Source organism: Triticum dicoccoides, chromosome 6B (assembly GCF_002162155.2).
Source record: "Triticum dicoccoides isolate Atlit2015 ecotype Zavitan chromosome 6B, WEW_v2.0, whole genome shotgun sequence".
Classification (NCBI taxonomy): Eukaryota; Viridiplantae; Streptophyta; class Magnoliopsida; order Poales; family Poaceae; genus Triticum; species Triticum dicoccoides.
Window position 1 is genome coordinate 287,626,860 of NC_041391.1, and position 72,089 is coordinate 287,698,948.

The 72,089-nt window shown below is 45.8% G+C and overlaps 1 protein-coding gene across 2 annotated transcripts; it reads right to left on the reverse strand.

Annotated features, from left to right (window-relative positions):
• Positions 1–10,359: 10,359 nt before the first annotated feature.
• On the reverse strand, positions 10,360–22,699 carry LOC119322932. Of its 2 annotated transcripts, none has more exons than XM_037596471.1 (13): positions 22,409–22,699; positions 21,975–22,329; positions 21,525–21,611; positions 20,504–20,602; positions 15,339–16,555; positions 15,227–15,256; positions 14,742–14,885; positions 14,504–14,668; positions 14,253–14,402; positions 13,988–14,148; positions 11,935–13,153; positions 10,860–11,780; positions 10,360–10,767 (listed from the first exon to the last, which is right to left on the reverse strand). In XM_037596471.1, the coding sequence occupies exons 3-12, from the start codon at positions 21,553–21,555 to the stop codon at positions 11,031–11,033; spliced, it is 3,966 nt and encodes a 1,321-aa protein (XP_037452368.1). In that variant the 5' UTR covers positions 21,556–21,611; positions 21,975–22,329; positions 22,409–22,699; the 3' UTR covers positions 10,360–10,767; positions 10,860–11,030. The 2 variants fall into 2 exon arrangements, with proteins under 2 accessions (XP_037452368.1, XP_037452369.1); XM_037596472.1 differs by having other exon boundaries at positions 10,360–10,773.
• Positions 22,700–72,089: the final 49,390 nt, after the last annotated feature.

Here is a 72,089-nt window from a genome sequence, read left to right on the forward strand (position 1 = left end):
AGATGCATAAACATAATAAACATCACATGCAATTATATAAAGCAGTGACATGATATGGCAAATATCATATAGCTCCTTCGATCTCCATCTTCGGGGCTCCATGATCATCTTCGTCACCGGCATGACACCATGATCTCCATCATCATGATCTCCATCATCGTGTCTTCATGAAGTTGTCATGCCAATGACTACTTCTACTTCTATGGCTAACGCGTTTAGCAATAAAGTAAAGTAATTTATATGGCGTTCTTCAATGACACGCAGGTCATACAAAAATAAAGACAACTCCTATGGCTCCTGCCGGTTGTCATACTCATCGACATGCAAGTCGTGATTCCTATTACAAGAACATGATCTCATACATCACAATATATCATTCATCATTCATCACAACTTCTGGCCATATCACATCACATGACAATTGCTGCAAAAACAAGTTAGACGTCCTCTAATTGTTGTTGCATCTTTTACGTGGCTGCAATTGGGTTCTAGCAAGAACGTTTTCTTACCTACGAATAACCACAACGTGATTTTGTCAACTTCTATTTACCCTTCATAAGGACCCTTTTCATCTAATCCGCTCCAACTAAAGTAGGAGAGACAAACACCCAGTAGCCACCTTATGCAACTAGTGCATGTCAGTCGGTAGAACCTGTCTCACGTAAGCGTACGTGTAAGGTCGGTCCGGGCCGCTTCATCCCACAATACCGCTAAAGCAAGAAAAGACTAGTAGCGGCAAGCAAGTTGACAAGATCTACGCCCACAACAAAATTGTGTTCTACTCGTGCAATAGAGAACTACGCATAGACCTAGCTCATGATGCCACTGTTGGGGAACTTGCAGAAAATTAAAAAATTTCCTACGGTTTCACCAAGATCCATCTATGAGTTCATCTAAGAAACGAGTCATGGGAGAGAGATTGCATCTGCATACCACTTGTAGATCACGTGCGGAAGCGTTCAAGAGAACAGTGATGATGGAGTCGTACTCGCCGTGATTCAAATCACCGATGACCAAGTGCCGAACGGACAGCACCTCCGCGTTCAACACACGTACGGAGCGGATGACGTCTCCTCCTTCTTGATCCAGCAAGGGGGAAGGAGAGGTTGATGATGATCCAGCAGCACGACGGCGTGGTGGTGGATGCAGCAGAACTCTGGCAGGGCTTCGCCAAGCTACTACGGGAGGAGGACGAGGTGTGGCAGGGGGAGGGAGGCGCCAAGACTTGGGGTGCGGCTGCCCTCCCCCCTGCCCTCCTTTATATAGGCCCCCAGGGGGGGCGCCGGCCCTGGGAGATGCAATCTCCCAAGGGGGGGGCGGCCAGGGGGGTGGAGTGCCCCCCAAGGCAAGTGGTGCGCTCCCCCCCCCCCCTACACCAAGGGTTTCCAATCCTAGGCGCAGGGGGGGCCAAGGGGGGGCGCACCAGCCCACTAGAGGCTGGTTCCCCTCCCACTTAAGCCCACGAGGCCCTCCGGGATAGGTGGCCCCACCTGGTGGACCCCCGGGACCCTTCCGGTGGTCCCGGTACAATACCGGGTGACCCCGAAACTTTCCCGATGGCCGAAACAGCACTTCCTATATAGTTTTCTTTACCTCCGGACCATTCCGGAACTCCTCGTGACGTCCGGGATCTCATCCGGGACTCCGAACAACATTCGGTTTGCTGCATACTCATATTCATACAACCCTAGCGTCACCGAACCTTAAGTGTGTAGACCCTACGGGTTCGGGAGACATGCAGACATGACTGAGACGACTCTCCGGTCAATAACCAACAGCAGGATCTGGATACCCATGTTGGCTCCCACATACTCCTCGATGATCTCATCGGATGAACCACGATGTCGAGGATTCAAGCAACCCTGTATACTATTCCCTTTGTCGGACGGTATGTTACTTGCCCGAGACTCGATCGTCGGTATCCCAATACCTCGTTCAGTCTCGTTACCGGCAAGTCACTTTACTCGTACCGTAATGCATGATCCCATGACCAGACACTTGGTCACTTTGAGCTCATTATGATGATGCACTACCGAGTGGGCCCAGTGATACCTCTCCATAAAAACGGAGTGACAAATCCCAGTCTCGATCCGTGTCAACCCAACAGACACTTTCGGAGATACCTGTAGTGCACCTTTATAGTCACCCAGTTACATTGTGACGTTTGGTACACCCAAAGCACTCCTACGGTATCCGGGAGTTACACGATCTCATGGTCTAAGGAAAAGATACTTGGCATTGGAAAAGCTCTAGCAAAACGAACTACACGATCTTGTGCTATGCTTAGGATTGGGTCTTGTCCATCACATCATTCTCCTAATGATGTGATCCCATTGTCAACGACATCTAATGTCCATAGTCAGGAAACCATGACTATCTGTTGACCAACGAGCTAGTCAACTAGAGGCTTACTAGGGACGTATTGTGGTCTATGTATTCACACGTGTATTACGATTTCCGGATAATATAATTATAGCATGAATAAAAGACAATTATCATGAACAAGGAAATATAATAATAATCCTTTTATTATTGCCTCTAGGGCATATTTCCAACAAAAGTAACACCTTCGGGCAGTATCTTCGTCACCCCTTGCACCACTTGTTGATCAGGGGAGACCCTCCAGGACGACACCTCAAAGTCGTCCGCCTTATTGGGCGGGGAGACCAGAGGAGGTGTCTCGCTTTCCATCATCTCCGGAAGAAGATCCCCCGAGGAAGAGGATTGGTGAGGAAGACTATCTGCCGAGCTGCAAAAACATATATTCTATATGTTACCCTGGTAACAAGAAAGGAACAGGGCATGTTTAAAAAGCACCCTTGGTTCACTTACGATTTGGCTAGAGGCTTGTCCTCATCATGGGACTATGGAAGACACCATCCTTCAATCCCGAGCCGCCCGACTGGGGCACTTTGCCTCGCTTCGGAGCCTTTCCCTCCCAGTCTTCGGAAGCAGCCCTCTTCTTGGCATGGGACGGAGAGACATCGACTCCTCCTTCGCTTTTGTCCTCGGATGATGGAATTCTGATTCCCCCGGACATAATGTTTGATATACCTCCAGGATGGGGGCCACCCTGGGCCTTCCCGCTTTCCGCATTATCCTCCTCCATAGGTATCTGGTATGGTGCCGGGGCTAGCATCCTTGTTAGTACGGGATCTTCTGGGTCTTCGGGGAGGAGGGCCGAACACCGGATTTTCCACGCTTTCTTTATCCAGCCCTAAGAAATAGTAGTTTGCTCAGTAACGAATTTCGGCATGCTTAACTACAAAGTGTTTGGGAGTTGAACGCTTACCGGGATATCCGGATGGTTGCAGTCGAGGCTGATGTCCTCTGTGGTGTCCGGCCACTGTTTTCGTTTCCCAAAAAACAACTTCCACATCCCTTTGTGCGTAGTGCCAAAGAAGTGTTGGGGGGTTCGTGGTCCTTCCAGATTGAATTCCCACATGCAAAGAGGCATACGCTAGCATGGCAGGACTTGGCGGACTTGCATTACTTGAATCATGTTGACAAGATCGATGTCCCTCTCAAGGAGGGTTCTGATGCAGCTCTGCAGGGTCTATACTTCGTCAACTGATCCCCAGTCCAGTCCCCTATTAATTCATGATGCAAGATGTAACGGAGGGCCCGAACGGAACGCAGGTATAGCTGCCCACTTAGAACCGCGGGGTTCGGTGATGTAAAACCACTCCCGCTGCCATTGGTTGGAAGTTTCAGTGAAAGAACCTTTTGGCCAAAGAGCATTGGTAGGCTTGCTCACTACAGCGCCGCCGCACTCCGCCTGTTTCCCGTCGACCACCTTCGGCTTCACACTAAAGGTCTTGAGCCATAAGCCGAAGTGTGGGGGAATTCGGAGGAAGGCCTCACACGTGATGATGAACGCCGAAACGTGAAGGAAGGAATCTGGGGCTAGATCATGAAAATCTAGTCCATAATAAAACTTGAGCCCCCAAACGAAGGGGTTAAGAGCAAAACCTAACCCTCGGAGGAAGTGAGAGATGAATACGACCCTCTCGCCGGATCTGGGGGTCGGAATAATCTGTCCTTGAGCAGGAAGCCTATGGGGGATCTCCGCGGTTAGGTATCTAGCTGCCCGGAGCTTCGCAATATCTTCTTCTGTAATAGAGGAAGCCATCCATCGACCCTGCGGGCTGGGTCCAGACATGACTGGCAGGATTGAAGCAATGGAGTCGAGCCTTGGGTGCTAGAACTCGAGGTTGAGGAGGATGAGGAGAAGTTTGGCGTAAATAAAGACGACCCTTTGCGCCTTTATAAAGGCAACGGGTATCGAACGCCTCCTCCTAAGCCTGAAAACCTGCCTATTCCCATGGAATATTTCCAATGGAATGGTTGGGTTACCCACGCTCGTATTAATAAAAATCCCGCGATAGGGGGACACGATCTCTGCTTCGACAAGACGTGCCAATAGAAACCTCGCCTCGAAACGCGGAACCTCAGAACAGGAAACGGTTCAAAATAATGATCGAGCGAGCGTGATGTCACATTGCGAAAAGTCGTTGGCAGATTGGACTCGTGAAATATTATATTCTTTTGTGGTACTTGTGTTGCAGATCCGGACACGTTCGACCGATGACTATCTTGGAGTATTCGGAAAGAGGAACCCACCTTGAAATGCCGAAGACAATTCGCGCGCCGGACACCTCGTCATTGAAGCCTGGTTCAGGGGCTACTGAGGGAGTCCTAGACTAAGGGGTCCTTGGATGTCCGGCCTGTTGGACATGGGTCGGACTAATGGGCTGTGAAGATACAAGACCGAAGACTCTCTCCCGTGTCCGGATAGGATTCTCCTTGGCGTGGAAGGCAAGCTTGGCGATCACATATGAAGATTCCTTTCTTTGTAACCGACTTTGTACAACCGTAGCCCCCTCCGATGTCTATATAAACTGGAGGGCTTAGTCCGTAAAGGACCATAGTCATACAGGCTAGACTTTTAGGGTTTTAGCCATTACGATCTCGTGGTAGATCAACTCTTGTAATACTCATATTCATCAAGATCAATCAAGCAAGAAGTAGGGTATTACCTCCATAGAGGGCCCGAACCTGGGTAAACATTGTGTCCCCTGTCTCCTGTTACCATCGACCTTAGACGCACAGTTCGGGACCCCCTACCCGAGATCCGCCGGTTTTGACACCGACAGCCGCGACCCAAACCCGACGCATGTTTGCGCTTGAAATGGGTCGGCCCGGACGCAAAACGGACCAGATGGGTCCGGGCCGTCGCGCGCTGGGCCGCCTCGTTTGTCTCTTTTACCCCAAACGGACGGGGCCGGACAAAATAGGGTCGCGTGGTGGAATTGGCCTAACGCATACACTCGCTAGCAGCATAGCGCACAACATGCACACCTGAAATATCAGTGGCAGCCGGGTCGTGCTCCGGCAGCCGCGCCAGCAGCGCATGGCCAGGAGAGCTATCGGTGTGGGGGTCGCTGTTGTCGTCCATGTGGCCATGTCGCGCAGACAAAGTTGGTATATATGTGTGGCTCTCCTCAAGGACCACGGGCTGCATGGCGAGGCACTGCAGGGACTTGGGCATGGAGACAAAGCTGAAATCACAATGCATGGGTCTTGCCATTCTCCTGAAAATAAAATTGAGATAGCGAAGCAGAATCCTTTGGTTAAAGGCAGGAGACGCTAACACCAAAAAATTTCAAAGGAAAGCCAACGCTAGACACAAACGCAACACAATCCACATTCTCCAGGGACCATCTGGACCGGTATCCTCCTCGACGGAGATGAGCGAGCTAGCTCACCTACATTTCCAGAATATATTGGGCAACGAGAAACCTCGGTCCACTGCCCTCAGTTGGGACGAGCTGGAGGTGGACCATATGGACCTCTCAGATCTTGAGGGGGAATTATCACTTGAGGAAATTAAACGAGCAATAGATGAGATACCATTAAAAACTGTCGGAGTACCAGTGGACAAAGTGCGGGGACCGGACGGCTTCTCCGGCAGTTTTTTCAAACAATGTTGGGAAACCATTAAATACGATCTGTTGGAGGCCCTCGACCAACTTTACCGCATGGACAGCCGGGGTCTTGCTCGCATAAACTCTGCTTTCCTTGTGCTAATCCCAAAAAAGCAAGGGCAGACTCTCTTCAGGATTTCAGACCAATCTCGCTACTTCATAGTGTAATCAAAATATTCTCCAAGATTCTGGCAAGCCAGCTTGCGCCCAAGCTCGATGGTTTGGTTGATCAATGTCAATGTGCCTTCTTCAAGAAGCGGTGTATACAAGAGAATGTCCTGTACGTACAGAACACGGTGCGGAAAATGCACAAATCGAAGAAACCATCAATACTGCTAAAATTGGACATTGCCAAGGCCTTTGATTCACTCTCATGGCCTTACTTGATGGAGATGATGGAGGCAAGAGGCTTTGGCACGCGTTGGCGGGAATGGATTGCCATGTTACTCAGGACCGCAACCTCGCGAGTGATCATTAATGGGCAACACTCGGAGGCAATTCAACACCGGCAAGGGCTTAGACAAGGGGATCTGATATCTCCTTTCCTTTTCATTCTCGCCATGGACCCGTTGCAAAGAACGATGAACCTGGCCACTACTAGCGGCGTCCTCTCAAAGCTTCCTGGGCGGACACCGCTAATGCGATGCTCGTTCTATGCCGATGATGTGGCCTTGTTCATGAACCCAAAGAAGAGCGATGCCACAATGATTAAGCTGATACTTTCATGCTTTGCTCAAGCCTCAGGCCTTCACGTCAATGCAACCAAGAGCTCGACCCTTGCCATCCGATGCGGCTCACTCAACCTCGACGACATCCTGGCACCTCTCGGCATCCCTTGCAAGAATTTCCCAATCACTTATCTTTGGATGCCTCTATCCCTCAAAAACCACACCAAGGTTGATCTTGACCCTCTGCTGGTCAAATTTGGCAGCAAGACCGCCACATGGAAGGGTGGTCTAATGGCGAAAAGCAGTCACCTTGTGCTTCTTAAGTCGGGCCTCACTGCGTTGGCAATCTACATGATGACGGTGCACAAACTCCGGTTTGGGCATTGAAGCGGATAGTCGAACTGTGGTGTGTGGCTTTAGAGCGGTGAGGACACTTGCACTGGTGGCAAATGCAGAGTGAGCTGGAATCAGATTTGTCGGCCAAAACACCTTGGTGGTCTAGGTGTGCTGAATCTTGCAAAATTTGGCGCCGCTTTACGCCTTCGGTGGCTATGGCTGGCCTGGAAAGATCCACCTAGACCTTGGTCGCGTTTGCCACTGCCGTGTGATGACAGAGATAAGATGTTGTTTGCTATGGCAACAGAGATATCACTCGGAGATGGTAGGAAAACAAACTTTTGGCATGATAGATGGCTAGGCGGACAGTGCCCCAAAGTCATTGCGCCTGCACTCTTCAGAATCTCCACTCGGAAAAACCGCACCGTTCAAGAGGCTATGCAAGAGGACACTTGGCTGTCGGATCTCGCCATCGGTCTTACTGACGAAATGTTACATTAACTCTCTCGCTTGGCCATACTGCTCGATGACGTGGTGCTGCGGGAGGGACAGCCGGGCATCATTGCTTGGTGGTTTACGTCGTCGCGTGAGTACTCCGCGAGATCTGCCTATTTGCTGCAGTTCGAGGGGGCAATTCAAATGGAGGGATACAACCTGATATGGAATGCATGGGCACCCGGAAAGTGTTGTTTCTTCTTATGGACAGTCATGTGTTGTAAAAGACCCAAATCTTCTTCGACCCAAAACTTCCAGCAGTTAATACTCGGCACCTCCTGCCTAAAAATCTTTCGATTTCTCAGTGTCCAGATTCTCCAGCAGCCTTGGATAATAGCATTAAGGAGCAATAACTATATCCTCTACAATCATCATAGATGTGTAGTAATCCATTCCTTAAAACTGTCCAAAAATCTCGCTTTGATTCTGTTGGGCAAGGTTTTAACGCCTGATGTCCTACTTCGCCGCGGTTGGGAGAACAACTACTTCTGCCTCCTTTGTGAACGAAGCCTCGAGACCGCGCCAAACTTACTGATTGAGTGTCCTTGGTCTCGTTATTCTTGGCAGAAAATCGCCACGTTGTCCAGCATGCCGGCGCTGTTACCTGACTCATAGGATGGAATGGCTAGTGTTAAAGACTGACTCTCAGGCTATTTTGGCCGTGCAACAAAAGACAAAAAGAAAGGAACCTTGTCCTTGATCCAGTTGATGTCCTGGGAATTATGGTGAGAGCGGATCAGAAGGATCTTTCAGCAAGAATTCATGGGGAAGGAAGCGTTTGTTCAGAGAGTGAGAGACGAAATTAAGTTATGGAATATGGCCGGAGCGGGTATTCCTTTTGATCCGGGCTGAGTGCCCACGATGGTGTTCCTTTTCGGAAATGTTAACGCCCACACGTGTGGGCGTTTGCACATCGCCCACACGCCTCCATCACCACTCATTTTGCCACGTATGAATAGATGACATCAGCAAAAAAATTTGGTTTTCGGCTTAAAAATGTTGTATCTCCTAAATAAAAAAGCGAACTAAAAATCCGTTTTCACCATTAAATCCGTCTCGACGAGATCTTCAAAACTAGACCACATGTTGATATGTTTCGACGAATTTTTTTTTTGCCAGAAGTTGCCACGATGTTTAGACTGCAGTTGCCATAGGGCTTAAACTAAAGTTGCCATGTGGCAATTTTAGTTTGTAGATCATGGCAATTTTAGTATTTTGATGATGGCAACTTCAGTACTTTGACCATGAAAATTATTTTTTGTATGAACCATGGCAATTTTACGTGCATGTATCATGGCAATTTTAGTTTATGGTTCATGGCAAGTCTAGTTTTGTAATTCCCTATTTTATAAATGTCAAAATTTACTTTTAAATGTAGAAGAAAATAGCTGAAACATATCATGGCAACTTCAGTGTAAACATCATGGCAATTCATATGCAATAGACATGACAACTTTTAATTCAAAAAAAATTTCATCAAAACATATCGGCATGGGATCTAGTTTCGAAGATCTCATCGCGAGGGATTTAATAGTGAAAACGGATTTTCAATCAGATTTTTCGTTTAAGAGATAAAACATTTTAAAAATTGAAAATCTAAAAAGATTCCTGCATGCATGCATGCGATGACGTGACAATTTGTTTACATTAAAAACGTGTGGTGCGTCTTCCTTCCTGCCACACGTGTGGCAGTTAGCGCGACCCTTATTTTTTCCTTCTTTTGTTCCTTCCTGTTGAGCCGCTTGGCGCTGACCCACCTTGGGTTCCCCTGTAGCTCGCTTTTTTTCCTCTACTGATCAATGAATTTAGTAGCTGCACTACCAACATTCAAAAAAAAAAATGTGTGTGTGGCTGTGTGCTGCATGCACCCGTGCTAGTGCGTGATGTGAGTGTGCACAACATGTGCTGCGTTTATGTATAAAATAATGTGGCTCCGAATCATTGCACGAAACATCGTGTCTCGTGTGCTCAATTGGCTATCGCACGCGAGTTGCCAAGTCTTCGGTTCGAATCCCCCCACGTCCGCAATTTTTTAGACTCTTCTTTGTTTTCTTTCCTTCATTCATTGACAGGTGGGACCCACATAGGGAGAACGCTGGCACACAATGTGTTTGACCGATCAACTCAGATAAAATACGAAGCTGTACGGCAGGCAGGTCAGCGACCGTATAATCACCTCAACCTGTACAAAGTGACCGTATTGACTAACCTCTTTACGTACAGTGATCAAAGTGAACTCGCGACGCAAGTTCAGGTACCATAGATGAATTTTACTCTTAATTTTAAGCTGAAACAACTGGGTTGAGATAAATGATCTCAGATTTCTGAGTTGAAACATTTTGTCACTCCTATACTCTTAACTCTATCGTAGTGTGAACTGCTACACTCTGAACCAGGGAGAAAAATCGTGATGAGAATTTTTGTGACCCACAAAATTTCAGACATTTTGGAAAATATTTCGTTAATTTCATACCGAAACAGAACCCCAAATTCAAATGAAGTTTTACCAAAATTTGAACAAAATCACTGAAATTTTGCTGGCACAGAGGATAGTGAACTCCAGTAATCTGCTGAACATATTTCGTGACTAATTGCATAAGATAGCGGACAGTTGTTACTGGATGCTTCGGTTACTACAAAAGTTCAGACTAGCAGTGTCATTCATCACCTCAAGTACTACTTAGTACTAGCAATGCCTGTGTTTCTTACTGTTGTAGACTTGTAGTGCCATGACATAGTAATTCCGTTTTTCTACCAACTATGGCGGTCGTTTAACTTCTCCAATATAAAGATACCCTGAATTTATGTGTAGCTAGTATCAAACAGAACCATCAAAATAACTCAAGTCAAAACAATTTTATTGCCTAGGGACATGATCAATGAGATTTATACTCTGAAATCTCCATGAATGTGTCGGTCACCGTCGAAATGATTCGCTTTACTTGCATTTCCAGCTCAAAAATTCACAGTAACATCATGCCTTTCCTTATTTTTGATACTTAAAAACAAGGGCAGGGGCTAACGTTTGCATCAAATCTGGTCCTGCAAGGGGGCGAGGCATTCGGCAGATGACAGGGAAACAAAACACAACAACAATTTTATCTTTCAACTAAATGATCATCGATTCTACGGCGTCTTCAGAATCAGGGGGCCACATCTGCGCTACCCATCTTCTCGCTGATGGTAGAGCCAAAAGATGGCCTCCCTGTAGCAGACAAGGAACTCGGTAGGGTAGCCCTTCAACTTGAGAGGCTTGATTTCCAGGTCCGCAAAACTGAGAGCTGCACCTAGTTTCAGGAAACAATGTGAGCCAAAGCCAAGAGTAACGACCAACAAGACCGGCCGTTGTATTACTTGTGGGCGGTATGCTTACCATTCTCAGACACTAGGTTGTCTAAGGTGAGTGCCTTGATCTGATCAAGATTGAAAATGGAGGGAGTCGGTAGAGGAAAAGGCAGTTCGTTTAGCAGCATCTCCCCTTCCATGTAGGTACAGACCATGGAGACATAGCTTTGAATTGTCTGATCTATTCTCAGTGATGTCTTCAAACAAGGAATCTGTTCACTAGATTCATTTTTACTTGGTAATCAATCCCAAACAGGCCGGATTTCCATCTGGTCTTGACGTTCCTGCTGACGTCAACCTCTCTTGGAATGCAGAGATTGCCATCGATGTCCATACAACCAACATCTTGGATGGCCAGAGTCCCACTAAACTTGATTTCAGAATCAAGCTTCACAACCATAACTGGTCGTACCAATGGAACGCTTATGGTGGTCGAATGGACCAGGTCAAGCAGACCTGGATGCTTGGGCATTGAGACATACCCTCCAGTGCCTGGAGACAGGGCCGAGTGCTTTGACAAAAGGACAGGCTTTCCATCTATTGGGTCTCTGGATACTATGCCGTGCTTTGGATGGGCATGAACTTGCAGTATCGTAGTATCCTGAGATGTCAATTGTACTTCAATGAAGCCACATATGTTTAGGTTGAGTACATGGGCGCACAATATCTCACGGGGCAGTCGCAGACTGATTTCCATGGTCGCCTCAACAGCTCCAGTAAAGATTGCATAGGACACCAGCAAAGAGTTGCTACCAAGACTAATCTCTTTGAGCCTCTGTTGATTATAATACGATCGCCCATCATCCAATCGCATGACAACAGTATCCTTCTTTTTTAAAGCAAGATCATCACCAGCGACAGATTTGTTCCACCGTTTGGGGAAGAACTCGAGGGAACATCCATCTTCCGGTGAGATGGCAACTGATGGTCCAGAAAGGCTCAGAGATTGCTGCATCACAGAAGCATCATATATCAGCTGGATGATAAAACATAGCCCAATATTTAGAAATCTCACTATCTATAAGAAAATAATTACTAGGGGCATGTTTGCGCAGAAAATCATATTCATTTTGAGGACTATATCATTATCCTAAAAAGCTTACCTTATGGACATAATGCGCAGCAAGTTGCATCTGACGACCCAGGTCATTAGAGGATCTCCAATATCCTACTACGTACTTCAGTGAGTTGATGACATGGCTGCCACGCCCTTCATGAACCACGATGCCCCTGAGATCTTTCTTATGACCCGTAAAACGCACATCAAAAATGTGTAAAAGGGTTTGGCCATGTTGCCGCCCTTCCATGGGTGGTTCTTTCAGCTGCTTCTCCTTGTCATCACCATCGCCAGGTGCTGCAGGCGAAGGGGGCGGAAACTGGTTGTCATCACCATCTCCGGCAGGATATTCATCAGGATGTTCACCCTCATCATCAGGATGTTCACCCTCATCATCAGGATGTTCACCATCCTCGTCAGAGTCATCCTGTTTTTTTTCTACTTTGTCGGTGTCGTTGGCCTTTCTGTTGAGAATTGAAGACAGGAATTTTGCTATTGCTTGCACGGTGTGCAGATTCACCTTAATCTTGATAGCATCAATAAATTCAATCTCAGTTTTTTGTTCGGGTCTGTCATACCTCAGCAACACGTCCGACATCTCCTTCCAATGCCATATGGCCTGCATAAGTACCTCAGTGAGAGCTTGGCCTAAAAACCCACCATTGTATATGGCGTTCTCAATCTCTTTAATCCTTGATGGCTCAAACAGCATGAAAGATATGCAGACAATTGCCCGTTGGGCGGCTCTTGGACTACTACACAATGGACACGCCTGGCGATGATTAAGGTCACAACCAAAATAAGAAAGCACATGTATGGAATTCAGAAAGTTTGTCACATCCAGTACAAATTGACAAACAAACTTCAGAATGTCAGTAGTTTCCGATCCCATCTCCTTTTTCAGCAGGCTGATATAATCATAACCAAAGCCCACGTATTTAGCTCTGGGGATTTTGGGAGGGGCCAATTCATCATCCTGAATTCCCATCGTAAGCTCAAACGATTGTCTTTCCTTGTTATCAAAACCTATAATATAACCATTATGCTTCTTTACATGAAGCATTACAGCATCATCTTTCTCGCCCTGCAAGTAGAGATGTAACCATGTATGTGGAACTCCCTGATGCTCAAGTTGAAGAGGCAGCAGACGACATCCTAAAATCTTCTTTTTCTCTGGATGCAGTAGTGTCTCACGAATTTTCGTAATGGTGCCCGGATAATCATCTTGAAGGATGTTGTAGTATAATTTCACTTTTTTTGGTTTCCTGCTTCCGGAGTACAGTAACTTGATTAGTCTTCATTGTAAAGTTAGATAAAAGGTGAAAAAAATAACCAGGTCTTAAACATTAATATGATCAAACCTTTTAAGAAATAAAGGCAAACTGGAGTCTTGACCAATTCGAAAGATCATTTGGTGTAGTTGAAATAACATAATTGGAACTTGTTTGGTCAAGGGAAACTCAATCAAATTCATAACTGTCTCAATATAACCTTTTCCTTCTTTTTTTGTCTAAATATTCAGTTAAGACCATTCCAAGGCTCCTTTTTGCCATGCATAAACTAAACTAACAAGATAAGCACGAAAATCAAAATTTCGATAAAAACGGATACACCCAATAAGTCGAAACTCATTGCCCAAGGGTATAGAGAGACGGTTTCCACATCAAAAAACAACAAAAACGAGCGCAAACACATAATAGCTTATTCGGAATTGTACCCAAGCCCTTCCCATGGGTTCTATACCCGATTCATAACTAGAAAGCTTCTTTGATCCTTCACTAACCGGGGCTAAAAGCCCTGAAATCGAAAATGCCAAAATAGGAATAAGGCTTATGCCTAGATCCCGTGTAAATGGAAATTTCATTGATAAGACCTCCTCAATTGTAGCCAATATTTTTATTGAGAATAATTCCGACAACCTCAGGAGAAAAAAAGGCATCTACTTATTATAGAGATGGTGCGATTTGACTCTTTTTTTGTGGCTTTTTTTGGCCCTACCTATAACTCAGTCTTACGAAAAAGAGAAGGGGTTGGTAAGTTACAAAAAAATCTCCAACTTTTGGACAAGCTACAGTTCATACAGATCGAGAGTTAATTACCATTTTGCAAGTGTTTCCTTATAGGCATCATTAAGCTCTTCAATCATGCTATCTAGTTCAGCATTAAATTCATCAGGAACGTAAGCTTTTGATTTCTTCTTTTGATGAACAGCATTAGTAGAATTGAACCTTTGGCGTACCATGTCACATTGTTCGTTGAACTGCAGAACAAACAACATTATGATCAACTAAAATATATTGTCATATCCCAGCATTAATACAGAAATTCCAAATTAAACTGAATTTTTTGTGGTTGTTCTAATACCTTTGTCTTTGCTGGTTGCGGAATCGCAGAATATAATATAACATCAGGAGAGACAAATTTGGTATATGCCTTGAACATGGTTTTAAGCTTATCAATCTTTCTCTGTTTTGTGTCATGCCCATTCTTCCGTTCAATGAAACATTTTATAACCTGCATAAAGAACAATACATATTCATCACCATTGTAGATATTTTTACCAATAAGACATAATGAGATGAAACAAATTAGATAGGAGATTGAAAAGGACAGACCGGCTCAATGTCATTTGAGAAAATGCGAACATATGTTTCATAAGCATCCAAGCCACCACCATCCAACACATCTTTCAAGTACTTTGTTACTTGCTCATCCAATAACTTGAAGAAACTTAAATTCCCTAACATGGAACTCTCCTGGATGTTAAGGAAATCCGGGAGCTGCAAATAAGAACTCATATGAGCATTTCTATATATTCCACAAAAAAATGAAGAAAAAATATATCATGCAAACCTTTTTCATGTGAGAAATCATATCTTCTATTGTTTTTGGCAACAACATCTTGCACTCTTTAAGATGGGCATCATTGATCTCTTGAGTCATCAATTCGACTCTACCATCAACAGTACCAGCAATGGAAACCTCGGTCCTTTCATCCTAAAATATGATAATTAATTAACTTTCTTCCATAAGCAATAGGTAAAAAAAATATTTACGTTTACTGTAGCTAAAATCATTTTTGTTCCTATCTAGAGATAGGCCCATAGATGACATTTTTGACAAAATAAATTGGCAATAAAAGGCACATTGCGCAACAGAGATATATTTGAAGACTTAATTATCATCTATGCACAGAGTACCCAACGAAATGTATGAAGGAAGCTATAAATTAAATAGTCCCCCGCATATATACTTTAACCAAATTGAGATCTGCCATTTGAATACCACACTGAAAGCAGACACAAAACTTGGCATTGGATGCATTTCTCATTTTATACCTTTATTGATAAAGCCCATTTGTCTTTGACCTGCATATGATGAAAAATTATTTCAAATGATTTGCGATGCTAAACGTGTGTAAAATTAGAAATCTAGAAGAGTTCCTCATACCTGCCATTCTAAAAGCTTTTTCATGTTGTATTTACTCCTCTCATCTTCACTGGAGCATGCAAGAAACTTTTTGCTTTGAATGGCGCAATTTTGGGCACAGCCCACTGCAACTCCCACTGATAGACCTTCATATGTGGTGCCGGTTAATACTCCTGGTGTCATGTTAAAAACTTCTTGAACACAGTCATATATAGGAGAAATGTGTGATCCAGGTCCAGTAATGAAAACAGCACTGAATTTTCTGTTATCTTTGTCAATAGCCTTCTGAAGTAATCCCTTCATTCGCTGCACGAAAGGATTACATATGCATTTGAACTCTGCTTCTGTGATTTTTTCACTACGAAACATCAGTTGGCCCAATTCCTCATCATTATTTCTTTGTTTTTTTAACCGAACCTGCTTATTCTGTATCATGAGATTTAGACAATCCTCTTGCAGATTAGCAGTGCTCTGGCCATTCTCTTTGAAATATTTCACAAGAGTATTAAGGAAATCTTTCTGACCGAGCAAGAGGTCATACGAATATGACAAGACTTCAAGTATTCGCTTAGCTTGGGGTCGAGGAGCAGCAGTCTGGGATTGTTTCGGATCAGGCTTTGCTCGCTTCTCCAAAACAACTATGCAAACCTGCATGGCAGAATCAGTCACATCGACAAAAGCAACCTTTTGTTCTTGATCACTCCCTCCTCCACGTACTGCATGCATCAAAGCAATCGCTGTGGTCGCACTGAATACTGAAACATTCAGGCCGGCGATATCAGCGGCCTGAAGCACAGCTATCTGCTGGGATTTGGTGAAATAGCCAGGGATGCCAATGCAGAACTCATCAACGATAGCATCCATATCAACAGCTGCCTCTGCCATAGCTTTAAAATCTGATAATAACATTGCTAAAATGTGTGTCGGAGTGAATTGGTATTCCTTTCCAAAGATTGGAATATCCACATGAAGGAGCTTAGTTATGCGATCCAGAGTGAGCAAAGAAAGCAGATCCGGATCAGATCGGAGATCAGATAAATTTTTCCCAATAACCTTCATAATATTGGAAAAGTGTTTCTCCTGCTTATTAGCAACTTTCCCAATCAACCTTTGATATTTTATTGTTGTAAGAGTCTCTGTGATGTTCACCATTCGAGATTGTACTTTATCTGCGGGTATCATGGCCATGCTGAAGACATCACTGTTCAGATCAATTCCCACCACACACCTTTTAGCATCTGCAGACAAATTGAAACATGAGTTGTTGTTTAGTGTTAAAAGCAAGAAATACACAAACAAGTATTAAAAATACCTACGGTGTTACCAGACATTTTAAAACTCTACTACTATTGTTTACCTAATTGCTCTCTCCCTCACCTGCCCCGCTACCTTACTTATGTTGTAACGATCCCGGCGGTTGCAATAGCATCACTAAATTCTTGCTGCTAGAGATAGTAACCCTTAATTACTGATGAATTTGTATGCTACAAGTATTTTGTACAGTCTAGTATTTTGTTTCTTATACGACGCATGTAATAAATAAAGAGCATTTTGAACAGTATGAGCCTACACATTTATACAAGCAACAGAGCAGGACATGAATTTGTATACGGAAGGTCGCAATGGTGGTACAAAATTTTCTTTAGAAGGTTGTGTGTTCGAGACCACAATCCTGAAATTTTCCGTAGCGAACAGGGAGTTACGAATGGAGTGAATTAACTTAACTTTGTACGCTCTAGTATTTTGTTTCTTATACGACACACATAATAATAAATAAAGAGCACTTTGAATAGTATGAGCTTGCACATTTATAGAAGTAACAGAGCAGGAGAGGATAATAACATTCAAAAGTACTTGCTATCTACTCCCTCTGTAAACTAATATAAGAGCGTTTAGGTCACTACTTTAGTGTTCTAAATGCTCTTATATTAGTTTACGGAGGGAATAACTATCTTTAAGGGTGCTCCGTCGTTCCTGGCTAGGAATTTTTTGGCATTCTACTAAATTTTGGATTCCTATGTGTTGTCGTTCATTTGCTCACATATTGAACTTCTACTCAATGCTGTACAGTTCAATAGTTTGTGTGTTATCTCTTGGCGGATGATTTTAATAGTCAATAGTCGCAATTGGAAGGACAAACCTTTGGAAATTTGGTGTTTGCTTGTGGATATGTCATGCTAGTCCCTACTAAGGTAGAGTTTTTTGTTTGTTTTACAGAGTGTACTACTCATTGGTCATTACTGAGTGAACTGATCCCTACAATTTGCTATTATGTTAGTGCTATTTCAATATGCAACGACCAACATTACTATATACTCCCTCCGTTCCTAAATATAAGTCTTTTTAGATATTTCAATATGGATTACATACAAAGCAAAATGAGTGAATCTACACTGTAAACTACGTCTATATACATCCGTATGTAATCCATATTGAAATCTCTAAAAAGACTTATATTTAGGAAATGGAGGGAGTACTAGTTAAAGAAGCCAACATTACTATATACTCCCTCCGTCCGGAATTACTTATCGCGAAAAAAGATAAAAATGGATGTATCTAAAACTAAAATATGTCTATATACATCCATTTCTCCGACAAGTAATTCCGGACGGAGGGAGTAGTTATTTTTAATTCAGGGAGTTACTATGAATGGAGTGAATTAACTTTACTCTATACGCTCTAGTATTTTGTTTCTTATACGACACACATAATACATAAAGAGCACTTCGAATAGTATGAGCCTACATCATTTATAGAAGCAACAGAGCAGGAGCGGATAATAACATTCAATTAGTTTAGAAGGTATTTTACTACCTAGAGTACTTGCTATCTAACTATCTTTAAGGGTGCTCAGTCGTTCCTGCCTTGGAATTTTTTGGCATTCTACTAAATTTTAGATTCCTATGTGTTGTCATTCATTTTCTCACATATTGAACTTCTACTCAATACTGTACAGTTCAACAATTATCGCTTGGCGGATGATTTTAATAGTCAATAGTTGAAATCGAAAGGGCAAACCTTTGGAAATTTGGTGTTTGCTTGTGGATATGTCATGTAATCAGGTAGAGTTTTTTGTTTGTTTTACAGAGTACTACTCATTGGTCATTACTGAGTGAATTGATCCCTACAATTTGCTACTCCCCCCGTCCCGAATTACTCGTCGCAGAAATGGATGTATCTAGACGTATTTTTAGTTCTAGATACATCCATTTCTGCGACAAGTAATTCTGAACAGAGGGAGTATGATGTTAGTGCTATTTCAATATGTAACGGCCAACATTACTATATACCTGCTAGTTAAAGAGGCCAACATTACTATATAGTTATTTTTAATTCAGCACGTAACAGCCAACATTATTATATAGCTATTTTTAATTTCAGCAGTGATATACACCACACATAAAATAGAAGTTACATTTTGCCATAGCTTGTGCTATGAAACCATATGATAAACCTTGATAAGTTATTACATACAATGTTCTACATCATCACATTATTCAAATAAAAGACTTCTGTTCAACAAACTATTGTTTTGCAATAGAACAAAAATATGACTGCGTAACTTTCTCTACGGACAGAAATAAAGGATATGCGGCATCCACAGGTGAATTTGATCATATGTCCCTTTTTCTTTGCACTTTGATAATTCGCTACCTTCCTGTGTGGCAAATTAGCAAATTATCAAAGTGCAAAGTAAAACAGGGCAAATGATCAAATCCCCGCATCCACATGGTTTAGACAAGGGACTGAAATGGCTTGCAATGTCCCTCAATACTCCCCCAGCCATCACAGCCACTGATTTTGCTTTTCATGCTTTCCTCAAGGTAGAAACCTGCACCATGAATTACGTGCTTTGTGTCTGACTATGTGTGTATGTCTGTATGACATCCATGTAGCTAACCAATATTGTGCTGTTTCTAGATAGCTAGTTTTGAACCTCACGAGAAATATGGATTGCAGTTCATGAAAATTCTAGATGCAATATCACGACACTTTATACCAGCTTTCAAAGAACAAGGCTCAAAAGTTCAGCCAGAGGCTACCAATTTACAAAATTATCTGAATGACAAATTTTATGAAGGGGAGCCTTGGCGCAGTGGTAAAGCTGCTGCCTTGTGACCATGAGGTCACGGGTTCAAGTCCTGGAAACAGACTCTTACAGAAATGTTGGAAAGACTGTGTACAATAGACCCAAAGTGGTTGGACCCTTCCCCGGACCCTGCGCAAGTGGGAGCTACATGCACCGGGCTGCCCTTTTTATCTGAATGACAAATTTTATCCGGAGGAGCCAGAAGGGTGGCACCAAGCCCAGCAGCTTCTATCAAAAGTATTTGTGTGAGGATTAACACCTGATCGGCACGGAGCTACTGATTAGCCACGGCAATTGCCAACTGGTGCTCTTGTTTCGTCGAGGGAGTAAGCTTCACAGTTTTAACTTATGGAGAATGCCAAAATCGTGTTGGAGATTATTTTAGATGGACTTCAGGTTGGTAAATTAGAATATAGAAGTGTCACTTTCCCTTAGCTAATTGTAGAGATGGGTACAAGATGGGGATAAAGCTACGGCTAAAAGCCTAAAACCTCCTTCCAATAGGAAGCAAGAAAATGGAATGGCCAGCCTCGCACGCCACTCGCTGGCGCCTCCCTCCCCAGCAGCCCCGGCGCATTCCTCGTCCCATTCCTGTTACTTGCATCCCTGCCTGCTCCCTACAAAGGTCCTACTGCTTACTCCCGTTTCCTTGTGGATTTTCTATTCCCTGGGCTATTGGTGGTTGTGTGCATACAGAGCTAAAGTGGGGTGGTAAAGATGGGGGCGGCAGTGGGAGGCAGGAGGGGAGAGGTGAGGAGGAGGCGAGGCAGGCCAAGGAGATGGCATCCGCAAGTATCTAATAACCCTGAAAATATGCATAAGTGGATGGCAGTTTGAACTAGAATTGAATTATTACAATCACATGTAGAAAGGAGAACAGCACAGAGTGATGAGTAATTATGAACCAGCTTCAAGTAATATCTTTGTCAGTACACTTTTGTTGTAATTTGACAACTTTACAAATATGGTTCCGACTGTCGATCTAACAAATACATGGTCCATAACATGATAGTTTAATGCAAGCAAAGATAAACTAGTGAGCCATTATTTCATAAAAACTAGATAGGGAACACAGCTGATGTTCATCATAACATACCCGATTTAAGCGCAGCAACTAGTCCAGTAAAAGAACCAGCATCTTCCTGGGCCACGCTCCCAGAAGTTGATGCAATGGGATTGGTAGCAGTAAAGTTGCCTGCAATGATTAAAAAAATGTAAGAACAGTGGAATACAAATTGTTGGTGTCATTTACAATGATTACTGGAATAAATAATAATCAATTATTGTTATTTGAATTTTCTCAGGGATTAAAAAAATTTGGACAACTCGTTTGAATTTCTTCAGCCTGGTTTAAAAACATTCTGAGGAATGGATAAACAAGCCCTCTTTCTCTCTCATTTTTTCAGTCACCCATCTTCCTCCACACGAAACCGGAACAGAACAGCCGGCGAAAACCCAAACTAATCCTTCCAAATTGTTGCCCTTAACAATTGAACAGCTTGTATCCATTTTTTATTCCCATAAAAAAAACTTGGTGCCCTTAAATTCATGAATTTCTGAGTTTGTCCTAAGTCAAACACCTTTTAATGTACAGTGTAACATGTAAAATCATAAATTTGGTTTGATTTCTATTAAATAGTATTCATGGTAAACAGAAGAACTTGCCAAAGTAAATGGCCGTTGTTCAAGTCAGTAGGTCGAAACATAACAAAGTAAGTTTAATTAGGTTCATCATAGATAGTTTGATGACGTCATATAGATGCAACGTCAATTACAACTTGCACGCACAGTCGAGTGTGATCATGCAGGATTGCTTAGCTAACTTATCCCTGTTTACAGAGGTTGACAGCGTTTAGCATGGACCAGGGTAAAAATAATTTAGCTAGTTTGTAGGTTTCACAATCTAACAAATACTTGGTCCATAACATTATTTGATAATTTTATTTCAAGCAAGGATTAACTAGCGAGCCGTTATTTCGTAAAAGCTAAATATCATTGTGAAAGCGAACATAGTTTTTTCAGATGAAAACCAAACACAGTTAACGTTAACTGTAATGCAAGTTTGTTGCACAAAAAAATTAATGCATGTTATCTGTTAAGTGAAGTTAGAGTTGTACCCTGTCTTAGCCCAACAGCTACCTTCGCCATGCTCCCAGAAGTGATCGCAGAAGATGCCCCAAGGGAATCCACCGTTGAAGATTTGCCTGCAATGATATAAAAAATGTAAGAACAGTGGAATGCAAATTGCTCGTGTCATTTTATCAATGATCATCGGGCAGAGTCAGGTGGCTTGATGGTCACATGATTTGTTTCACTAGATGCCCGGTGGTCGTTACAAAACAGATAGAGGGTTCTCTGTAAAACAGCAATTAACAGAGAAATAACTCGGCCTAAACGGAAACTGGGCCGAAACAGAGACTGCTGCCCAACTAACCTACGCGCATCTCGTTATACAGCGCCACCAGGCGAACAAACCTATCCTACGCTCCGCTGACCAACATGGAAGAGAGAGAGAGAGAGAGAGAGAGAGAGAGAGAGAGAGAGAGAGAGGAGCTGAGGCGTCTCACCAGAGGGGCCTTGGAATGGCTGGGGACGGCTGGAGAAGGCACGGCCCACGAGCGAGCGGCGGTTGGGCGGGGCTGCGGACGATGCTGGCCCACGTGGCTGGATCGGCAGCGAGCAGGGCGATGCGGGGCGGCCGCCGACGCGAGGGAAGGCTGCAGCGGCGCAGCTGCCCGGGGTCGGAGCAGATGGCCGGCTCGGTGGCGGTCCGCGGCGGATCCAGGCGGCGGAGAAGGTGCAGATCCGGCGCTGGCGGCCGGAGAAGGTGCAGATCCGGCGCAGCGGAGCTCAAATCGGTCAGCGCCGGACGCGCGGGACGGCGGCTCCTCTCGCCAGAGTCAGGGCGGAGCTTGCGGGTTCCTGCAGGGCGGCGGCGGCGTCTGAGAGAGCCAAGAGAGAGGGAAGAAGGAAGAAGGAGAGGGCTGGCGGTGGTCCTTACCGGTGTCGGCGGAGCAGTTGCTTCCGCGAGGCAACTCGCCCAGAATCCAGGAGGCGCTCGGGAGCTCGGGTGAGCGCGAGGCGCGCGGCTCGAGCGGATGGGCTTGGAGCGCTCGAGAGGGCTAGAACCGGGCTTCCGCGGGCCGTGGCTGGCCGGGGATGAACTGGGACGCGTCAAACCGTCAGATCTGGATCGTCCGTGCTTTGACCAGATGAAGGTGGGCCGGCTACGAGAAAAACCTGTTTTTTTTTAACCCCAACACCGTAGAACAATTGTTCTATGGTAAATATATTAAAAAGAAATGGTACAAATCTCAGAGGGGGCCAACGTTTTCTTTTGAGGCTCAGCCAATGCTGATCTAGGAAAAGAAAACATCATATTACATGTTATTGCTTAACCATAGATTGAAACTTATTCTTAATTCTACGACGAAGGAGACTGAAATTCTGTTTAAGATGAAATCCCCACGATTGAATGATGTGAGGGAGAGACCTGAAAACTTTCCCATTTCTCTGAATCCAGATGTTCCAGCAGCCCAACAGAACTATTTCCGCAGCAAAAGGTTTTGGCAAGCATCTCATTGCAAGAATGGTGTCCTCATATACTGATGTTCCTCTCTGTCTGCCAGGAATTAGAGAATTCCCGCAGTGATGAGCAAAATTATTGGAGGACAAGATTGAAATAGAAAAGGCATGGGATTGTGGGGAAGGTTGGAGTGGAATTGAGAAAAACAACAAAAATAAAATAGGAGGCCTCAAATAAATTTCTGAAAATGTTCCTAGTTTTTAGGATGCTCTAGATTATATAAGAACATGATCGCATGATGCCAAGATGCAATGCAAAAATAACATAGAATAAAGAATATTATAATAATAACTGAAATAATCGGAGCGGCGTTGGGTGGTGAGGAGGAGGAATGGCAACGTGTGGATAAGGGGGGAGGTGAGATAGCTCTCGGTGGGGGTGCCTGTTGCTACTGCTTTTTTTAATCAACTGGTGTTGTGTTGCACCGACTGGAAGTTGTTGGATGCTTTCTTTAAATCAATTGTTGTTTGTAGCACCGATTACATTTTTTCCAAATGAGCACCAATTATAATTACTTGTTGTTTATTGTTACAGTCATAGTTTAATATTCATGCCCACCCCATTTTACGAATACATTATCACATATAATAATTAAAAGTTAGGGAAATATTGGGAAGATATGTTTATTAAGGGACACAATATTTGGTGCTCGCGGGTACTTGCTGACCATCAAGATATTTAGTCCCAAAGCAGATGCATGGTTGTCTCCTCTGCTTGTAGGTTGCAATTTGGACAGAAAGGGTCATCTAGGTGCATTCCCTTTCTACCAAGAAGCGGTCTGGTGTTGATTCTACAATGTGCCACCAGCTAGAAGAAAAATTTGTGCTTTAGCCTACTAGAACTACTCCAGATGATATGAAAGATTGGGTGCTCTTCTTTATGCTCCACCATTTGGTTGTAGATATGAATAGCATAAGTTTTACCAACAGATCCCCTGATTGTCCAACTATCATTTCTATGAAGATGTAACTGTGGAACCAGTTTAGCCAGTTGATTAAATTGGTCAAGGGAGGTGGAAATGATATGTCCAATCATGGTTTTCCAAAAAGTGATGCATAGTTTGATCCTCATTGATGGCAAAGGAGTATAGATGTGGAAGAGCTTGTTGCAAAGTTGTATCTTGCCATTTGTCTTTCCAGAACAGAACAGAGTGCCCAGATCCAATGGTGCAGCTGCTCAAAAGCTTAATCTCTCCATGAGTGAGATGTGAGTCTTCCACCAGAAGGAGCCCTCAACCTTACCCCTTGGTGCCTCTGTTTGATAATATTTCTCCCAAATGAGATTTACCCAAGGGATATCATCTTTGTTGAAGAATTTGAGTAGATTTTTCATGAGCAAAGCTTTATTGTGGAGAGCAATATCCAAAATACCCAGGCCTCCATACTTTTTTGGCTGACAGACTTTTGACCAGGCAATCAGAGTTGTTCCACTGTCCTCCATGCCAAATTTTCTCCAAAGAAAGTTCCTCAAATACTTAATTATCTGATCCATTACACCCATAGGTAGTGCCAAGGTGCACATGAAGAAGATTGGCAAGGCAGCAAAGACAGACTTAATAAGAATTAATCTGCCATCATAAGAGAGCATAGTTGAACATCTTGTGAGCCTTCTTTCTATCCTTCACATCATGGGATTAAAATCCTCAATCTTTGGCTTAGTAGTTCCCAGAGGTAGGCCAAGGTAAGTGAATGGAAATTGACCCTGCTTGCATCCCATGATATTAAGAAGGATATCCATATGTGCATCTGTCACATTTATGGGCACCATGAAGGATTTTTCATAATTTACTTTAAGCCTAGTAGACTCAGAGTAATGCAAGATAAGGTTTTTGACATGAGACAATTGTGTGGCATCAGCGGGAAGCACTAAAATTGTGTCATCAGCATACTGAATGACAGGGAAATCAAGGCAAGCTTGGTTGTGTATAGATGGGCTGATTAAGTCCTGATGCATTGCCTCATTTAGCACAGACTGCAGAAGATCAGCTACAAGGACAAATAGTAGAGGGGAGACATGGTCTCCTTGTATGACTCCTTGTCTGCAATGAAAGAATTTCCCTGGAACTCCATTAAGTAAAACCGAGGATGTACCTGAGGAGAGCAACATTTTGATCCACATGTTCTCCAAACCCTCTAGCCCTCAAGATGTCTAGAATTGTATTGTGGCTGAGCAGATCAAAGGCCTTTTCAAAATCCAATTTGAGTAGTACAATTGGCAATTTTGACTTCTGGCATTGATGAAGGTATTCAAATGCCCACCCAAGGGAATCATTTATGGTTCTGGTTTTGATAAAAACATATTCATTAGTGTGTACCACTTGGAGGATAATCTTCTGCAATCTATTAGCCAACCGCTTTGTAATTATCTTTATAGTGCAATTCAACAAAGATATAGGTCTGAAATCATTTGCTTTAACTGGGTTATCCTTCTTTGGAATTAGAGTGATGAAGGAAGCATTGATACTTTGAAGTGAGATTGAACCCTGATAGAAATCCTCGATCAACTTGTAAAAATCAGCAGCAATAATGCTCCAGCAGGCTCTTATAAAATCTCCATTGAAACCATCAGGGCCTGGTGCTTTATTTGTGGGAAGCTGCTTGATTACTTCATCAATTTCTTTTGTAGTGAAGGGTGCTTCCAGATCTTGCAGGCCATCTATTCTTGTGATGAGGCCAATCAAGTTTAAAGGGCCAGAAGTACTTTCCTTTTTGCCCAGTCTGTCCTTACAAGATTTCTTGAGGATTGAGGCCTTTGCAGAGTGCTTAGTATGCTCATTTCCAAGATCATCTTGCAAGGGATTGAATGTAGTTGTGCCTGTATTTGATTATGGCCTTTGCTTGGAATTTTTTTGAATTTTCATCTCCAAATTTGACCCATCTGATAGTGGCCCTCTGTCTCCAATAAATTCTCTGGAAGGAAAGTAGCTTTAAGAGATGTTCCTTGAGCATATCTCTACCATTTTGTTTAGTGTCACTAAGCTGTCTGTACTCCTCAAATTGATCCCACATCATGATAACATTATTTGTTGCCTGAATGGAACCAACCAAATTGGAAATGGACTTGCTCCAAATCTTGAGCCTTTTCCTTAGCCTTTTAAACTTAGCAGTAATCAGTTTTGCACTATCACTTTCAGATAAAGACTGATTCCAGTTCTCTTCAACTATGTCCTTGAAGTCATGATGCCGAAGCCAGTAGTTTTCAAATATAAAAATTTGAGGCTTTGGGATGGAAGTTCTAATGGAGATGACGCATGGGCAATGATCAAAAACTGGTTTGGATAGTGGAAGAGCCATAGTATTGGGATACTTTGTGGACCAACTCTCAGAAGTAAAAACCCAGTCAATTTTTTCCAGTAATGGGGCTTGCTGCATATTACTCCAAGTGAAACTTCTGCCCTTAAGAGGAATTTCAACCAAGGCAAGATTGCTGATGGCTTCATTAAATTGCATCATATTGTGGATATCTCCTTGTCCCATGTTCTTGTTTGAAGGATATCTTATGTAATTGAAATCTCCAGTAATTAACCAGTCTGTTTCTAAGGGCATTTGAATATTGTTGAACCAATCCAGAATTATGTCTCCCCTCATTATCACAAGGCCCATAAATATTGATTAGGACCCAAGAATCCCCAGTGTGGACAGAGATAAATCTCATGGAAATTGAGAAATCATTTTTGAATAAACACTCTCCTTGAAACATGTTTTCATTCCAAGTAATGAGCAAGCCCCCCGAAGCTCCCACAGATGGCAAGTAATCAAATTTATTGATTCTCATGGGACAGAATTTTTATATATATGAGCTGTCAAAAACCTCTCTTTTTGTCTCTTGCAAACAGATGACAGAGCAATTAGATTCATCTATTTTATTTGAAATGGCCAACCACTTATCACTAGAGTTAATACCCCTGATATTCCAGCTTAAGATATTCCAGGCTCTATTCATGACTAGATAAAAAGACAGAGAGACAGCAATTGTGGGCAACATGCTCTCCCCTCAAGCATAACAGATCAAAGTCTGAGGAACAATCCCCTACAGATAGAATCTTACTGCCAGCATACATATGATAAACCCACACACATTTCTGGAGTGACATAGCAAAGGAAAACACCATCATTACAGAGATGCAAAAACTATTCCCAAAAAGAAGCTTGCTACAGTCAAATCTCTTAATCTAGCTCTTCACTTCTAGTCCTTCCATGTAGGTTGCTTTCCCCCCTTCTTTGCTTTCTTCTGCAGCAGATTTTCCTCAGAGCACACCTTGGGGTCCACCTTGCAATAAGAGGTATTTAGGTTTTTAATAACTTTGGTGCTGTAAATAGGGGGCTTTGAGGAACAAGCCATGCAATTACTGTCCTGACAAGTTTTCTTTTTGAAACCTTTATTGAGGTGTAGTAGCCTTTCACTTCTTCTTACCTCCGATTCAACAATTGGCAGCATGTCCTTTCTCTTTCCTTTTATGGCACACGGTCTGGAGAAGATGGGCTCCTCAGAGGCAGCTATGCTGGTTTCCTCTCCCCTGCTGTCTATCATCTGTGAGCATAGAGGAAGCTCAGTCAGTGGACAGGATTTAGGAACAAAGAAGGTAAATATTCTTTCATGTTGGTTCCCTTCATGTATAATGTGCCACATAGGAGATTGCAGGAACATTCTTGCCCAATTAAACTTATCAGGAGTTAAAAGACCATTGCAAATGAAATCAGCCCATTGAAGAGGTACCTGAGCCTTTGTTGAACCCTCAGAAGCATGAGAGAAATGCTTGTCCCAAGCATCCTCACTAGCAAAACTCTGATCCACTGAAGTTGCAGTATAAATAGGTAAATATTTACCTTTAATATTGAAACCAGGAGGGGCAGAACAGTTAGTGGAAGAGTTGGAGGAAGTGTCTTTACTCTTTGAGTCAGAGTATGGCTTAGATGATGCATCTGAAGAGTAATCAATAATTTAGAGCTGCTAATCTTAGAAGAGCAAGTTACATTTCATCTGGACAGGCAAGCTGAATCACTAGGTCATCTCCATCAGCAAGGTTTAAATCAAAGAGATTTCCATCTTCATCTATAGACTCTCTGAATACAAGCAAACCTAACTATTCCTGAATATTCTGACTGCAGAAAAGATTATTTTTGTCCTGGAGATTGAGGCAAGGCTTGGTTGAGATCAAAACCTGATGAGTTTCCTTGAAGCATTGGAGATAACAGATTGATAAAAACCAGAGGCTCAAATGGAGCTGGAATATTAGGCAAATTATCTTGGTGGCCCAAGTCCTGTAAAAGAGGTTGTTGGGCTAGAATATTGGGCAAATAATCTTGGTGGCCCAAGTCCTGCAAAGGAGGATGCTGGGCTGGAAGAGGCCCGATAGCCAAGTTGAGGTTGGGTAGCTCCTCCTGGGCCTAGCCCATGAGATTTAAATTGATTTCTTCCACCAACTGAAAGTCCAAATCCATCTGCTGCTCAATTTCCACTCCGTTTGAACCCACTGACAGAGTGAGCTCACTGTGAGGGACCATATCTAGGAAGTTTGCCAATTCTTGGGGTTCATCGAGAGGTTGAAAGAGATCAGCCATCTCCATAAATTCACCCCCTCTAGTTCTTGATCAACAAGTTCATCCACTTTAGCAAGCATTGCCTAATGTCCCTAACCTGGCATATCCTCCTCCTCCTCCTCTGGTTCTAAATTTTCCTCAGCCTACTGAATGGCCTGCTGGTGAAAGCCTTGAGGATTACCATCCATAAGATCATGCGCTTGATGCTCCTGGATTGGCCCAACAAAGTGATTTAGCTGATTTGGATGGTAGAAATCATTAGCAGGCTGTGGATGAGGATTTCCATCAACAGCAACAGGGTCTTCATCAGGTGGGCCACCTCCCAAAACCTCTTGCTGGACTATAACCACTGGAATAGTCCAAGATTCAGTATTTGGATCATCAGATTCTCCTACCACAATGCTAATAGGCACATCTCGCATCTCTTCCACTCTGACTTTGACCATTAAAGCAACATGAGTGCTTCTAGCTCTGGCCCACAACAACATCCTGCCAAAACTTCTGACAGCATTGGCCAATTCATGGATTTATCTCTTGTCAAACAGAAAGCCTATCAGCAAAATCCAAACGTCCCTGTTTAGAGCTAGATTCCTCCAGTTCAAACCTTGGTTATGATGCTGGAAAATAACATGAACATCTCCAAAGCATGGGGGCTTTGCAGAACCAGAGAATCTCTGTCAAAAGGTGTGCGGAGCCTGACATATGCCTGACCAAACGGACAAGGGCAGATTTCTAGAACTGCCAGGTGCTTAACCTTAGTGATGAATTCGCCAATGATTTGCCTGACATTGGGGAAAAGTACCTGTTGATTTGGCATTGGGACAACTGTGGCGATGGCCCAATCTTCATGACGCAGAGGGGCCGGATCAGGGCTAACCCTCACCCGAGCTGGCCTCCCATCAATCTGCAGAGCTTGATGATGCGGCGGAAGGAACGAATTAGGATCAAAGGGGAAGTTCGCCATGCTCTGCTCTACAAGCTCTCCTCTCATGACAGTGGATTGCAGAAGACGGGAAGCAGTCAATGGTGGCGGCGGAGGCAGAGAGGTCGTGTTCGAGGTCTGAGGAGCACGGGCACCAATGCTGTTAGGTGGGGAGTAACTCTGAGCGCTTGATTATCGACCTACGTGATAGCATTCCTCAAAGAAGGCACCACAATCGCATCATTAGCGGGGATTGCCGTGGCAGGAGCGGATATAAAGGCAAACTGACGATTTGACAGAACGAGGGAGCGGAAGGCCGAGTGGCAGCCACTGGCAACATGTCCCCACCCCTTACAATTATGACATCTTATTTTGTTGACGCACGCCAGCCTCAAATGGCCCTCCAGCAGGCGGCGGACACAGAAGGCCTTGGGCTGGGCCTGCCTGGGCTGCGAAATAACCTCCCTCGCACCAATTGGATTTTGATCGGTTTGAATGTCCTGACATCCCGCCTCATTATTGGCAACGACCGGGAATTGAAGTCTATCAAAGACTGTAGAAACTGCAACCGTAGACCGCGCCCTAGAGTTCCTTTGAATTTGAGAGGTGTCTGTGGACTGATTGATGTACCTTGGAGCCCGAACTGCATTAGCGTAAGAATTGGAATTTCTTGCACGAGAGACTAAGGTCCAGCCTTCATTTTGATCAGGATCAGTCAGAGAATGAAGCTTTGGACCATTTGGACCCCATAGGAGAAATCCAAGATTGAATTCTGGCACAGAAACATTTCCACCATTGTAAATAGCAAATCCAACATTGATAGAAGAGACCGAGAATTTGAACAAGTAAGCACTAATTTTCTGGACTTTGAACAAAGACGCTCTTCCTCCGAAACAGGAGAGGAGAATTGTACCAACCGAATCTTCCGTGAGTCGGATCTTGGATCTAGTGAATTCCGCCACTAAGAAGAATTCTCGCTGACCTTGTTCTGCCATGAAGTTGATCGGGAATTGCATAGAACGCTAGATGTGATCCCCAAAAGCATGGCCTCTATCAAAGCGAAGGTCGGCTAGCGACATGGCTGGGAAGGAGGCGAAAAGGAGAACACCAAGGACGGAAAGGCAAGCGATGTAGACAGTGGTGGCCGTCGTGGCCGGAGTGACCAGCGGCGCGGCTAGGAACGGCAACGGTGGTCGTCGTGGTCGGAGTGGCCAACGGCGCAGCTAGGAGCGCAGCGGGAGCGCAGAGCAGATGAGAATTGTTGAGGCAGATGAGAAAAACGTGTTATTTACTGATCTCTGAAGGATCAAATTTCATGTACTTATTCTAAAATTTATTTCACCTTTGATTCCATTCGTGTCTTCTGTGAAGACGTTGTATATCAAAGCGTCTTTGACCGGTCTATAGTCGTTGGTTGCACTGCCAATGTACTGTCATACCGTTAGGCATCTTAAAATCTCGACACGCCTTTTTTCCTTGTGTTTATGTTTAAGATACTGAAACGTTTGACATTTATTTGGATGCCTCCAAAATCCTGCCGACCCGTCGGACTGACTGAAGACATGCTAGCCACTGCCGAAAAGATGCAAAGCAAAAGCACCAACGCAAGTCAAAGAAATTGTCGTGGCAACGATGTTAGAACACGCAAGAGAAAATGAAAGAAGAATAAGAATGCCACACACCATAAATTGCTTCTAATCTATTAAAATGTCTTCTGCTTAGTTTATACTCCCTCCGTTCCTAAATATTTGTCTTTCTAGTCATTTTAAATGGACTACCACATACGGATGTATGTAGACATTTTAGAGTATAGATTCACTCATTTTACTTCGTATGTAGTCACTTGTTGTAATATCTAGAAAGACAAATATTTAGGAACGGAGGGAGTCATATGTGAGAATATACAATGTTGACATTTTTTCTTACATATGAATCCTCCTATCATGTGATTGTCTTACATGAAAGTAGTGTTCGACAGTATCATGCATGCAATTAGTTATGAAAAGCGAATTTTATTCATTTTTCTTGTGGGTTTGACTTGACAAGGCATTAAACAAAAGAAGGAGTAAGGAAAAAGTTAGGCAGGGGCTGATGGCGTTCATCCGACGCAACCGAAGAGGTGGCACTCTAGACATTCTGTTACTACTGCTAGTCCAGTAGAAGTTCCAACTAAATATGATGGGCCCAACAACCCTACTCCATCATCCCATGTGCTTTCCGTAGCTTGGCAGTGTGATATTTGCCTGTATGTTGCACATGGTGTCTAACTTGTATTGTTTTTAATTAGATTAATTGCATATGCTTAGTTTACAAATTATGCATGTGAATATTGCATGTCTTCCTTTTTTGCATAGACTACATCTGTCTATTACATGTTCTAACATGGAAGTACTGTCATGTCTATTATGCATAATTCACTTATGAGGACACAACTTTAACTTGGTAGTGTGATATTTGTTTGCATCTTGCATATGGTTTATTGCTTGTACTGCTTCACATTTGTTTAAATGCCACTTATGACGAGACACTCTTAACTTGGCAGAGTGATATTTGTTGCATATTTCATATGGTGTCTAGCTTCCATTGAATTAGCAATTGCTTCTATTTTATTGAAATGTCTTATGCTTAGTTTACACATCATAGGTTTGATTATCTCATGTCGTCTTGTTTTTCATACATATTACATTCTCCTATCATCCATTTGTCTAACATCAAAGTTCAGTTCGTCTGTATCACACATCAATTAGTTCTGAAGAATTATAGTTTTATTCATTTTTCTTGTGGGTTTGACTTGACATGGCAAAAAAAACAAGAGGAAGGAACACATAGTGGTAGGGGGTGGTGTTAGTACTCGGGAGGCACAAAAACGGAAGTTAAATATATTTGCAGATTCTGCTAGTACTGAAGGTGCTAGTTATCGACTAGAGGGGGGTGAATAGGCGATTTTTATGAAAGTCTTCAAAACATGGGTGTTTCAAAGACAAACAATAGAAATGAACCTATTGATATGCAATGGAAGGTAGACAACACAAGACAGGCCATGGTCAAGTACACAATGAAGTGAAAGCACGAAGACTATTAACAGCTAGGTAGTAAGGATCAGGATGGAATATAGTATGAAGCCAAACAACAACAGTCTTCACATAGTGAAGCCAATCAGATCATGCAAACAGGCACTAACTTCATGAAGATAAACTATAAGTAAAGAGAGGTAGGAGATAAAACCAGATGCTTGATGAGGACAAGGATTCGTTGGACCAGTTCCAGTTGCTATGAAAACTGTACGTCTGGTTAGGGAGGCTGAGGTTCAACTCAGAAGACCGCGTCTTCACCTTATTCCCCTTGAGCTAAGGACACTTAGTCCTCGCTCAATCACTCAGGCAAGTCTTCAAGGTAGACTTCCAAACCTTCACAGACTTCATTCATCGGCGATCCACAATGACTCTTGGATGCTCAGAACGCGACGCCTAACCGGCTGGAGGATTCACAGTCCTCAAGTTTAACAAGTCTTCAGATCACATAGACAGAAAGACCTCAGTGATGCTTGCTACGTCTTGAGTTTGCATTGGTTTTCCTTGAAGAGGAAAGGGTGATGCAGCAATAGTAGCGTAAGTATTTCCCTCAGTTTTTGAGAACCAAGGTATCAATCCAGTAGGAGGCTCCTCAAAAGTCCCACGCACCTACACAAACAAACAAGAACTCGCAACCAATGCAATAAAGGGGTTGTCAATCCCTTCACGGCCACTTGTGAAAGTGAGATCTGATAGAGATAATATGATAAGATAAATATTTTTTTGGTATTTTATGATATAGATTGGAAAAGTAAAGATGCAAATAAAAGTAGATTGAAAGCTTATATGATAAAGGATAGACCCGGGGGCCATAGGTTTCACTAGTGGCTTCTCTCAAGATAGCATAAGTATTATGGTGGATGAACAAATTACTGTCGAGCAATTGATAGAAAAGTGAATAATTATGAGATTATCTAGGCATGATCATGTATATAGGCATCACGTCCGTGACAAGTAGACCGACTCCTGCCTGCATCTACTACTATTACTCCACACATCGACCGCAATCCAGCATGCATCTAGAGTATTAAGTTCATAAAGAACAGATTAACGCATTAAGAAAGATGACATGATGTAGAGGGATAAACTCATGCAATATGATATAAACCCCATCTTTTTATCCTCGATGGCAACAATACAATACGTGCCTTGCCGCCCCTGCTGTCACTGGGAAATGACACCGCAAGATTGAACCCAAAGCTAAGCACTTCTCCCATTGCAAGAAAGATCAATCTAGTAGGCCAAACCAAACTGATAATTCGAAGAGACTTGCAAAGATAACTTAATCACACATAAAATAATTCAGAGGAGATTCAAACATTTCTCATAGATAAACTTGATCATAAATCCACAATTCATCGGATCTCGACAAACACACCGCAAAAAGAGTTACATCGAATAGATCTCCAAGAAGATCAAGGAGAACATGGTATTGAGATTCAAAGAGAGAGAAGAAGCCATCTAGATAATAACTATGGACCCGAAGGTCTGTGGTAAACTACTCACAACTCATCGAAGAGGCTATGATGTTGATGTAGAAGCCCTCCGTGGTCGATTCCCCCTCCGTCGGAGCGCCGACGAAGGCTCCAAGATGGGATCTCGCGGATACAGAAGGTTACGCTGGTGGAAATAGTTTTTCGAGGTCGCCTCTGATGTTCTCGGGGTACGTGGGTATATATAGGAGGAAGAAGTACGTCAGTGGACGCCCAAGGGGCCCACGAGATAGGGGGCACGCCCAATAGGGGGGGGGGGGCGCCCTCCACCCTCGTGGCTTCCTCGATTGCTTCTTTACTTGCACTCCAAGTCCTCTAGATCACGTTCGTTCCAAAAATTACGCTCCCGAAGGTTTCATTCCATTTGGACTCCGTTTGATATTCCTTTTCTTCGAAACACTGGATTAGGCAAAAAAACAGCAATACAGGTTGGGCCTCCGGTTAGGTTAGTCCCAAAAAATGATATAAAAGTGTAAAGTAAAGCCCATAAACATCCAAAATAGGTAATATAATAGCATGGAACAATAAAAAATTATAGATACGTTGGAGACGTATCAAGCATCCCCAAGCTTAATTCCTGCTCGTCCTCGAGTAGGTAAATGATAAAAACAGAATTTTTGATGTGGAATGCTACCTAGCATAATTCTCAATGTAATTTTCTTTATTGTGGCATGATTGTTCAGATCCAAATGATTCAAGATAAAAACTTATAAAACATAAAAATAGTAATACTTTGAAGCATACTAACAAATAATCATGTCCTATCAAAATAGCATAGCCAAAGAAAGCTTATCCCTACAAAATCATATAGTTAGGCCATGCTTCATTTTCATTACACAAAATACTCCCATCATGAACAACCCCGATGACGAGCCGAGCAATTGGTTCATACTTTTTAACGCGCTTCATCTTTTTTCAACTCTTAGGCAATACATGAGCGCAAGCCATGGACATAGCACTATGGTGGTATATGGTGGTGGTTGTAAAGACAAAAAGGGAGAAGATAGTCTCACATCAACTAGGCATATCAACGGGCTATGGAGATGCCCATCAATAGATATCAATGTGAGTGAGTAGGGATTGCCATGCGACGGATGCACTAGAGCTATAAATATACGAAAGCTCAACAAAAGAAACTAAGTGGGTGTGCATCCAACTCGCTTGCTCACGAAGACCTAGGGCATTTTGAGGAAGCCCATCATTGGAATATACAAGCCAAGTTCTATAGTGAAAAATTCCCACTAGTATATGAAAGTGACAACACAAGAGACTCTCTATCATGAAGATCATGGTGCTGTTATGAAGCACAAGTGTGGAAAAAGAGATAGTAGCATTGTCCCTTCTCTCTTTTTCTCTCATTTTTTTATTTGGCCTTTTTTTGGTGGGCTCTTTGGCCTCTTTTTTTATTTAAAGTCCGAAGTCTCATCCCGACTTGTGGGGGAATCATAGTCTTCATCATCCTTTCCTCACTTGGGCCAATGCTCTAATAATGAAGATCATCACACTTTTATTAATTTACAACTCGAGAATTACAACTCAACACTTAGAACAAAATATGACTATATATGAATGCCTCCGGCGGTGTACTGGGATGTGAAATGAATCAAGAGTGACATGTATGAAAATTATGAGGGTGGCCTTGCCACAAATACAATGTCAACTACATGATCATGCAAATAGCAATATGACAATGATGGAGCGTGTCATAATAACGGAATGGTGGAAAGTTGCATGGCAATATATCTCGGAATGGCTATGGAAATGCCATAATAGGTAGGTATGGTGGCTGTTTTGAGGAAGGTAAATAATGGGTGCAAGATACAGACGAAAGTTGCACGGTATAATAGAGGCTAGCAAAGTGGAAGGATAAGTGTGCGTATATCCATGGACTCACATTAGTCATAAAGAACTCATATACTTATTGCAAAAGTCTACTTAGCCCTCGAAGCAAAGTACTACTACGCATGCCTCTAGAGGGATAGATTGGTAGGAAAAGACCATCGCTTGTCCCCGACTGCCACTCATAAGGAAGACAATCAAAAGAGCACTCCATGCAACAAATTTGTCACACAACTTTTACCATACGTGCATGCTACGGGACTTGCCAACTTCAACACAAATATTTCTCAGTTTCATAATTACCCACTAGCATGACTCTAACATTACCACCTTTATATCTCAAAACAATTATCAAGCATCAAATTGATCCTAGTGTTTTACCCAACTTGGATGCTCATTATTCTAGGACCAAATTCGTAACCATAGAAAATATCATGCTATTCAAAATAATATAAGTGAAGCATGAAAGATCAAAAATTTCTTCAAAATTAAGCCACTGCCATGCTCTAAAAGATATAAGTGAAGCACTAGAGCAAAAACTATCTAGCTCAAAAGATATAAGTGAAGCACATAGAGTATTCTAATAAATTCTAATCAAGTGGGATTCTCCCAAAAGGTGTGTACAGCAAGGATGATTGTGGTAAACTAAGAAGCAAAGACTAATATCATACAAGACGCTCTAAGCAAAACACATATCATGTGGCGAATAAAAATATAGCTCCAAGTAAAGTTACCGATAAACGAAGATGAAAGAGGGGATGCCTTCCCGGGGCATCCCCAAGCTTAGGATTTTGGCTATTCTTGAATATCTTGGGGTGCCATGGGCATCGCCAAGCTTAGGCTCTTGCCACTCCTTATTCCATAGACCATCAAATCTTTACCCAAAACTTGAAAACTTCACAACACAAAACTCAAAAGGAAATCTCATAAGCTCCGTTAGTGAAAGAAAGAAAAACCACCACATAAGGTACTTTAATAAAACCATTATTTATTTATATTGGTGTTAAACCTATTGTATTCCAACTTTTCTATGGTTCATACCCTTACATACTAGCCATAGATGCATCAAAATAAGCAAACAACACACGAAAAACAGAATCTGTTAAAAACAGAACAGTCTGTAGCAATCTGTAACTCTCGAATACTTCTGGAAATTTAAAAATCCTACCAAAATAGGAAGTACTGGGAAATTTGTCTATTGATCTACAGCAAAAAGAATCAACACAAAATCACGTTTATGTGAATTACTAAAATTATTTTCGTTCGCGCAAAGTTTCTGTTTTTCAGCAGAATCAAATTAACTATCACCATAGGTTATCCTATAGGTTCTACTTGGCACAAACACTAATTAAACATAAAAACACATCTAAACAGAAGGTAGACGCAAAATTTATTTCTAAACAGAAACAAAAACAAAAAACACAAATAAAATTGGGTTGCCTCCCAACTAGCGCTATCAGTTGACGCACCTAGCTAGGCATAAAAGCGAGGATAGATCTAAGTGGTGCCATAATAATAAGATAGATCACGAAAACTCATCTCATATTCTCTACGTTCAGTAGCAAGTTTTCTTTGAGGCAAGCAAAAGTAATCAAAAGGGCTAAATTTTATGGGACAAAAGTCCCCAACATCAATCACAGGAGGAATGGGTTCCTCCTTTGGCCCTTCATATTGCACAACTAATTCATCATTATAAGCATTCTTTTGGCAGAATTTCGTGAGCCTATAATCAAGAGAGTATCCTAGCTCATTATTTTGAAGAGCAAAATCATTATTAAGTTCGGAAATTCTATCAACTAGGACATTGGTAGGAACCTTTTTCCTAATGTTTTCATTAAAAGCAACATAGTCCAAAGATTGAAAACGCCTAATTTCCTCTTGATCAAAGAGGATCGCCTCTATGGGAGGACGGCCAGCGTCCATCCTATAGTGCGCAAATATTTCCTTGGACCCTCTTATTATAAATCTAAACTCATGTGCCAAAAAGATAGTAGCAGCGCGCTTAACAGAAGAATGCTCAACATTAGAAAATTCCAGGAAAATTCTTTGTATGCACGGATGCATATGCATAAATTGTCTTTCAAGCTCAACTACAAGCATAGCGATAGCATCCGCAAGACTACTAGTTCTATGAAGAATAGAACTACCCATAGAAGGTAAAGCACCGGCACAAGTAAAGAAATCTTGAATAACCCCTTTTCCAATAATATTACCACTACTAATTCGAAACTTTTTAGTATGCAAGATAGGGGGTTCTTCAGCAGGAGCATCAGAATTTTCCATGTTATCATTATTGTCCATATCGACGATAATCTCCCCAATTTCAGACATAACTGAAAACAAAGCGAGGAGGAAGAAGAAGGCAAGCGGAAGAGAGAGGAGGTTGGGAAAGAGAGAGCGAATAAAACGGCAAGGGTGAAGTGGGGGAGAGGAAAACGAGAGGCAAATGGAAAATAATGTAAATGCGAGGGAGATGAGTTTGTGATGGGTACTTGGTATGTCTTGACTTGAGCGAAGACCTCCCCGGCAACGGCGCCAGAAATCCTTCTTGCTACGTCTTGAGCTTGCGTTAGTTTTCCTTGAAGAGGAAAGAGTGATGCAGTAATAGTAGCGTAAGTATTTCCCTCAGTTTTTGAGAACCAAGGTATCAATCCAGTAGGAGGCTCCTCAAAAGTCCCACGCACCTACACAAACAAACAAGAACTCGCAACCAACGCAATAAAGGAGTTGTCAATCCCTTCACGGCCAATTGCGAAAGTGAGATCTGATAGAGATAATATGATAAGATAAATATATTTTTGGTATTTTATGATATAGATTGGAAAAGTAAAGATGCAAATAGAAGTAGATTGAAAGCTTATATGATAAAGGATAGACCCGGGGGCCATAGGTTTCACTAGTGGCTTCTCTCAAGATAGCATAAGTATTACGGTGGGTGAACAAATTACTGTCGAGCAATTGATAGAAAAGCGAATAATTATGAGATTATCTAGGCATGATCATGTATATAGGCATCACGTCTCTGACAAGTAGACCGACTCCTGCCTGCATCTACTACTATTACTCCACACATCGACCGCTACCCAGCATGCATCTAGAGTATTAAGTTCATAAAGAACAGATTAACGCATTAAGAAAGATGACATGATGTAGAGGGATAAACTCATGCAATATGATATAACCCCCATCTTTTTATCCTCGATGGCAACAATACAATATGTGCCTTGCTGCCCCTGCTGTCACTGGGAAATGACACCGCAAGATTGAACCCAAAGCTAAGCATTTCTCCCATTGCAAGAAAGATCAATCTAGTAGGCCAAACCAAACTGATAATTCGAAGAGACTTGCAAAGATAACTTAATCACACATAAAAGAATTCAGAGGAGATTCAAATATTTCTCATAGATAAACTTGATCATAAACCCACAATTCATTGGATCTCGACAAACACATCGCAAAAAGAGTTACATCGAATAAATCTCCAAGAAGATCAAGGAGAACATGGTATTAAGATTCAAAGAGAGAGAAGAAGCCATCTAGCTAATAACTATGGACTCGAAGGTCTGTGGTAAACTACTCACAACTCATCGGAGAAGCTATGATGTTGATGTATAAGCCCTCTGTGGTCGATTCCCCCTCCGGCGGAGTGCCGGCGAAGGCTCCAAGATGGGATCCCGCGGATACAGAAGGTTACGGTGGTGGAAATAGTTTTTCGTGGTCGCCTCTGATGTTCTCGGGGTACGTGGGTATATATAGGAGGAAGAAGTATGTCGGTGGACACCCGAGGGGCCCACGAGATAGGGGGCGCGCCCAGTAGGGGGGGCGCCCTCCACCCTCATGGCTTCCTCGATTGCTTCTTGACTTGCACTCCAAGTCCTCTAGATCACGTTCGTTCCAAAAATCATGCTCCCGAAGGTTTCATTCCGTTTGGACTCCATTTGATATTCCTTTTCTTCGAAACACTGAAATATGCAAAAAATAACAACAATACGGGCTGGGTCTCCGGTTAGTAGGTTAGTCCCAAAAATTGATATAAAAGTGTAAAGTAAAGCCCATAAACATCCAAAATAGGTAATATAATAGCATGGAACAATAAAAAAATTATAGATACGTTGGAGACGTATCAATGCCTAACACTCTTTAGCTCTGGGTGTTTTGGGCTTTATCCTCGCAAGGATCTCTCTCTCAAATGCTTCGGAGGTGGGTTGCTCTCAAACGACAAAAGCCGTGCATTAACTCTAAGGAGCCACCAATTTATGGTGTAGGGGGTGGGCTATTTATAGCTAGGAGGCAACCCGACCTGATTTGTCCGAAATGACCCTGGGTCACTAAGGAACTGACATGTGTCCAACAGTCAGATTTCAAACACACATGACATCTTGACTTGGGCTACAAGTAAAGCTGACTCATGCAGCCCTGGATAAGATTTGCTCTCATTGTCTTCGCTCGAAGACATAGGATTTGGTTGAGCATCACTTTAGTCACTCTGACTTTGTTCACTTGGACCCCACTTAACAGTATGGTGGTTCCTATGACTCAACAAAGAAGAAAAGGTAACTACAAAACAACTATGTCTTCGCACTCCATAGTCTTCACGTGAATGTATTCTCGAGTCATAATCTTCGTTGTGAATATCTTCACAGACCACCATTGTCTTCAATGTCTTCACACATTTTTAGGGGTCATCTCTGGTAGGTAAACCGAATCAACGTGGGACTACTACCTGTGTTATCCTGCAATTCTCACAAACACATTAGTCCCTCAACCAAGTTTGTCGTCAATACTCCAAAACCAACTAGGGGTGGCACTAGATGCACTTAAAATCTCCCCCTTTTTGGTGATTGATGACAAACTGGTTGAAGTTTTCAACGGGGATAAAAGTATGTGAAAGTTTAAGGATTTAAGGCATTGTCTTCATAAGTAGCAAAAGGCTCCCCCTGAAGATGTGCATATAAGTAGTTTGCTCTTGAATGCAAATGCACATGGTAGGTTTTACTTGTGGAGATCCTCTTCAACCTATGAAGACAATTCATCATGCATATAAAGATATAACTAAGATAATGACATGCATAATGAAAAATGGACGCCTGTGGAATGACTTCATGCGGAATTTATCATCACATCACAGAGTAGCAGAAAATGTAGCAGACGACCATCAAGTTTAAGTGTTACCACCCAAAGAACCAAATGTATCAAAAACGAGAGTTGTAACCACTTGGCAAAAAAATATAGCAACCACCCATATGGACCCGCTTGAAGACTATCAACTCATATGCTTCTCCCCCTTTTGTTAGTAAGGACCAAAAAGGTTTGAAGACATAGAGCATCTATTCGTTTCCATCAGGAGTAGATGAAGGTGCAGGGTCGACGTTGGAGTTTGGTGGTGTAACACTCCCAGTGGTTAGCTATAGTAACCTCACCCTAATGATGCCATCTCACCAGGCTAGCTAAGCTAAATTCCCACTGAATAAAAATCAAAGCCATTTTCAATTTAAATTAGAGTCAAATAAGTTATTTCTTCGAACATTAAAACTACAATGTTCACCTTATTCTAAAAATTCCTTGATCATTGTTATGTTGAAACCAACAATATTTGACTCACCCAGTAATACCTAGAGATTTATTAAGTGGTCCAGCAGCAAACTACTTGGCCTTTTCAATTTTTGAAATATTTGAACAAGTCCCATTCGGGTCCAAACTTTTTGTGTGGCTGTAGGATAAAACCTGGTATTTATGTGCCAAGTTTCAACTACAACTAAAATCTTTTGCTACTAAAAGAAAATACCAACCAGTAAAGAAAATAGAAAAGAAAAATAAATAAAAAGTAAAAAGAAAAGAAAACCCCCAGCTCCCCATGGGCCTCAGCCCATCCCACCCAACCGGCCTATTTGGCCCAGCCGGCCCACCCAACTCCCCGTAACCTCCCTGTCGGCCGAAACCCTATCTACCCACACCCCCACTTCCCCCCACGTCTCTCTCACTCCCCCCCGATCTGGATCGGGGGCAGGCGACCCCCTCGACCGCCGTCGCCCCGCTTCTACCTCGCTGGTGTCGCTTCCTCGTCGGACCGCCCCACCATCGTCGTTGCCTCCTTGTCCTCCTCCCCGCGGGACTGCCCCGAGCCTGGAGCCGCGAGCTGCAGGGGGAGGTAGTGGGCTCGGGGAGGTGGCGGCACCTCCCCTTGTGGTTTCTTCTGTTAGCTCTGGCTAGTAGATGCATATGTGTTATCTAAGCTTGTTTACGCAGGTTCACTTCATCCTAAGGCAACTCAAGACTACAAGGTAAGTATATGCATCACAATCATGTGCATGAGGAATTCTTGCTGATGTACATACTGTTTGCAAGAAGGACTCATGGGCATGAAGGTATTCTCTTTAATATTCTTTGCTCTGATGCATATGGCCAAGATACATGTAACACACTGCCTGCTCTATCATGGTTATGCTCTCACATGCTTCTATATTCCATATTCACATGATTGCATACATGTAGGGGGAGCCTATGTTTGTTACATGTCTTTCCAAAGCTTTACTTGCTATTCTCTATATCTTTATCTAAAGCTTTGATGTATGTTGTCATCAATTACCAAAAAGGGGGAGATTGAAAGCATAAGTGCTCCCTAGGTGGTTTTGGTAATTAATGTCAACATATCTCTTGTTAGACTAACACTTTTATCTAGTATGTTTCAGATAAGTTCAACAATGGAGTGGCATGGACTAAAGGATGTGGGAACTCCTTCTAGATGCTCAGGACAAAGGATTGGCTCAAGCTTCAAGCTCAAGACTCTTCATTTTACATTTTAGTGATCCAAGATCACATTGAGTCTATAGGAAAAGTCAATACTATCAAGAAGGGGTGAGGTGTTGCTTAATGAGTTTCTTGCTCCACAGTGCTTAGTGATATGCTCCAAAACCCTCAGCTACTTTCTCACATCCACAAATGACCTAAACCTAAAGCCAAAATCGGTCACACCGATTCTTCCTATCCGGCGCCACCGATTCCAAAAGTCATAACCACTGCCACAAACCCTAAGCAAATTGATCTTACCGATAGGGATCTCGGTCTCACCGAGATGGGATTGTAATCTCTCTGTGTATGTCCATTTACCAAAATCGGTCTCACCAAGTTTGAGCAATCAGTACTACCGAGATTACAATGCAAACTTTCTGGTTGACTCATTACCAAAATCGGTCTTACCGAGTTTGTGTAATCGGTCAAACCGAGTTTGCCTGACCAACTCTCTGGAAAGCTTATTACCAAAATCGGTCTCACCAAGTTTGTGTAATCGGTCTTACCGAGATTACGTTATGCCCTAACCCTAACCGAATCGGTCTCACCGAGTTGCATTTCGGTCCCACCGAAAACCCTAACGGTCACATTATTTGCTAAATCGGTCTGACCGAGTTTAACGATTCGGTCCCACCGAGTTTGGTAGATTGTGTGTAACGGTTAGATTTTGTGTGGAGGCTATATATACCCCTCCACCTCCTCTTCATTCGTGGAGAGAGCCATCAGAACAAACCTACACTTCCAACTTACCATTTCTGAGAGAGAACCACCTACTCATGTGTTGAGGCCAAGATATTCCATTCCTACCATATGAATCTTGATCTCTAGCCTTCCCCAAGTTGCTTTCCACTCAAATCTTCTTTCCACCAGATCCAAAACCTATGAGAGAGAGTTGAGTGTTGGGGAGACTATCATTTGAAGCACAAGAGCAAGGAGTTCATCATCAACGCACCATTTGTTACTTCTTGGAGAGTGGTGTCTCCTAGATTGGTTAGGTGTCACTTGGGAGCCTCCGACAAGATTGTGGAGTTGAACCAAGGAGTTTGTAAGGGCAAGGAGATCGCCTACTTCATGAAGATCTACCGCTAGTGAGGCAAGTCCTTCCTGGGCGACGGCCATGGTGGGATAGACAAGGTTGCTTCTTCGTGGGTGGAGCCCTCCATGGACTTGCGCAACTATTACCCTTCGTGGGTTGAAGTCTCCATCAACGTGGATGTACGATAGCACCACCTATCGAAACCACGCCAAAAACATCCGTGTCTCCAATTGCGTTTGAATCCTCCAAACCCTTCCCTTTACATTCTTGCAAGTTGCATGCTTTACTTTCCGCTGCCCATATACTCTTGCATGCTTGCTTGATATGTATTGTGAATGTTAAACTTGTGCCTAATCTCCACTTAAACTTAAGGAAACTTAAAAACTGCAACTTTGGTACTTAGTGTCTAATCACCCCCCCCCCCTCTAGACACCTCTTCTCAAGGTCCTACAAGTGGTATCAGAACATTGGTCTCCATTGCCTTGGTTTAATCACCATTGGAGGAAGATGGATGAGTCTACTTTGGGGAGTCTTAGACATAGAGTGCCTATTCTTGATGGAGAGTATTTTCATGAGTGGAAAAATGAGATGCTTGTAATTTTCAATCAATATCATTTGAACAAGTACATTGCTAGCCCTTGTGCACCTTATGTTGATCCTATGCATCCTACCCATGATGAGTCAATTGACATGATTAGGAATCTTAGAACTGTCGAACTGATCATTAGAGGATTGCCTAGAAACTTGATTGGATGTTGCCTACTTTTAAGTGTGCCTACACTATATGGAAATTTCTTGAGGAATGATTTCCAGATTATTCCTTGAAAAATCTTGATGAAATTCTTCATAAGTCTATTGCTTTGAGTAAGACGAATACTAGCGATCCTATGTTTGGTGATCGTCTATTTGAGCTTACAAACCTTATGCGTGCCAAAGGAAATGTTGGTATTATTAGTGATATTATTTCCGAAGCTATAAAAATTCATAAACAAGATCATTGTCAAACTCATTCTAATGAATCACCCTCTCTAGGACTTGATCCACCACATGACGATGTTGAACATGGATACTATGATGAGGATGATGATAGTGACTTCGATCTTGATGATGTAATGAGACACTTTGGTCTTATGGCAAATCTTCGGGGATATATGTCAGGAGGAAAGGAATGGGTTCTTGATAGTGGATGTACCGATCACATGACCGGAGATAAAGACATGTTTCGTGAGCTTGCTGATAATGATAGTCCTCGAAAGTATGTCACTTTCGGTGACAACTCAAAAGGTAAGTGGTTGGCCTCGGTAAGGTAGCCATATAACATGATAGCTGCATACAAAATGTCATGCTCGTTGAATCTCTTGGATACAACTTACTTTTAGTATCTAGACTTGCTGATTTCGGTTTCAATGTTCTATTTACTGAAGTAGATTGCCAGGTGCTTCGTCGAGACAATCATAAAATGGTCTTTACCGGTGTGCGTAGAGGTGATCTATACATTGTTGATTTCACTAAAAGGCTCAACCTAAAACTTGCTTCATTGCTAAATCCTCAAAAGGTTGGTTATGGCATAGACGATTAGGTCATGTTGGTATGCGAAGCCTTGACAAGCTTATTAAAGGAAATCATATCCTTGGAGTTAACGATGTCATATTTGATAAGGATAGACTTTGCAGCGCTTGTCAGGCAGGTAAACAGGTTGGAGGAAGGCATCCCGTGAAGAACATCATGACCACAAGGAGGCCACTCGAGCTACTTCACATGGATCTTTTTGGTCCCAACTCTTACAAGAGTCTCGGTGGAAATTCTTTTGGTCTAGTTATAGTTGATGATTTTTTAAGATTTACGTGGGTGTTCTTTCTCGATGATAAATCGCAGGTCCAAAAGATCTTCAAAAACTTCGCTAGGAAGGCCCAGAATCAATTTGAAGTGAAGATCAAGAAGGTTCGCAGCGACAACGGAACAAAGTTCAAGAACGCAAATGTAGACACCTTTCTTGACGAAGAAGGGATTTCACACGAGTTCTCGGCTACGTACACACCTCAACAAAACGGAGTTGTTGAGAGGAAGAACCGGACGCTCATTGAAATGGCGAGAATGATGCTTGATGAGTACAAGACGCCGAAGCACTTTTGGGCAGAAGCGGTTGAGACAGCTTGTCATGCAACAAATCGCTTGTATCTTCACAAGCTACTCGGCAAGACGGCATACGAGCTCCTCACCAGTAACAAACCCCAAGTTGGATACTTTCGAGTATTCGGCTCAAAGTGCTACATTCTTGATAAGCATCGTTGTTCTAAATTTGCTCCTAAGTCTCATGAAGGTTTCCTACTAGGTTATGGCTCAAACTCTCACACTTACCGTGTCTACAACAATTTCACCCGAATGGTTGAAGAGACGGTAGATGTGAAGTTTGATGAATCTAACGGCTCGCAAGTAGATCAATTGCCAATTTGTTGTAGGTGACAAAGATCCTTCGGAAGCAATCCAAGACATGTCTATTGGCAAGGTTCGTCCAACGGAGGTGAAGGAGAGTACCTCGTCCGTCCAAGTGGAAGCTTCAACTTCACGACAAGGTGAACTAAGAGTTGATACGGAAGCATCCACAAGTGGGACACACCAAGATGAAGAAAACGAGGAAGTGCATCAAGATGAACGTCAACAACCTCCTTCTCCACCACAACAAGAGAACAACAACGCCAACAATGAAGAAGGCCAAGAAGAAGAACAAGATGAAGAAGATGTTCAACGAAGACCCAAGCAAAAGCTTTCACGAGTTCGAGCAAGAATTGCTAAAGATCATCTCGTCGAGCAAATCTACAATGACATTCAAACCGGGAGAGTCACTCGCTCTAAAACTTGTTTGGCTAACTTTTGTGAAAACTATTCTTTCATCTCTAGCATTGAACCTATGAAGGTTGAAGAAGCATTGGAAGATCCGGATTGGATAAATGCCATGCATGAAGAGCTACATAACTTTGAGAGGAACCAAGTTTGGACATTGGTTGAGAAGCCCGACAACAACCACAACGTCATCGGTACCAAATGGGTGTTTCGCAACAAGCAAGATGAAGATGGACAAGTAGTTCGCAACAAAGCACGTCTCGTCGCCCAAGGCTACACACAAGTCGAAGGTATGGACTATGGTGAGACTTATGCTCCCGTTGCTAGACTTGAGTCCATTCACATCTTACTTGCCTATGCTAATCATCATGATATCACCTTGTACCAAATGGACATTAAAAGTGCTTTTCTAAATGGTGAAATAGAGGAGGAAGTTTATGTTAAGCAACCTCCCGGCTTTGTCAATCCTAAGAAACCCAATCATGTTTACAAACTTCACAAAGCTCTTTATGGTCTTAAACAAGCTCCTAGAGCATGGTATAAATGCTTGACCAAGTTCCTTATTGAAAAAGGCTTTGAAATTGGGAAAATTGATTCTACTCTTTTTACTAAAAGGGTTAATGGAGAACTATTTGTGTGCCAAATCTATGTTGATGATATTATATTTGGTTCGACTAACCCTCATTTTAGTAAAAAGTTTGGGAAGCTAATGTCGGAGAAGTTTGAGATGTCTATGATGAGTGAACTCAAATTCTTTCTTGGGTTGCAAATCAAGCAAACTAAGGAAGGTACCTTTGTTTCTCAAATGAAGTACACTGTCGGTGTTCTGGGAACGGGGGTCCCCAGACTTGCCTGCCTGCGGCCTGCGGCGTGGCTCAAAGGAGGCCCAACACAGCCCATCTTCATCAACGCCAGCTCAAGACCCTCGCGAGGGGCCAAGCCTCACGGGGTGGACGACAAGGAGCTTCCTCAGGCACGGCCTCATCAGGTTGGCTCATGAGGGGGCGGAGAGTTCAAGGCAGGGTACCTCGCGAGGTGCCCATGACGCAAGCCGTGACGACCAAGGGCGCCAGTCGGGCGCCAGCCCGCGCAGTGTCCTCCTTTCCTCTTTGGTGCAAATGGAGCAAGCGCAGGCAAGAGCATCAAGCAAAGGCGTCCATTTCGGTGCAACAAGACCAAGACCAGCCCAACGGCCAGAAGGAAGTCATTGTGGAGCCCAAGCCGGCGTCATCACCAGAGTCTTTGTCAGGCGAGGACCAACTTTAGTCAGGATAAGTGTACCCGATGTTCCCCTTAAAAATGGCCAGTTGTTGGCGCCCTTCCCGCTCAATATTTGGAAAGAGGCCAAGGGCCTTTGCCTATAAATAGGACTAGCCACCCCCAGGGTAGAGGCATCTGGATCCTCATCAAGAAACCAGTAGATAGAGCGATTGAACCCCTCCTAGCAGTTCATCGCACCAGCCAAGAACAGATCCTCGCGAGGCTGTTCTGCTTTGTATTGTTCATCATCAAGCCCAAGAGGCAATCCACCATACCACACACTGGAGTAGGGTATTACACCACAATGGTGGCCTGAACCAGTATAAATCTTGTGTCTCTTGTGATGTTTAGTTTGGTAGTTTAGGTCCTAGCGATTCGGAGAGGAGCGAGCTGGCAGAGGGTTGAATCACTGCGCGCACCCCAGAGTTCGAACCTCAAGGGTCTGCCGGAACCCGAAATCCGACATTTGGCGCGCCAGGTAGGGGTGCGCCGGAATTTGCCTTGCCTCGTCTTGTTCTTCCCCGACCACCGCAACCATGTTTGACGCTCGTCGGGCTCGCGCCGAGCGCTGAGCCACCCTCGCCTGCCATGTCGCCTAGACGGCTCCCGTCGGCAGGCGCCCTCGTCGTTCCCCGTCACCTGCTGTCAACGCCGCCACCGGCCCGGCAGGGAACGAGCAGCAAGCATCATCCCAGCATCCGTCCACGAGGCGGGACGGCCGCACTGCCACGCCCTCGCTCACCCCCGCTAGTTCTTTGTCACGCGCGCCCCGCGCAGCCATGGAGGCCCGAGCTGCGCTCATCACGGCAAACGAGCTCCTGCGCTACCGCCGCATCGACGACGTCTACGAAGAATGGCTCGACTGAGTCGCTGAGCTCGTCCGCGCCGCCAGAGGCGCCCCCGCACCGTCCTTCTCGCTGCACCGCACCCCGCCCCGCGCGAGCGATGAAGCTCCTGGGGTGCCTCAGTCGCCTCCTCCTCAAGAAGGCGCCCTAGCCCCAAGGTGCACGGCCCCTGGGCGGAACCCGCTCCGCCAGGCGCCAGCGCGGCAAGAGCAGAGCTGCCAAGAAGTCCCTCGCCCACGAGAAGCTGCCCGAGCGCTCCCTCCTCCAGCACGTCAAGACCCAGCGCTGCCCCCAGCCGCGGCGCATGGGGACCCGCAGGACCAAGCTCTCTGTCGCCCAAGGCCCCCTGTGGCCACGGCGGGCTGCCGCGCCTTCACCTCTGAGCTGTGCAGCGTTGCGTGGCCCGGCAAGTTCAATCCAGACCTGCCCCCTCGCTACGACAGCATGGCTGACCCTGCGGAGTTCCTCCAACTCTATGAGTTAGGCATCGAAGCCGCCAACGGAGACGAAAAGGTCATGGCGAACTGGTTTCCCATGGCGCTCAAGGACGGAGCCCGCACCTGGCTCCTGAATCTGGCCCCGGGCATGATCTCTTCCTGGGACAAGATGCGCACCCGCTTCATCGCCAACTTCCAGGGTACTCGCGACCGGCCACCCGCCGTGAGCGACATGCGCCATATCAAGCAGCAGCCAGGGGAAACCTTGCAGAAGTACATCCAGCGCTTCAACAACGCTCGCCTCGAGATCCCCAGGGTAATGGAGGAGGCCATCATCTCTGCCTTCTCCGATGATGTGCGCGACGTCAAGATGAAGGAGGAGCTGGCGATGCATGAAGACTTGTGCACCTCCCTGGAGCTATTCAACTTGGCGACCAAGTGCGCCAGGGCTGAGGAGGGGCGCCTCTCCCTCCTCGAGCTGCCTGCCATGGACCCCGAAGAGAAGAAGCCCAAGGCCAAGGACGTGAAGCGCAAGGGGGCTGCCGTGCTCGCGGCCGAGCCAGACACCAAACGTTTGCAGAGATCAGCCCGAATCCTCCAAGGGCAGCCGGTACTGCGTGTACCACGACCTCCACACTCACAACACAAATGAATGCCAAGAGCTCCGGGCCATGCGCAAAGGAAGGGTCGGCAGGCGTCCTGACCGCAGCGACCGGGGCTACGGCCGAGGAGGAGGAAGGAATGTAGGACGCTGGGAAGACCGCGGCCCGCGCCAAGGGTGGCGCGACCAACCTCGCGAGGACCGCTGGCGGGACCCGCCTCGCGAGGGAGGCTGGAGGGATCAGCCTCGCGAGGATCGCCCACAAGGGAACGCAGGCCTCCCTCCGCTACCGCCGCAGCTAAGAAGGAATGAAGACCATCATCAGGACGAGGGGGCTGGGGGCTTCCAGGAACCGCGTGCAATCGCCTGCATCCTGGGCGGAGCTCAAGCCCCAGCCTCTCAGCGCATCTTCAAGCAGTTCGCCCGCGAAGTGAATGCAGTCCTCCCCAAGCTCGAGGCCACGCGCCCTCTTAGGTGGTCGGCGTGCGCCATCACGTTCAGCTCAGTGGATCAGCTCAAGTGCGCGGCCACAGCAGGAGTCCTCCCGATGCTTTGTTCCCCAATCATCAGCAACGTGCTAGTCACCAGGACCCTCATCGACGGCGGGGCAGGGCTCAACGTCTTGTCCGTGGAAACATTCAACAATCTTCAAGTGCCTTACAGTCAGCTTCAGCCAACCAAGCCCTTCTCCGGAGTCACCGACGGCTTCACGGTCCCGATAGGGCAGGTCCGCCTTCCTGTCACCTTCGGGGCTTGCAACAACTACCGCACCGAGCTCATCGACTTTGACGTCGCCCACATTCGCCTGCCGTACAACTCCATCCTCGGGTACCCGGCACTGGCCAAGTTCATGGCCGTAACCCACCACGGCTACAACGTCCTCAAGATGCCAGGAAGCGGCGAGGTCATCACGGTGCCCTGCGAAGAGAGAGACGCAGTGTGCTCCCTGGAGCGAGCCTTTCAGGCTGCATCACTGGAAGACCCAGACCGCGGAGGCAGGAGGCTTCCTGAGGCCGCCCCCAAGAAGAAGAAGACATCAACCGGCCCGGCCCCTCAGGAGGCAGGCCCCTCAGGGCCCGCGCCTGGCAAGGAGGAGCCTCCTTCCATCACATAGGGAAGCGCGCCCGGCGCCCTCCTCAGGCAGGGCTCGGGGGCTCTCCCTGGAGGGCCGCCGACCTCGCCGAGGTCACGAGGGAGGCGCTTGGGCACCACGTGGAGGCGTGCTTCGAAGCACGTTTCCCTCAATAAGGAGCAAGGCAAGGAGGGCCAAACCCTCAGGAGTTCGTCAGCAAGGCCATTCAGGAGTTACAGGAGTCGAGGGTCATGAGAGGCAGCCGCCGCCTACCCGCTGTGGCCCCCATCCAGGCGAGGATGGTGGGCTGCGCGTCTGCATTGACATACCAGGGCTCAACCGAGCCGCGTCTCAAGAGCGCCTCTGGCCCTCGCGAGTGGGACGTTGCGAAGGTTTGGCCCACAGCTACGTGCGCATGCCTTACGGCCTGCCGAACGCGGCTGCTGCGCACCAGCATCTCATTAGGGCCATCTTGGAGGCTCAAGAGGTCAGGCGTGCCGCAGCCCTGGCAGAGATGGAGATGGCCCGCGAGGAGCCTCCGGAGCCTCCCGAGGCCCCTGGGCCTGGGGTCTCGTGAGGATCGGCTCCCGCAGCCCACCGAGTCTGCTACACCAACACCCCATCGTCCCCAACATTATCAGGTGACATCTTTTAAGTTTCGTTTCTGGCTGGGAGTGCCTTCAGGGCCGCATTATTCCCAGGCCGCGTGGGTCCGTCCCTGTGGCATGTATCCCTTTTATCTCATGTCCTTAGCTTATCTTATTGGGGGCGCCCCTCGGGCTGCATCATCCCCAAGCCGCTCGGGCCTGTCCCAGTGGCATGTATCCTTCTTGCATTTATCTTAGGGCTATGCTTTCGATCCACCATGCTTGTTATTTGGTGCCTTTTTCTCCTGGGTGTCGGAATCTTGCACGTTAAAGGGGGGGTGCCTGAGCATCGCGACTCAGGGCTCCTACCGGCTCTCCGGCCCTCACCCTCTGGTCTTGTCCATGGCATCGCGACCTGGCATGCCAGCGACGGCTGAGACCAGCCCGAGAGCCGGGACCCGAGGACGTAGAGTTTCATCATCTAACCCAGCTTGCGTGTTAAACGGGGGGGTGCCTGAGCATCGTGACTCAGGGCTCCTACCGGCTCTCCGGCCCTCACCCTCTGGTCTTGTCCATGGCATCGCGACCTGGCATGCCAGCGACGGCTGAGACCAGCCCGAGAGCCGGGACCCGAGGACATAGAGTTTCGTCATCTAACCCAGCTTGCGCGTTAAAGGGGGGGTGCCTGAGCATCGCGACTCAGGGCTCCTACCGGCTCTCCGGCCCTCACCCTCTGGTCTTGTCCATGGCATCGCGACCTGGCATGCCAGCGATGGCTGAGACCAGCCCGAGAGCCGGGACCCGAAGACGTAGAGCACCGGCATCTGGCCAAATTTGCAGGAACATACTCCAAGATAAGGCCCAGAGCCAGGCGCAACCCGCCTTGAGGTAGGGCCCCGTGAGTCCCGCGCTGGCTCACGGGTGCCCAGATACACCTCGTCAAGCCCTACCGTGCCGGCCACGTGTCAGGGTGGGGCTGTATACGCCCCGGGGGCTCCTCTCGGAGGGGAGCCCCCTCCCACGTACCAGTGGAAGCACCATGCTCCGCGCTGGCTGACGACACTGCCGAGGAGCGGCTATGCCCGTACGCATACGGAAGCGCTATGCTCCGCACTGGTGATAAACAACTGAGGGTGGCCTCCGGGCCGCATCAACCTCAGGGAGCCCGGAGCTCAGTGTCTGGCCTTGTCGCAACGCCTCCCCTCGGGAGTGCCGCGTGAAGGGGCTGGGCACGGGGGCTACGCCTGGGTCTCGCCCAGACGCACCCCACCTGGCCAGCCCCCCCCCCCGGGCCTGGTTTGTCGCACGTCCCTCCCCGAGTGGAGCCAAGGTACGAAGGCTGTTTGAGCATCAAGGGGGACTCCTGAGCATCACGACTCAGGAGCCTAACTGGTCACGTAGTCCCTCACTCATTAGTTCCGAAAGGCTAACGGCGGTTGAGGTATGCGCGGGGCCGGGCCCTGCAGACGTAGAACGACAGATCCACCCACACATCGCCTCCCTACTTGCTGTTCGAGCGCCAAGGGGGACTCCTGAGCATCGCGACTCAGGAGCCTAACTTGTCACGTAGCCCCTCACTCCTTGGTCCCGTCCAGGTTTCCGGTCGGGGCCAACGGCGGCTGAGGTACGGGGCCGGGCTCTGCCAATGTAGAACATAAGAAAGCAGGAGGGAATAACGCAAATTTCAGGGAATTCGAAAGCAAATATTACAGTCCATGTTGTTATCACAGCATCAAACATAAGTTTTAACGCCTCCCCGAGGCATGGTACATGCGCAGGAATTAAAAACAGGATGGGAGCCACGATGGAGTCACTTGCCGGCGGGGGAGACGCGTGGAGTAGGTTCGCCTTGTGGAGCAGCAGGGCTAGCAGCGCTCCGCTTCGGCCTGGTACTGAAGGCCCGGAACTTCCCCAGCAGAGCCTCCACGCGACCCTTCACGGCCTCAGCAGCGGCAGCGGCACGCTCGCTGCTCACTGGCTCCAGCAGGCTGTCGAGGTCGATGTTGGGGTCACGAAGATAGATATGGGTGAAGACCCGCGTCAGCGCTACCGAAGACAAGACGCGTGCCTCGGCCTCAGCCGTAGGGCCAAGGCCAAGGGTGACGTCGTTAAGGGCGCGAACCAGGAAGGGAAGCAGCTTGGCGGGGCCATCCTCCTCGCCGGCCAGCGGGCTCTCAAGGCCGCTGTCATAAAGCGTCTTCAGCGAAGTGCGAGCCTTCTCTTCCATATCCACGAAGGCCATGCGATCCTCGGCGAGAACCCGGGCCTTGCCGTCCAGCTCAACCCTCCTCGCCTCCAGCTCTTGCTCCAGGACACCTAGACGGCCACGACGCCTCTTGAGCTTGGCCTCCAGGTCCTTGACGGCTGCCTCACGAACCTTCATGCTTTCCTCCTGCTCTTGGCGAAGGCGGGCCTCCTCGGCGAGCTGGTTCTGCAGGCCCTTCAGCTCGCTCTCCAGCGTCTCACAATGACCTTGGACGCTAGCTGTCTCCCCCAGAGCAGCATCGCGGGCAACCTTCGCCTCATGGACGACCTGTTTCTCCTTGTCGCGGGCCATCGAGGCCTGGACCAGCGCCGCCCGTACCGAAGCATCAGAGCGAATCCAGCCATAAGCCAGCTCCAGGCGCCCGACCATCAGACGAGGGTCGGCGACCAGAAGATCCTGACGCAGACGGTCCAGTTCGGCAATGGCGCGATCCAGAACAGTATTCGGAGAAGCAGCAGTCGGTGGAGTAGGAGGAGAAGATGGCTGTGGGACCACTGTGCCTTGAGGCGGAACCAGCGGCGCCACGACGGCAGAGGAGGCAGCGTCAAGCAAGGGCACCTCGGGAGTCGCCTGGGTCAAGGGGGTTGAGCTCGCCCCAGCGGGCTTTGCCTGGCCTCGCGAGGATGCCCGGGCAGGAGAGGCTTGCGCGTCACGGTCACCTTATTTCTTAGGCAGAGGCACTGCCACGGATGGGACCTCAGGAGCTCCCTTCGGCTTCTTCGCTGCGGGCGCCAGCCTGGCCGAAGGACATGGGCATCAGGTCTCGTTGACAGAACAATAATCAAGACGGGAAGCAGGCACTTACAGGTCGTCGCTGGTGGACTCGAGCAGCCTCCGGCCGAACTTAAAGCCCGAGAGCCGGCTGCAAGGGTCAGCTTCAAGGGGCTCGGGAGCAGGAGGCGCGCCTGCGGATCGCCCCGGGGCCGGGGCAGACCCGCGGGGGACCAACCCAGTCCGGTCCTTCTTCGGGATCGGAGGCAGGCTCCCGCTGCCCTGCTCACCCTCATCCTCGTCGTCGTCGCTCTGGGGAAGGCGGAGAGTGCGGGACCTGCACCGAAGGGGAGGATCTCTTGACTCCGCCTCCGAGTCAACCCCCTCTTCCTGCTCCCCTTCTTCCTTCTCTTCGCTGGAGTCATCGGAGGACACGTCCACCAGGTCCTCCGGAGCCTCCACGGGCACGGGCCCGTCCCTGTTGAAGACAGGCATGGACCCCACTACCTGCTCCCAGTCCTCGCGAAGGAACAGGCGCGTAGGAGCACCCTCCAGCCTCGCCATGTATTCCCCAACCAAGGACTGGAGGACCGCCGCCAGATCCTCGTCAGCCAGGACCGCGGGGCTCGAGTGAGGCCTCCACATCGGAAGCGAGTACTGATGGAGCAGAGCCAGTTGATGCTCCAGGAACTCCCTCAGCAGCGACGCACCGGTCAGCTTCGCCGCCGCCATGCTGGCCGGCCTCAGATCTGCGTCCATCTTCTCCAACACCAGCTTCACGCAGGAATCCAGAAGCTCCACTCGGGACCAGTCGTCGAAGCTCGCGGGGTGCTCCGTGGGCAGGATCAGCCGAGGATGGATGCGCCCAGCATCCACCAAGACCCACTTGCTCCTGAAGCCCTCAATCCTCTTCCCAAGGTTTGAAATGGCGATGGCACTGCCGTATGCGACAAAGCTCGCGCACGCGGAGGTGGAACCACGGGAGGTTCGGAGGGAGAAGTAGTGGCGTAGCAAGGCCACCGAGGGCTTCACCCCTACGTGAGCCTCACAATAGTAGGCGAAGATCGCCAGAAGAAGGACGGAGTTAGGATGGAGGTGCAGAGCTTGAATATTGTAGTGGCGGAGGACAGAAAAGAAGAACTCGGAAAAGGGAGGCACCAAACCGGCGATGATGGCGCTCACAAAGAGCGGATAGAAGGTGCTCCCTCGACCTTCAGGGACTGCAGAGCCGACCTTGAACGCCTTCGTCCCGTCGATGCCCTACGCCTTCGCCATCTGGCGCACCAGGGCAAGACTCGCCCCTGACACGTTTGGCGGGTCCAAGGCAGGCGAGTACCAAGCTCCGGCCGGGGCTTAGCGAGGCGCCATGACTGGCTAGGGCGCGCAGGCAGAGTAGATCTGAAGATTTTGGAAGTAGGGAGGAGAGGCGCAAGAAAGGAGATCTGAGCAGCAACTGGAGGAAGTAAAGGAGGCAAGGGAGATGCCGCTCTTTTATCAACTCGCGCGGTTGTAGAGGCGCACGCGTCCAATCAACCGCCACGCGGCGCCCGAGGCCGCACGCTGTTAGGGCCCGCGACGCTTCGCACTTGCCCTTTCGCCTCTCTGCCCAGCCAAGTTCAGGCGCGTCGTGGGCCCGGGGGCTACTGTCGGCGTTCTGGGAATGGGGGTCCCCAGACTTGCCTGCCTGCGGCCTGCGGCGTGGCTCAAAGGAGGTCCAACAAAGCCCATCTTCATCAACGCAAGCTCAAGACCCTCGCGAGGGGCCAAGCCTCGCGGGGCGGACGACAAGGAGCTTCCTCAGGCACGGCCTCGTCAGGCTGGCTCATGAGGGGGCGGAGAGTTCAAGGCAGAGTACCTCGCGAGGTGCCCATGACGCAAGCCGTGACGACCAAGGGCGCCAGTCGGGCGCCAGCCCGTGCAGTGTCCTCCTTTCCTCTTTGGTGCAAAGGGAGCAAGCGCAGGCGAGAGCATCAAGCAAAGGCATCCATTTCGGTGCAACAAGACCAAGACCAGCCCAACGGCCAGAAGGAAGTCATTGTGGAGCCCAAGCCGGCGTCATCACCAGAGTCTTTGCTAGGCAAGGACCAACTTTAGTCAGGATAAGTGTACCCGATGTTCCCCTTCAAAATGGCCAATTGTTGGCGCCCTTGCCGCTCAATATTTGGGAAGAGGCGCAGGGCCTTTGCCTATAAATAGGACTAGCCACCCCCAGGGTAGAGGCATATGGATCCTCATCAAGAAACCAGTAGATAGAGCGATTGAACCCCTCCTAGCAGTTCATTGCACCAGCCAAGAACAGACCCTCGCGAGGCTGTTCTGCTTTGTATTGTTCATCATCAAGCCCAAGAGGCAATCCACCACACCACACACTGGAGTAGGGTATTACACCACAATGGTGGCTTGAACCAGTATAAATCTTGTGTCTCTTGTGCTGTTTAGTTTGGTAGTTTAGGTCCTAGCGATTCGGCGAGGAGCGAGCTGGCAGAGGGTTGAATCTCCGCGCGCACCCCAGAGTTCGAACCTCAAGGGTCTGCCGGAACCCGAAATCCGACATACTCCAAGGACTTGTTCAAGAAGTTCAATATGCAAGAATGCAAAGGTATGTCTACACCCATGCCTACTAGTGTACATCTTGATTTGACCAAAGATAGTGAACCGGTTGATCAAAAGGTTTATCGCTCTATGATTGGTTCATTATTATATCTATGTGCTTCACGTCCCGATATCATGCTAAGTGTGTGCATGTGTGCACGATATCAAGCTGCTCCTAAAGAATGTCATCTTAAGGCCGTGAAAAAGGATAGTGAGATACTTAACCCATACACCAAATTTTGGCATTTGGTATCCTAAGAGGGCCTCTTTCGATCTTGTTGGCTATTCCGACTCGGACTATGCCGGAGACAAGGTTGATAGAAAGTCCACTTTGGGTACTTGTCAATTTGTTGGTAGATCTCTTGTGTCTTGGTTCTCCAAGAAACAAAACTTGGTATCCTTATCCACCGCCGAAGCGGAATATATTGCCGCTGGTTCATGTTGTGCTCAATTACTTTGGATGACCCAAACTCTTAAAGATTATGGGATATATGTGAGAAATGTTCCATTGCTTTGTGACAATGAAAGTGCTATCAAAATTGGTCATAATCTTGTGCAACATTCTCGAACTAAGCATATTGAAGTCGTCATCATTTCATTCCAGATCATGTTGCTAAGGGTGACATTGATCTTAAGAATGTTCGCACCGAAAAGCAATTAGCGGATATATTCACTAAACCTCTTGATGAGAAAGTGTTTTGCAGGTTAAGAGGAGAATTGAACATCATTGATGCTTCAAACTTGGAGTAGAAACTCCATTGGATACATGCAAGACATGAGCTTATGACTAATCCTTGATATTTCTCTTATGATGAAAATCTTGTGTCTTGGATATATTTGCATCTTGCATGTTATCTAACCCATGTAGGTACATGGTGGAATCAAATTCCATGAGATTGCAATCTACTCATATCTAAAGCAATCTCTACATCACCAAGTCTCTACACTATGGTGGTTGAAGACAAGGAAGCACAAAACCATTCAAACATATCCTTTGAGAAATTCTATGTTGAGCTTCATGATTATGATTTTTGGATACACAAGTGCTCTTCCTTGCAAGAACTAACCCATGTAGGTAGATGGACTCAAATTCCAAGTGGTGCTCCAAATTCTTGATGATCTACATCAACCTTGAGCAACCCACACAAGTTCAACTACATGGACAACACCACCAACCAAGGTATGTTATTCCATCTTTGAGAAGCTTTACTCCAAGTCATGAGCTAAAGCAACTCGACAAGATGTGAATACATCAAGATGCTTAAACGAAAAATGGCAACCCCATTTTGAGCTTAAACGATGAGTATGACCTATGATCAAGTGATCTCACTTGACTCCTAAGTCAATATACTCTAACATAGGTGACTTTGTCACCGACCATCTCTAGATGAAGTTCTCTTGTGTTCTTGTCTGTGTTTTTGCATTTGTCTCATGCATATTTGTTTCCCCTTTCAAAAAAACCCTCATCTAGCTTTCTTTTTGTTTGCTCTGCATTTTCTGCATTTAAATTCCTTGCATATCTTTCAGTAAATTCCTTGCAAATCTTTGTGAGATCTTACTAGTCTAGTGAGCTGAGGTGACAAGTGTTTTCTCTGCGACGAACTCGGTTTCACCGATTTGTTGTTTTCTGTCCAACCAAATCCTTTCGGTACAACCGAAGCATACCACTCGGTGTCACCGATTTCACATCAGGAAAAATAGTTTGCCACATATTCTATGTTTCATCTGATCCAGCTCCACTCAATGAATGTTGTCCTCTACAAGCATCACATTTTTATCATTGCTTTGTGCTGTGTCTCCGGGACCAAACCCATTTGACGGATTCTAGAAAGACCTTCTTGGAAATTGATGTCAAACGGGGAGAGAGAGAACATCAAAGCTTATCATTTAGAGAGAGATCACATCAAAGAAAGAGTTTATCACCTTCTTAAGGAGGAGAGAGATCCTCAAGGGGGAGAGAGACCCTCAAAGGGGAGAGAGAGATCTCCAGGGGGAGAGAATACTTAAGTAGACGTATTTCTCAAGGATCCCAGATGCTTGGTGTTCAAGAGGAGAGATGCCACATGTCTTCTTGAGGGGAGAGACATGTTCTTATGATCTTTTGTGCTTACTTGCATTAGCATGCATTAGCTCTGATCATCATTCATATCTTTCAGCTCTGATTTTCTATTCCCTATCTTCTCCCAGTATCCCATGCTAGATTCAGGGGGAGCAAGACATCTAAGGGAAAGAAATCAATTTGAATTCATTGCATATCTTTATTCTTGGGGACATGTCTAATCCAATGTGGTACTTAGTACGTACATGTCATCCCAGTCTTGGTATTCTTGTGGTTTCTTCTGTTAGCTCTGGCTAGTAGATGCATCTGTGTTATCTAACCTTGTTTACGCAGGTTCACTTCATCCTAAGCCAACTCAAGACTACAAGGTAAGTATATGCATCACAATCATGTGCATGAGGAATTCTTGCTGATGTACATACTGTTTGCAAGAAGGACTCATGGGCATGAAGGTATTCTCTTTAATATTCTTTGCTCTGATGCATATGGCCAAGATACATGTAACACACTGCCTGCTCTATCGTGGTTATGCTCTCACATGCTTCTATATTCCATATTCACATGATTGCATACATGTAGGGGGAGCCTATGTTTGTTACATGTCTTTCCAAAGCTTTACTTGCTATTCTCTATATCTTTATCTAAAGCTTTGATGTATGTTGTCATCAATTACCAAAAAGGGGGAGATTGAAAGCACAAGTGCTCCCTAGGTGGTTTTGGTAATTAATGTCAACATATCTCTTGTTGGACTAACACTTTTATCTAGTATGTTTCAGATAAGTTCAACAATGGAGTGGCATGGACTAAAGGATGTGGGAACTCCTTCTAGATGCTCAGGACAAAGGATTGGCTCAAGCTTCAAGCTCAAGACTCTTCATTTTACATTTTAGTGATCCAAGATCACATTGGGTCTATAGGAAAAGCCAATACTATCAAGAAGGGGTGAGGTGTTGCTTAATGAGTTTCTTGCTCCACAGTGCTTAGTGATATGCTCCAAAACCCTTAGCTACTTTCTCACATCCACAAATGACCTAAACCTAAAGCCAAAATCGGTCACACCGATTCTTCCTATCCGGCGCCACCGATTCCAAAAGTCATAACCACTGCCACAAACCCTAAGCAAATCGGTCTTACCGATAGGGATCTCGGTCTCACCGAGATGGGATTGTAATCTCTCTGTGTATGTCCATTTACCAAAATTGGTCTCACCGAGTTTGAGCAACCGGTACTACCGAGATTACAATGCAAACTTTCTGGTTGACTCATTACCAAAATCAGTCTTACCGAGTTTGTGTAATCGGTTAAACCGAGTTTGCCTGACCAACTCTCTGGAAAGCTTATTACCAAAATCGGTCTCACCGAGTTTGTGTAATCGGTCTTACCGAGATTACGTTATGCCCTAACCCTAACCGAATCGGTCTCACCGAGTTGCATTTCGGTCCCACCGAAAACCCTAACGGTCATATTATTTGCTAAATCGGTCTGACCGAGTTTAACGATTCGGTCCCACCGAGTTTGGTAGATTGTGTGTAACGGTTAGATTTTGTGTGGAGGCTATATATACCCCTCCACCTCCTCTTCATTTGTGGAGAGAGCCATCAGAACAAACCTACACTTCCAACTTACCATTTCTGAGAGAGAACCACCTACTTATGTGTTGAGGCCAAGATATTCCATTCCTACCATATGAATCTTGATCTCTAGCCTTCCCCAAGTTGCTTTCCACTCAAATCTTCTTTCCACCAGATCCAAAACCTATGAGAGAGAGTTGAGTGTTGGGGAGACTATCATTTGAAGCACAAGAGCAAGGAGTTCATCATCAACACACCATTTGTTACTTCTTGGAGAGTGGTGTCTCCTAGATTGGCTAGGTGTCACTTGGGAGCCTCCGACAAGATTGTGGAGTTGAACCAAGGAGTTTGTAAGGGCAAGGAGATCGCCTACTTCGTGAAGATCTACCTCTAGTGAGGCAAGTCCTTCGTGGGCGACAGCCATGGTGGGATAGACAAGGTTGCTTCTTCGTGGACCCTTCGTGGGTGGAGCCCTCCGTGGACTCGCGCAACCGTTACCCTTCGTGGGTTGAAGTCTCCATCAACGTGGATGTACGATAGCACCACCTATCGGAACCACGCCAAAAACATCCGTGTCTCCAATTGCGTTTGAATCCTCCAAACCCTTCCCTTTACATTCTTGCAAGTTTCATGCTTTACTTTCCGCTGCCCATATACTCTTGCATGCTTGCTTGATATGTATTGTGAATGTTAAACTTGTGCCTAATCTCCACTTAAACTTAAGGAAACTTAAAAACTGCAACTTTGGTACTTAGTGTCTAATCACCCCCCCTCTAGACACCTCTTCTCAAGGTCCTACACTTAGTATAGGATGCTAGTATTCCATCAGTGGCCCTACATTCTTGTCCGTCTGCCATGCTATACTATCGGGCCGTGATCACTCGGGAGGTGATCACGGGTATATACCTACATACATATTATATGATACATGTGGTGACTAAAGTCAGGTCGGCTCGTAGAGTACCCGCAAGTGATTCTGATGTGGGGGCTGAAAGGACAGGTGGCTCCATCCCGGTAGTGGTGGGCTTGGGTTCCTGATGGCCCCCGACTGTTACTTTGTGGCGGAGCGACAGGGCAGGTTGAGACCACCTAGGAGAGAGGTGGGCCTTGCCTTGGCCGGCATCTGCGGTTACTTCAAAATAACATGCTTAATGAGATCTTGGTATTTGATCTGAGTCTGGCCACTGGCCTATACGCACTAACCAACTACGTGAGAACAGTTATGGGCACTCGACGTCGTGGTATCAGCCAAAGCCTTCTTGACGTTAGCGACTGAGCGGCGCGCGCCGGGTTGGACCGTGTAACACAACTTCCTTTGTAATGGAGGTTGCTAGGTCTACTCACCGGCCGCGTACGCAACGTGCAGATGTGCAATGGGCGATGGGCCCAGACCCCTACATGCTTAGGATTTAGACCGGCGTGCTAACCTCTCTGTTGTGCCTAGGTAGGGCTGCAACGTGTTGATCTTCCGAGGCCGGGCATGACCCAGGAAAGTGTGTCCGGCCAGAGGGATCGAGCGTGTTGGGTAATGTGTTGCACCCCTGCAGGGAAGTTTATCTATTCGAATAGCCGTGATCCTCGGTAACAGGACGACTCGGAGTTGTACCTTGACCTTATGACAACTAGAACCGGATACTTAATAAAACACATCCTTCCAAGTGCCAGATATAACCCGGTGATCGCTCTTACACACCGCGACGAGGAGAGGATCGCCGGGTAAGATTATGCTATGCGATGCTACTTGGTGAACTTACCATCTACTCTCTTCTACATGCTGCAAGATGGAGGCTGCCAGAAGCGTAGTCTTCGACAGGACTAGCTATCCCCCTCTTATTCTGGCATTCTGCAGTTCAGTCCACCGATATTGCCCCTTTACACAGATACCCATGCATATGTAGTGTAGATCCTTGCTTGCGAGTACTTTGTATGAGTACTCACGGTTGCTTTTCCCCCTTTCCTTTCCTCTCGGTTGTTGCAACCAAATGCTGGAGCCCAGGAGCCGGACGCCACCGTCAACGATGACTCCTACTACACCGGAGGTGCCTACTACTATGTGTAGGCTACTAACGACGACCAGGAGTAGTTTAGGAGGATCCCAGGTAGGAGGCCTGCGCCTCTTTCGATATGTATCCCAGTTTGTGCTAGCCTTCTTAGGGAAAACTTGTTTAACTTATATCTATACTAAGATATTGTTGCTTCCGCTGACTCCTCTATGATCGAGCACTTGTATTCGAGCCCTCGAGGCCCCTGGCTTGTATTATGATGCTTGTATGAATTATTTTATTTTAGAGTTGTGTTGTGATATCTTCCCGTGAGCCCCTGATCTTGACCGTACACGTTTGCGTGTATGATTAGTGTATGATTGAATCGGGGGCGTCACAAGTTGGTATCAGAGCCGACTGCCTGTAGGAATCCCCTTTCCACACTCGTTGGCCGAAGTCGAGTCTAGACATTGCAAAACTTTTACTAACATGGCTTTGTGCCTTACGGGCCCACGTCGCCATTTGGGTGGTATTAGGATATTTTACTCCTCGATCCTTACTCTGGGACTCTGAACTCTCTTCTACTCGGGTTAAATGAATTTACTAACGCTAAATCTAGGATCTCGTTACTACTTCCTCCCGGAGAGCCCCTTCATTCCAGATGATGGCCTGATTCATTAGAAGACCCCGATGACACTCTCTGATATTATCCCGAGAACTTGTGTTCATCACGTTTGCAATTCCCCTTCCACCGTCAACCCTTATGGATAACTACATGCACTTGCCATTCTTACATTCATCCCCAGTTGGTCTTGTCATTACAAGATACCCTGTAATACTTGTCGTTGTTCCTAGAATCCCTTGTGCCACTGCCTTGTGGTTTCTTGCCGCAAAAATATTCCTATGATTTGTTTCTTCACACTTATCGAGGAACTGTTCATTACAGTTGTTCATAGGATTCACTAGATACATTGGAATACCACCCGATCTTCCAGTAATCCTCTGCCAACTATTGCTCTACAAATACTTGTCTGCTTGCAGTCTGGACAATTCCATTTGTCTAGCAATAACCATTAAAATCCTTATGATTGACATTCTGATCCTGTTGATTCAACATGTGTGTGAATGCACACAGTCATCAGTTATTCCCTGAAAATTATCCTTTCGGCTCAGACATCATTTTAAACACGAGCTGGATCCCGACCAATCAAATTGTCATCAATTATACCCCTAAGCCTACTCATCTTATCCTTCCTTAATTAGAGCATTTGCTTTTGAACCCTTAATTTGGAAATCACAATTCCTTTGCTTTTTGAGCTTTGAATCAATCAGTTGTTTCTATAATCTGATCGCCTTGCATTCTTTATTCCTCTGGTTGAGTATCGATCCTCACATCAGACCCCTTGAGGACCACCAGATCCTTTGTTGGATTTTATCCGATAACGTCCTTCATAATCAATCACTTTGGAAGTTATTTCTCTGATATATAATGCTCTGCTTTCGAGATGGTGATAATTACTCTCGAAGCTTGTAGTATATGTTTCTAAGATGCCCCGATGGGTTGAACCTATGCCTTCCTTAATATGTGTGAATCCGAAAGTTTTCCAAGGTTCATACTCCTCTGGTAATTCACCAGGTAGATCTTCGCACTCAAATCATTTTAGTAGAGAAGTGAATGAAAGGTTATGCATTGGAGAAGTGGGAGTCAGACCTTGAACTTTGTGTTCATGCCCATGGACACGATGTAGATCATATCATTACAGCTTCTCTTCAATTAATTATTCCCTTGGTATAAGTTCATCTTATATCTGGGATCTGGCCTTTTGCAATCGTGGTTTCGGCCATGTTCTCCTTTAAATACCATTTCTCGTACAAGTTGAAGTACTTGTCTTCTGAAGATCATTGCACCTGTCCAACCTTTACTTTGATCTACCGTCGAGTATTACACTGTGTTTCTCAAGAATATCATGGAACTGCATAACTTATTATGAGTTCTTCATCAACTGTTACTTCTCACCGATTCCAATTTTCATGGGTTCTGGGTTGTCGTCAACCGAGAACACCAAATAGTGAATAGAGTCCGCGCTCCGATTCAATAACTCTTAAGTATTTTTTGTTGCTTACGAGTTTAATAATCCTTCAAGTCATTCCTAGCCTGATAGGCTATATTATTATCATGCTAATTTTTAATTGTGTTACCTGGTCCTTCTTCCTGAAGCACAATTTTCGACGATAAGCTAATCTTGCGTCGATCTTCCTCGTCATATCAATTCTCCTTGAACAACAAACTTGATTTCGAGTTTGTGTCGTGTGGTTCCAATAAATTTTCGCTTCATCATTCCTTAAATGTGATGTCATTGCCAATCGATTACATCTTCATGAAATCTCTCGACAAATGTGTCGTGATCATCATCAACATTATGAGCTTTTCCAGAATATCAATCGAATCCATGATGAGAGATATCATCCTTCCCCCCTTGATGATTGTGTTAACATTGACAACATTCTTGCATTTCCGCAACACAAAACTGGTTCACGATTTGTGTTGTACCTTGAGTCCCTTGCTATCCAACTTATGTTATGTTCTACCTTGGAGTATTACCATCTTTTATGTCAAGAATGTTGTGAGGATTGTTCCACCTCTTAAGAATTCTTGATATAGTAATACTTCTCTCCATCTCCATTCATTTCTTGGTCCCCGTGTTGTTTCTAACTGGAATACCGACAATTGAACTATGATGTGGAAATTCAAAACTTCTAGCAACCCTATTGCTGTAAAGTTAATGGTCGATATTTCATTCTTAGACTATTGATTATTGAATCCCCACTCTAACCTTGATCATGCTCCCTAAGCCCATATTTTGGGTGCACCTTTCAACCAATGTTTAATTGTGTATGTTTTCCTCAAGCATACACCATCATATCATTTGATCTGACAAATGTTATCTCCTTGTTTACATAACTGTGAAAATCCATCTTTTTGGCAATCTCGATGAATTGTCGCTGAGTCCATCAGCTACCTCCTCATACAATCCTTGGTTTAATGATGAACTCTTGTTTCGGAACTGCTTCCATAGTTCATTTCCCAAGAATCTTACGATGTCATCTCGTCAATTTGTTTTGCACCTTTTCCTCTCAGGCATCCTAAGTCTGAGGTATCCTGACACCAATCAGATCTGAATCTCGGTCATATATGATGGTTGGGACATATTTCCAAGAGTTATAACATTGGTCTATATATGACTTGGTAAGGTGATGTCATGCCTAGCACCCCGGCCGGAGGACCTATTATTGTAGTTTCCTTTCTGGCAAGGTTAACCATTCTTCCATGAGGAAATTGAAAGACTTATTATATAAGTTGTTCCTGATGGATCCTTTGAGTATCCAAAGTATGACCTTTGCTTGAAGACCATGGCAATGCTACCTCAAAGCATGTCTGTGGTACTCCGATTTTCAATTAGAACATCTGAAGCACAATGCTAATTTTTCTTTATCAATTATCCAAACACCGTTGTATGGGTAATGTCATGAAATTTTCCTCCCATTACCTAAAGGGTTTTCTCCTTACTATCTCGTCATGGATATCATGTTCTGCTTGTCCTTGGGAAGGCTATACCCCTAAAATGTGTGTTTAAACACATTTTCCTTCCCATTGCTCTATTTATTCTGCTAGTCATATTATCCTTTCCATTGTTTTGTTTAACCTTTCTTGTGATCTATATGATCTAAGCAGTAATATTCTTCTGCTTATGAAAACATCTTGGTGTACAACCGTGTTAGTAAGACCCTATTGCATTTGTTGATTACATTCCGGTAACCACTGATGGACAAGAACTTTGCCTATTGGTCCGCCTTGTTCAACGAGCAGGAGAATGGTTCTCTTCGTCCCTCGCCCTTGGTACCGACGTTGTTACCAACATAACTGACAGGCTATGCTCTAACATGTCTTGCTTACACGATCGTGCAAGACGTCACTGCCCTTCCTACTTTAACCCACATGGTGGGCCATAACCCACAGTTCCACAGGATCGAAACCTGACTCTCCTGTACACCACAGTTTTCCTCATGTTTGGCTTCATACATAATTCACGAGCCACCTTTCGAGAAATCATCAATTCGGGTATCAGACACAATACTTATTCCCGTTGCTCTGAACCCCTTCACACTATGTTCAGGCATTGAATGATTGCCTATCCGCTTGAAACTCCTTATTGTACCTCCTTACTTTGCTCTGGATATTTTCTTAAGTTTCAATTCGAGAGTTACTTTCCGCCACCTTCCCCGATGTTATCGACCAAATAGTCAACCTAGCAGAGGCCCGTTCTCCCGGAATACCCCCTTTATTCTTTCGTAAGTACGATGGAGTCCCTGAAGAAAGGATGTTGACTTCATCACGATGCCCTGAAACAGAAAGTTGAAGACATCAACGGAAGCGATCAACTTTTCGGGAAGGAAAACCAAGACCGAGAAGACCCGTTAGAATTTCGTAACCAGAACTTTCCCCTTACCCCACCTCTTAAATCTCGGGACGAGATTTCTTGTAGTGGAGGAGATTTGTAACACTCCCAGTGGTTAGCTACAGTAACCTCACCCTAATGATGCCATCTCACCAGGCTAGCTAAGCTAAATTCCCACTTAATAAAAATCAAATCCATTATCAATTTAAATTAAAGTCAAATACGTTATTTCTTGGAACAGTAAAACTAAAATGTTCACCTTATTCTAAATATTCCCTTGATCATTGTTATGTTGAAACCAACAATATTTGACTCACCCAGCAATACCTAGAGATTTATTAAGTGGTCCAGCAGCAAACTACTTGGCCTTTTCAATTTTTAAAATATTTGAACAAGTCCCATTCGGGTCCAAACTTTTTGTGTGGCTGTAGGATAAAACCTGGTATTTATGTGCCAAGTTTCAACTACAACTAAATTCTTTTGCTACTAAAAGAAAATACCAACCAGTAAAGAAAATAGAAAAGAAAAATAAATGAAAAGTAAATACAAAAGAAAAGAAAACCCCTCGGCTCCCCATGGGCCTCAACCCATCCCACCCAACCGGCCTATTCGGCCCAGTCGTCCCACCCAACTCCCCGTAACCTCCCTGTCGGCCGAAACCCTATCTACCCACGCCCCCACTTCCCTCCCACATCTCACTCGCTCCCCCCCGATCTGGATCGGGGGCAGGCAGACCGCCGTCGCCCCGCTTCTACCTCGCCGGCGCCGCTTCCTCGTCAGACCGCCCCACCGTCGTCGTCGCCTCCTCATCCTCCTTCCCGCCGGACCGCCCCGAGCCCGAAGCCGCTCGACCCCGATGCTAGCACCTCCCCGAACGGTGCCGCCCTCCGCTGCCCACCATCTCCGGCAACACTGCCGCCACCTCCCCGAGCCCACTGCCTCCCCCCTGCAGCTCCCCTGTGAGGAACCCCCTCCTATCCTCCTTTCCCTCATCCTGTACGGCCGCTGTCCGCCACTCCCTCGTGTCGCGCGCGCGTGCGCCGGTGCGCACCACGGCGACCCGCGCGCCTCCCCCACTCATGGCCCCTGCCACGCCGCGCCGACTTCGCCCCTCGGCAGCCCTGCTCGCCGCAACCGGCCCGCTCGTCGGTCCCGCTGCTTTGCTGCTGCCACCGCTCGCCCTCGGATCCCGTCTACTCCTGCTCTGCACAGTCGTGGCCGCCCCCTCCCCCCTGCTTGCCTCACCATCGCCCCGCCTCCTGTGCCCGCCTACCGCGCTGCTCTACTCCCTGCACCGCTCCTCACGCGAGGCCCACGCCTTCCCGGTCCGGCGCCGTGGCCGCTACCGCGCCCGCCAGCCACGCCCTCCATGGCCCCGACCACCTCGCCGCGCCGCTCCGGCGACATGCCATCGCCGTCGCCTCTTTGGCGGTCTGGTTCGTGCACACCAGTTGTGCCCGCTTCCCGTAACCCGCCAGCGCCCGTTAAGCTCCCCTGTACCTACGACAAAGGGGCCCCACCCCCAGAACGTTTTTTAAAAGAAATAAAAAATAAACAAAAATGTTAATCAATTAATTAAATTAATTAATTAACTTAATTAACATGCTTAATAACCTAATTAACAAGATTAGTCAATCTAATACAATTTAACTACCTTATTAACTGTTTAATTAGCTAATGGTTCTATGACAGTAGGGACCCACCCCTAATTAGTTTGGGTTAAACACTTTATTAAAAGAATGTGAGTCATTGACAACCGGGACCCACACATCAGTTTGACCCAGTCAACGCCCTGTTGACTGTTGACGTCATGCTGACATCGTGATGACGTCAACATACACTAGTATGGATAATGTTGATTTAAAATAATTAAATAATTTCTAAAAATGATTAAATCTTTTAAAATTAATATAAAATAAAGCGTAGCTCGGATGGAAAAACTATGTACATGAAAGTTGCTCAGATCGACGAGACGAATCCGAATACGTAGGCCGTTCGTCCGCAACATGCCCCTAGCATAGCGAACATGCGACTTTTCCCCTCTGGTTGATTTGTCCGAAAACATGAAACACCGGGAATACTTTCCCGGATGTTTCCCCCCTTTTCCGGTATCACCTATCCCTGCGTTAGATCACCCCTAGCACTGTGTATTGCCATGCTATGCTTTGTGCTGCTTTGATTGCTCTGTTATTTACTGTGTTCCCCCTCCGTTACTTCTTTCCGGTAGACCCCGAGATCGCTGTTGATACCCCCGTGATCGACTACATCGACGATGACCCCTTCTTGCCAGAGCAACCAGGCAAGCCCCCCCTTGATCACCAGATATCGCCTATTCCTTCTCTCTACTGCTTGCATTAGAGTAGTGTAGCATGTTACTGCTTTCGGTTAACCCCATTCTGCTGCATAGCCTGTCATTGTTGCTACACTTGTTGATACCTTTACCTGCAATCCTACATGCTTAGTATAGGATGCTAGTATTCCATCAGTGGCCCTACATTCTTGTTTGTCTGTCATGCTATACTATCGGGCCGTGATCACTCGGGAGGTGATCACGGGTATATACCTACATACATATTATATGATACATGTGGTGACTAAAGTCGGGTCGGCTCGTAGAGTACCCGCAAGTGATTCCGATGTGGGGGCTGAAAGGACAGGTGGCTCCATCCCGGTAATGGTGGGCCTGGGTTCCTGACGGCCCCCGACTGTTACTTTGTGGCAGAGCGACAGGGCAGGTTGAGACCACCTAGGAGAGAGGTGGGCCTTGCCCTGGTCGGCGTCTGCGGTTACTTCAAAATAACACGCTTAACGAGATCTTGGTATTTGATTTGAGTCTGTTCACTGGCCTATACGCACTAACCAACTATGCGGGAATAGTTATGGACACTCGACGTCGTGGTATCAGCCGAAGCCTTCTGGACGCAGTGACTGAGCGGCGCGCGCCGGGTTGGACCGCGTAACGCAACTTCCTTTCTAATGGAGGTTGCTAGGTCTGATCACCGGCCGTGTATGCAACGTGCAGGTGTGCAATGGGCGAAGGGCGCAGACCCCTGCGCACATAGGATTTAGACCGGCGTGCCGACCCCTCTATTGTGCCTAGGTAGGGCTGCGACGTGTTGATCTTCCGAGGTCGGGTATGACCCAGGAAAGTGTGTCCGGCTAGAGGGATCGAGCGTGTTGGGTAATGTGGTGCACCCCTGCAGGGAAGTTTATCTATTCAAATAGCCGTGATCCTCGGTAACAGGATGACCCGGAGTTGTACCTTGACCTTATGACAACTAGAACCGGATACTTAATAAAACACACCCTTCTAAGTGCCAGATATAACCCGGTGATCGCTCTCACACAGCACGACGAGGAGAGGATCGCCGGGTAGGATTATGCTATGCGATGCTACTTGGTGAACTTACCATCTACTCTCTTCTACATGCTGCAAGATGGAGGCTGCGAGAAGCGTAGTCTTCGACATGACTAGCTATCCCCCTCTTATTCTGGCATTCTACAGTTCAGTCCACCGATATTGCCCCTTTACACAGATACCCATGCATATGTAGTGTAGATCCTTGCTTGCGAGTACTTTGGATGAGTACTCACGGTTGCTTTTCCCCCTTTCCTTTCCTCTCGGTTGTCGCAACTAGATGCTAGAGCCTAAGAGCCGGACGCCACCGTCGATGACGACTCCTACTACACCGGAGGTGCCTACTACTATGTGCAGGCCACTGACGATGACCAGGAGTAGTTTAGGAGGATCCCAGGCAGGAGGCCTGCGCCTCTTTCGATCCGTATCCCAGTTTGTACTAGCCTTCTTAAGGCAAACTTGTTTAACTTATGTCTCTACTCAGATATTGCTGCTTCCGCTGACTCGTCTATGATCGAGCACTTGTATTCGAGCCCTCGAGGCCCCTGGCTTGTATTATGATGCTTGTATGACTTATTTTATTTTAGAGTTGTGTTGTGATATCTTCCCGTGAGTCCCTGATCTTGATCGTACACGTTTGCGTGTATGATTAGTGTACGATTGAATCAGGGGTGTCATAGGTGGTGCAGAGGGGCCTCGTGCAGTGTCGAGATGATGGTTGGTGAAGTGGCATCGTCTTCTTCATCGATGACTCTCGCAACAATAGTTGCAGCCGAAGATGAATACTCAGAGTCTTCTATGGAAGGAGTCTGACATAGGCTTGCATTCCGGGGAGGCTTGGAATCAAATTTGAAGCCCTCTATGAAGCCATCTTCGCGAATATCTTCTTCAAGGCATAGCAGTGTGAGACTCTTCCTAGACCGCCGATAGGCTTTATGAGCTACGAATGCATTCTTGGTGGCAAGATTGCGAATGCGATTGACATCCCCAAGATGCTCTGCATCTGACACTTTAGCTAGTTATGGTGCTTATCCTGTTTCTGATGTAAGGCCACAAGAAGCTCTCGATCATTGAGTACACGAGATCGCTTCTGAGGCCTTTGAGAAATGGTGCTCTCAGTGGCTTCAGTGTTAGCTCGATGAGGTGCACGCATATTTCCAGCCAGAGGATAGACTCGAGTTGCAGCAAGAACTCCCTCCATTGATTGTGAGAAGCCTTGGTGATCAACATTATGAAGATAAAGTGGCTCCTTGGCAGGCTCAAGGTAGATAGCTTTGATGGACATATCAACCTCAGGAAAAAAAGACAAGATGGTTGCGCCCTGAGGGTTGATAGTCGACAAAAGAGTGAAGCTTGATTAGGCGCATCACCCATGGAGCATAAAACTTCAAGCCAAACAGATCAATTCCAAATGCAGCAAGCTGTCTAATGAAAAAATCCTGGGAACTGAATCTGATGCCGTTGACAATATAGAACACCAAAGTCTTCATGGCTCCTTCAAGTTTGGCTTCAGCTGAGTGTCCCTTGATGGGCCAGAGAGTACGCCTCAGAATATGATAGATTGTGCGGGGTAGGTATTCAAGGTCCTTGACAAAGAATTCTTTGGGATAATCAGCATCTTGAGGCAATGGCTTCATCATGCTGAGCATCTGACTCACATTTGGTTTAGGCCGCTGGAAGATACTCTGCAGTTCATTTTGGTGTAGCTGAAAACCAGGCTCATAGAGTTCACCTAGAGTGGGTAGGGAAGTAGGCTCAATAATGTCT

Coding starts and splice junctions, on each gene's coding strand:
- LOC119322932 (XM_037596471.1), bottom strand. CDS start 21,555: ATGGCGAAGGTAGCTGTTGGGCTAAGACAGG. Junction 20,603..21,524: donor AGCTGTTGGGCTAAGACAGG/GTACAACTCTAA, acceptor TAATCATTGCAG/GCAACTTTACTGCTACCAAT. Junction 16,556..20,503: donor AGTTGCTGCGCTTAAATCGG/GTATGTTATGAT, acceptor ATTTGTCTGCAG/ATGCTAAAAGGTGTGTGGTG.